The sequence below is a fragment of the Mustela nigripes genome, chromosome 3 (assembly GCF_022355385.1).
Source record: "Mustela nigripes isolate SB6536 chromosome 3, MUSNIG.SB6536, whole genome shotgun sequence".
Lineage (NCBI taxonomy): Eukaryota > Metazoa > Chordata > Mammalia > Carnivora > Mustelidae > Mustela > Mustela nigripes.
The window spans coordinates 157,544,790-157,616,878 of NC_081559.1; positions in this window are offsets into that span (position 1 = coordinate 157,544,790).

Below are 72,089 nucleotides of genomic sequence, written 5' to 3' on the forward strand. Positions count from 1 at the left end.
ATGACCTGAGCCTAAGGCTGATGCTCAACCAACTGAGCCACCCAGTTGTCCCAGAACTTATTCTTAATTTCATTTTTAGATTGTTCATTGCTTATATAAATATAATTTAATTTTGTATCTTGTATCTTTCTGTCTTTCCGTATTTACTTATTAGTTCTAAAGTATTTTTTTGTAGACGACATTCAAGATTATGTCGTCTGCAAACATAGTTTGTTTTTTGTTTTGTTTTTTGTTTTTGTTTTTGTTTTTTCAAAAAAATCATATGATAGAAAGAAGAAGAGATATCAGGCAAACACTAAACTAAAGTGGCTATATTAGGGGCACCTGGGTGGCTCAGTGGGTTAAAGTCCCTGCCTTCAGCTCAGGTCATGATCCCAGGGTCCTGGGATCAAGTCCCACACCTGGCTCTCTGCTCATCAGGGAGCCTGCTTCCCTTCCTCTCTCTCTGCCTGCCTCTCTGCCTACTTGTGATCTTTCTCTCTGTCAAATAAATAAACAAAATCTTAAAAAAAAAAGTGGCTATATTAATATCAGACAAAGCGGTCTTCAAGACAAGAAATAATACAGTGGATAAAGATGTATATTTTATAATGATAAAGAGATCAAATAATCAAAACTGCATGATAATCTTAAATGTCTATACCTCATAGCAGAACTTCCAAGTACAGGAAATAAAAACTAATAGAACTTGAAGTAGAAATAGACAAATCCCTAATTATAGCTGGAAATTTCAACAATCCTCTCCCAGGAATGATAAAACAAGTACAAAGAAAATCAGTAAGAGTATATAAGATGTAAAAAAAAAAAGTTATCAACCAACTCAACCTAATTATTATTTATATAATATCCATCCAATAACAGGTTCAGACACATGCTTTTAGTGCATAGGAGATATTCACTAAAATAGATCATATTCTGAACTACAAAAAAATAAAGAAAGAAGAAAGAAAGAAAGAAACCTTGATAAATTTAAAATACTTTAAAACATGTAATGTATATTCCTTGACCACCAAGGAATAAAAGTAAAAATTGATAACAAATGGTATCAAAATTGGTGGGATGAATGAAAACAGTCCTTGGAGAAAAATTCATAACATTAAGTGCTTATATCAGAAGAGTCTCAAATCAATTATTTAAACTTCAAACTCATAAAAATAGAGGGAAAAAGTGAATCAAATTAAACAAAATAAAGATAAGAGAAATTAATGAAATAAAAAACAGAAAACTAATAGTGATATATTAATGAAACCAAAAGCTGTTTTTTTGAAAAGATTAGTAGTTGATAAGCCTTTATACTGATCAGGAAAGGGTGACATCACTAGGGATCATACAGATATTCAAAGGATAATGAAGAAATATTAACTTGACAAACTAGATAAAATGGACAAATTTCTTTTAGTTGTTGTTGTTTTGTTTACGTAACTCTTTATTCAGATGCACAAAACAACACATATTCTCTAGTTTACCCTTATAAATAGATTCAGAAGAATTAATTATCCATCAGACTTTCATACATCTTTTTCTTACTTTAGCTTATTTGGTCAGTGTGTATGGACAAATTTCTTGAAAAAATACTGATTACCAAAACTGATATGAGAAGAAATAGAAAGTGTGAATGGTCCTTCATTTGTTTAAATAATTGGATTAGTTCATTAAAAACCTTCTCAGAAAGTAAAGTCCAAGCTCAGATAGCTTCACTGGCAAATTCTACCAAACATTTGGAAGAAGTAATACCAATTGTACATGAACTATTTCAGCAAACAAATGAGCAGAGAACATTTCCCAATTTATTTTATGAAGCCAGAATTGCCCTAATAGCAAAAGATAAAGATATTACAAGAATAGTATACACCAATATTCCTTATTAACATAAACACAAAACTCCTTAACAAGAATGGGGGTAGGGAAAGGACTTAGACTCTGACAGTAGGATACTACCCTCCAGAACTTTGATTCTGAGTGGGGTGATAAAATAATGCAAGAATAATTAGGATGTTCTCTGTTACCAAGTTTCCCTTGGTTCTTACCAATGTTTAATCTGGTGTTCTCACTTTCAATCAATTCTACGAACTACCCAAAGGCCATTCAATAAATGTGTTTCTGCTAAATATAACAATGAAAAATCTAAACAATAAATCCATCCCTGCTAAACTTACTGCAACTAAGAACCTGGACTTACAGAAATTGGTACCAGGGAGTAAGTTGTACAGATCATCAAGGACATGGAAGGAATTTAGAAAATTTTTGAAATTTTGATCTCATTGGGATGAAGCCTGTGAAAATACCATTAGAATTGAGGGATAGTACTCTGTCATAACAGCTAATTAAACTGTCAAGTACAATCATTAGAAATGAAGATCTCAGTGAACATAAGTCATGGGGAAGGGGCACTGTTCAAAAATTATTTCAGGACTCCTCTCTCTTATTCTTGATTCCTCTGCATTGGCTTCATTATTAGGATTTATTCAAATATATTTACAGATGGCTATAATTAGCTTGAGTCTTACAAGGATTTAGAATTCACATATTTTTTAAAAAATTTCTCTTCTTTCATTTTTTTTCTTCTCTTCCCTTCCCTTCCCTTCCCTCCCCTTTCTTTCTCTTCCATTCCCTTCTTTTTCCTTTCCCTATAACCCCTCCCCTAGCATTTATACAAATTCTACCAAAAAGACCCTGATTGGGCACCTGGGTGGCTCAGGGGTTAAGCCTCTGCCTTCGGCTCAGGTCATGATCTCAGGGTCCTGGGATGGAGCCCGGCGGCAGCGGCAGCGGCAGCGGTGGCTGGGGCGGCAGCGGCGGCGGGGGCGGTGGCAGCGGGCTCTCTGCTCAGCAGGGAGCCTGCTTCCCCCTCTCTCTCTCTGCTTGCCTCTCTGACTACTTGTGATCTCTGTCAAATAAATAAATAAAATCTTTAAAAAAAAAAAAGACCCTGATTATGCTTGGTACCTATGCACACTTAGGAATCATCAATGTCAATAGATAACAGGATATTCTGAATAGCCAGTCTGTATCATATGCCCCTTCCTGTGGCAGAGAAGACACAGCCTTTTGATTGGCAGTTCTACCTAATTTGTATAGAATAGGAGAAAAATAGTCAAGGGATGTTGGACAGATTGAAAAGTAATAGTTTTCAGAGACCAGCTTAGAGAGAAAAGGCAAAGATGGAGAAGAGACAAGAGATGATCTATCGAGCAAAGTCCCCTTTGAGAAAGTTGAAGGAAACACATACAATAGCAAAGGGAGGGGAGAATAACTTGAGGTGGGAAGATGGATGAGTGCTCTTTCATAATCTATATATGTACTAACTTACCTCAAATCCTTAATTAACTAAAGTTAGTAATATCTGTAATGTAATTAAGAATACAAGGGCATTGTGTCTTTGAAATCATTTATAAGCATCTGGCACCTTAGCTATTTGCATATTTCCTGACCAAGTTAATGTGATAGTTATTAATATCAGTAATGAAATTTCTGTTCATTAAACTGAGCCCATACAATGCTCATTTGGCAGACCTGTTTAATTATTTTGAGTAATCCTAAGTGCCAGATTATAATAAAATAGAATTTATAGATTGACCAGAGAGGCCATAAGAATGCAGATTTGAATGCAGATTTGAAAATAGGCAGACCTATGTTTGAATCCTGACTGTACCAACTTGCCACCTATATGACCCTAGGAAACTCATTTAATATTTAACTCATGTAAAATGATCCACGGGGGCCTAGAACATGTTAAGTTCTCAGTGATAAATGCTATCTATTGATATTGGCATGGTTCTAGGACTTCAAAGCCAGTTCATTTAGTACGTTATGCTCAACTTTACTTCATTTCAATTTTTCTCTAATTTTCATTATAATTAATAAGGTTTGACTGTATATTATATAGTATAATGTGTAAATATTGGAAACAGGGTCACATAACCACCCACCCTGGCTTTTTTCTTTTAAGCAAAAATCCTCTAGAGTTCCCTCACTAAGAAATCCTTCCCAGACAGCCCCTCTGAGAACCAGAGCCATACCATAGAACTCTCTCAGGATTCCTCACTGCACTGAAAGAATTCAACCATACTTCTGATGTCCAGTCAAAAACTTGGTAGTTCCCACTTTTAAGAACATGTTTTCTAAACATCTCTGGTAAATGGAGATTTTGACTTTATGCCCAGGACACCCTGAGAGCTGCTCCTACAGAAAAAACTAATAGGATAATAAATCCCGAGTCCTTTTTCCCCCCACTCTGAACAAGAGTTGTTTTAGTTAAACTTGCATTCACTTTTCTCTGAACACTGCCCCCGCCCTCATCAGACCATTGTGTTTAATACAAGACTTTTGACTCAGCCATCATTACTCACACTTTACTGATTTTACTTTAAACACTGTTGGCTAAAACGACAATTTATCACGACTGTTTTGCCTAGCAGCGGGAGGATAATTTATTTTCCCGTTGAAGGGTTTGATATTTATTAGCACGGCAGTGAGCTGGTCAGCAGAGATCCACACTCCAGGGGACGAGCTGAGTCCAGCTTCACGAGCTGCTCCACCCTCCTCTGCCCAAACCAACCGATGTTTCTCCTGAGGCAATGCCGGCTAGCGCCTGAGGGAATAGGAGATGCTAACTGGGGAGCTCGGTCTCTTGGGAAGAGGAAGCTTGGGGTACCCTCTCCCTGCAGAAGCTGGGCTCACAGCTGTGAAAGAGCCGAGCCATCTGTCAGGGAGAGAGGCAAGCTGTCAGGGCCTGCTCAGGAGAACCAGCAAGCTGTGAGCAGAGTGGAAGACTAGTCACAGAAATGTCTGCACCTAGAAGGAGGACTCACTGGAGAATGGCCACCCCTGGCCTCAGCAGCCAAAGAGCATCTGGTTGGCAAGAGTTTCCTCAGGTAAGGGGGGCCTGTATGAGAAGGGGAGAGAGCCCCAGGCCTCTAATGCCAATGGGAAGCAGTTCTTACACAGCACAGGGGGAGCATCTTTGTAGGACAATCACTGCACCTGGCAAGAGCTGACTTTTAATTATAGTTCATTATAGTGGCATAACTGAAAGAAAAAGAAAAGAACTTGTGTTTAGTGTGTGCCTACTGTGTGCCTGGCACTGTGTTAGATTTACATACATCATGCCATTTCATTCTTGAAGTAACTCTGTGGAGGAGGTGGAAGAGGAGGAGGAGGAGGAGGATGGGGATGGCCATGATGCTCAAGGATGAGTGATCATATCCAATGGACTCTGGGAGCTTATGAAAATTGCCTACTTTATTTTCCCACAACTGGTAAGTGGGAGAGCCAGGGAACTAACTCAGTTCTATTTGACCAAAAGGTAGATAGACTCTTCTGATGCCATATACCACATCCCCGCTGGAGGAAAGGCACTGGACTCGAGTGTGGTGCCTGAAGTTCCCACCACTGGGTCACTTCTTGGCTTAGGACATTATCTCTGACAGAAATATGTTACCTGGGAAACCTAGCTAAGTGATCCATTAGCACTTAGTCCATATTAACAGGAAATTATTGGACACTTTTTTTTTTTTTCCAGAATAGAGGGAACAGAACACACATAGCACAGTAGCACAGTTAACCTCTGATGCTTTGGTCAAGTGCACTGCTGGGGGTAAGAATGTAAAGAGGGTCTTACTGACTTGGCAGAGGAAGGGTGTTTGGTGGAGGGAGTCCTGCCAACACACAGTAGGGAGCATGGGAACACACATGTGGAGGAGGGGGAAAGGAAGGAAAATGTCAAGGCACTGAAAAAGAATGGCAGGCCATGCCCTTTCATGCCTCATCACAGCCAATGCGTGAGTTTCAAGGGCAAGCAGAGCCACAGTTTCAGAAGTTCCCCAACATTTGTGATGACCCCACTGTGTGCTAGACACTGTGCTGGACTCAGGTTACAAAACTACATTGGATACAGTTCCTACCCCTGAAGACTGTATAATCTCTTTCCCCTGAAAAGTTAAGGAAATTTCTAGGATGTCAGGAAAAGGAAAAAAACTCATGGAAGAGACTTAGGGAAGAAAACTCAGAGAGCACTTTAGAAGAGAGGGTAGGAGGCTTTGAAGATAAAGTGCCACTCCCCCTAGACCTCTGTGGAGACATCCACCACCCAGGTAAGGTAATGCCTACCCTCCCCATGCCCCATCCCCCACCCCAGAGTAGCCTTGTTGTCAGGAAGGAGGCCTTGATGGTTAGCCAGTCCTCAGAATGTGCTAACTGGTATAACCTTCCTCATTTCCTAAGAGCCCCTTTGGAGTAGATGGCAGATAGGTCAGGGAAAGGGATTCTGTCTTCTGTCTCCCTTCTTTCCAGCATGTGGGGAACCTGACACTGGCACTAAGACCTGGAGAGAACCACTTCCTCTTATTTTGTCAACTCTCTTTTTCTCCCTTGCTGTTCCTACTCAGTGGCTCCTTCCTTTTTGCTCCTCATGCACACAAAGCACACCCCAGCCTGGGTTATTTAACATTTCCATAAAGAACTGAAGTAGGGGATTTTGCCTCCACTTCAGATGAATCTCCTCAGAAAACAAATTCACTGAGGGATAAACTCAGCTATGAAAACTTCAGAGGAGACTTATTTAGGACTTCCAGTGGTCAGAGACGGACAGCAGTCTGAAGGCCAAGCAATAGTCAGTGTCCAAGTTCCACCATGATTGCGTCAGCGTGGAAAGAAGTTGCGGCACGGCCTCACCCAACTTTACCAGCAGCTCATCAGGGCCCCCACTCCCAGGCCTCCCCCTCCGGCCAATCACTGAAGGTCCAAACTCATTGTTTTGTTGAGTCTACCATGAAATAAAATTCTTTCCAGTGCCTTGATTAACCTTATTAGAACTCATAAAACTCAAAGCATTTCAGCCTGTCCCAATGTCTCCATTTTCTTCTAGATATTTGTGGTTGAGGGCATTTTCTGCAGTCAGTTTTCAATTAGTAAAGAAATGTGGCAAAAAGGAGGGCAAATTAGAATTCAAAAGCCTCACTTTTTAATACCCTGTGAAATATTATGACTGAAGAGTGTCCAGCCTGCAGGAAGGGAGGGAGGTACAGAGAACACTTCCATTCTGTCCACATTCCAACATCAAGTCAACTGCTGGCTTGAGGGATACATGTCATGTGATCGCCTGACATAATTTGACCCATTTCATTCTTGTCACAACCTGAAAATCTTGCTAATGCATAGACATAATTATTAAGGTCATTTCTACTTCATGGCTTGTGTGTGGTCATGGGCTATATGTTCCCCATTAATGATAGAAGGTTGACCCTGGCCGTGTTGTGGGTTCATCAAACGGTTCAGTAGGGTGCAGCAGAATCCAAGACATCTTTGCCAAAGCTGTCCCCCAACACCCCTCCTCCCTTAATTGTAAAACTCATGTGTGTTTTAACAAAAATATCATCCATCTGTTTCTGATTCATTTACACTTAACTCGTCAACTCTCCTTTTGTCAGGGCTGTCATATCCCACAGGTTCTGCACTGGTGTGCCACGTTGAACCCTTCCTCCCCGAATATCAAGAAGTCTTGTTTAGCCAAGAGATGACACTCTCCACTCCCTGAGGCTGAAGGAGTGCAGTTGGGGAGTGAGTAGAAAGACATTTCAAATTCCAAACCCCCTGATTCCTTAGTCCACTGTGGGCTTGGCAAAATGTCTCCTCTCATTCATAGCACCGGCTTGATTGAGCTGTTATTGTTATGGTGTGTGAGCTCGCTCGCATGTGTTTGTGAGAGTGTGTGTGCGTTGACTGGCTGTGATTAAACATGTTTTGTGGCATTAATTCAGACTATGGGTGGGCTTCGCTTCTCTGTAATCAGACCAACTGGCTGACTTGGAGAGTATGTGACTGGACCGAATTCCTCCTATGACTTCCACTACACTGGGTTTTATCCACCTGTCAACCAGGAGCAAAAAAATGAGAAGCAAGAGCTTTCAGTAACAGGAGGAAGAACTCAAGTTCTGGAAGTTCTCCTAGCATTCTCAGCTTTATTCCCAGATGGGGAGAGGGCACACCGATGACCACAGGGCAGATCCACTCTCAGCATGCACTAACGAGGGAAGCAATCACTATCACTTGGCTATGCTGGATACTGGAATCATGCCAATTCCCCCAGAGCCTCCCCCAAATAGGAAGCTACAAAAGAGACCTAGTTGCCTTAAGCTGTCCCACAGCCCAGGTAAGAGTTGCCATGTCAAATGGTAAATGCCTTCCCTTATTTGTCCCTCAGCAGAGAGGGCCATCAACTTCTAACCTCTATCAAACTTAAAACTTGCTTTAGAAAAAAATGTCGATTGAAATCTTATTCGTCACAGTGCTACTTGTCATGCTATTCAAGGGATGGCACTACCTGCATCTATCAGGTCAGTTTTCTGTATTAAATGTTCCTTTTTATACACTCTGGTTATCTCATTTCTTCCATATTTTTCAGTAAGTCTTGTATCCTATAGAAAAGTTAACACAAAGTTGCATTTGTGGAGTGATGTGGATTATTTATATTTAGAGTTCCTAAGGAAAGACCTCTCGAAATCAGGCAAAGACTGTCTACTAACTTAATAAACAGACACAGGGTTAAATAAAGAAAACCACCTTCATTCTGGAAATAAAAGAGGCATGTGTGAGAGTAACAGTTCTCAACTGTGGTGTAATGTCAAACTTGTGTATCACAATAGGTTGTGAGATATGTTGGAAGTGATCTGTTGCTAATAATAAAGTACTGACATTTGTGAATGATTCACTTTTAAATAAAACTTAGGAGCAGCCTTGATATTCTCTCTGTCATTTTAAATCCCCACCTTTGCCAGTATGCTTTATTGAGTTGCAGAGAAAGTGTTCATGTTACCCCGAGGACACCTAGAATCATACATGGAGACACAATGGGTACACTCCTGGAAATGTGTCCTGCTTGTCAACATCATCCATCATGCATGCTGTGGCAGAAAACAGTTGGGAAGTGCTACACCCAACGTCTCAGAATTATATGGCTCTTTGTCATTTTTAACACACAGGGATTCCATTTTTCTATTCTTTTGTACCCCTGAACATTATGTTAGGCAAACCCATACCCAGAAAGTGATATTCAAGAGTTTCAGTGGCCAAAGCAGCATTCCTGGACAGCATGATCTTTGTGCAAAACACACTTAGTAAATAACCCAGACATCAATGCAATTTTCCTCTCTCTCTTTCTGCTACCCTGCCTGTGTGTGTGTTGATGTACACATGTGTTTATGCGCTCATATGAATGTTGTGTAGTGTAGAAAGAGTTACTGGTTCTGTGAACCATGGACACATGGTTCATGTCTAAGATCTAGAAAAACATGATGCAGGTGCCTGGGTGGCTCAGTGGGTTAAAGCCTCTGCGTTGAGCTCAGGTCATGATCCCAGGTTCCTGGAATCGAGACCCACATTGGCCTCTCTGCTCAGCAGGGTGCCTCTTCCTCCTCTCTCTCTCTGCCTGCCTCTCTGCTTACTTGTGATCTCTGTCTGCCAAATAAATAAATAAAATCTTAAAAAAAAAAAAAAGAAAAGAAAAAGTAAAACATGATACACTTTAGAAATGACCCTAGATGGAATGCTAATGAGGCCAATGTCATAGCTCTATGTTCAGTCTGTATACTAAGACTATTCATCTTTGTAATATCCCATAGCCACAGGCTGGGAGTCCCTTAATCCCCATGCCTACCCTAGCCTTCAGCCAGTATCTCCCAAATGCATGTCATAATTGCAACCTAGACCAAAAGACAAAGCATAACAATCAGTATGGATCTTTGAGAACTCAATACTCCTTAAACTCCTACCTGAAATTTAAAGAAAAAGAAAAAAAAACTTTCTCCAGGGTGCCCAGGTCGCTCAGTCAGTTAAGTGTTTGCCTTTGGCTTAGCTCATGATCCCAGGGTCCTAGGATTAAGTCCTGAATTGGGCTCCCTGCTCAGAGAGCAGAGTCTGCTTCTCCTTCTGCCCCTCCCTCTGCTCATACTTGTGCTCTCCCTCCCTCTCTCTTTCTCTCTCTCTCTGAAATAAGTAAATAAAATCTTTTTAAAAATACCTACTCCATTACCCTCTCTGTAATGGCATTTTAAAAATTCCCAGTCTCTGGATAGCTGTGTAAATCCACATTGTTGACCATGGGTACACTATGCACCCAGAGGAAGGAAGGAATCATACAGTTTTTCCAGGCCAATGACAGGGCCATTTCATTTGTTTCTTCTTCTAATATGCACTCATCACCTATCTTCTTTACTACTATCTACTATCTGACCTTGATATAGAGGCTGTACTTTTAGATTGGGAGAAATCCTTGGCCATGATTTGCTAGGCAATAGAAATTATGATACCTATCATTGCTCCTTTCACCTACAACAATTAATAAAGAAAAATACAGGGAAACATTGACTAAAAGTCCCAAATGTTCCAATCAGTTAGCTGAGGTGAATTTTGCCTTCTCTTTCACTGCACCCCATCTAGCAAGTCTTCCCTCTTATACTTACCCTTCACCTTAACCACCAACCACTGCTTCCTTCTCTATCTCCCATGTTATTACCAGTTTCATGACTTGCCAGTCCAAAATTATTCAAGTGCTGGTAACAGAAATTGGCTAGTAACAGTTACTGGCTAAAACATCAAGGGATTGTGTTAGCTGGAAATCCAAAGGTAGAGAACTTCTGTTGATCATACATTCAAGACTCCATTTCTCTTTGAGTCTCTTCCCTCTTCCATCTGTTAGCTTTGTCCTGAATCTGACCTCCCTTCTAGCATCCTGCAGTAAGAGGTATAGAACATCATTCTTTATTCAGACTCCTTGAAAGGAAAAGTTCTGGCCTGCTATCTTACAGACAGCTTTGTCTTTTGGTCTAGGTTGCAATTATGACGTGCATTTGGGAGATACTGGCTAAAGGCTAGGGTAGGCGTGGGGATAAAGGGACCCCCATCCTGTGGCTCTGGGATATTACATAGATGAATAGTCTTAATATACAGACTGAACATAGAGTTTGACACTGGCTTCATTAGCATTCCACCTAGGGTCATTACAGACAGGGAAGAACTGTCTTTGAGGCCTCCAACAACCTTCTCCTAAACCAAAATGAGGTCATATGTCCATTCTCCAAGCATTCACTGACAAATGGATTCAATTCCTTTTTTTTTTTTTTTAAGATTTTTTATTTATTTATTTGACAGAGAGAAATCACAAGTAGTCAGAGAGGCAGGCAGAGAGAGAGAGAGGGAAGCAGGCTTCCTGCTGAGCAGAGAGCCCGATGTGGGACTCGATCCCAGGACCCTGAGATCACAACCCGAGCCGAAGGCAGCGGCTTAACCCACTGAGCCACCCAGGTGCCCCAGATTCAATTCCTTTAATGGCCAAAATTAATTGGTTCTCACCTCTAAATCTGGAAATGGAGTAACTTCCCCCTAAATTATGTGAAAACTGGGCTGTCACTGTGAAGAAAAGAGAGAATGGATGCTGAATAAGAAGTCAACAATGTCGACTAGAGATATTGGCTATTTTCCATATTAAGTTCTGTATCGATTCCCTTTATCTGCTTAGATGACACATTGATGTAACTAATGAATAAGAAATAATTAACTGCGAAGCTCCATTTTATTGCCTTTTTGGATCATGGAGGATTCAGACAGCTTTGTTTGATCTATGGGGACCACATCTGAAAGGTATTGCAGTCCTTTGGGTTAGTTCCCCTCCCACTGGAGCAGTTCGATAATGAAATAACAACCAGGCCTAAATGCTTGTCTGAACTTAAGCACCCTTCCTGAAGAAGTGGCCAACACTACATTCCCATGTCGCAAAGTACTCAGGCTTCTGCATGCAAACTCCTCACTCCTAGGATTTCAAAGGGCAGGCCATTCCTTAAATGGGGATGCAACTGGGTGGGACACAGGCACATGGCTCACATTTTCCTTCTCACGATATTTTTTCCACTGGCTCAAGTAGCAGCTGCTTTTTGGAGGGCCATGTTCACTTACGATGACATAGACTGTTTCTGAGCTATGAAGTGGTCATCTTCAGATAGGCCAGTGTGATATCACCTCTTTGGAATCAGACTTCTGCTGCCCTGACTGCCCTTGTGAGTCTAAAACAGGACCTGGAATTGAAGATCTATTCATTTAAACATGTAGACTCAGCAGTTTCTTCCAACCAAAAGCAGAAAGGAACCAAGATTGTTATCACTGATCCCTTGGCATTGGCTGGTCCAGAGTTGCCCTTATTCAGCTAATTCATTCCTTCTGTTCACACCATGTAAAGTTTCAGAGCCTTCCCTCCCTTACCTCAGCCACAGGCAAGGGTCCTATACAGGTTCAAGTCTGTCCTATGGAAGATTCCTGCTTTTTTCACAGCCCTAGTCTGACTGCCTTCGTCTACTACCTCAGTCAACTCCAACCGTCCTTTCTCTATTCTGGAGGGAAAAAAGAGAAGTATTTCAATGCTACTCTTCAGGATTGCTGACTTGCACATGAACAAGTCCTACCTCCAGCTCTGCTATTTCAATCTGAAATTCTGTTCAGAGTCCTTGGGTTAGTACAACTGAAAATACTACATAGAGCAGCTATAAATGTCACCTCCATCAATTATTAACTGTATGAACTTAAGCACATTTTTTTTACCTCTCATTGTGTAGTCAGTGTGTATTTATCAAGGGCCAACTAGATGGCAGACATTGTGCTAAGCCCTAAGATAGTTCCTTCATCTATAAAAAGGAACTAATAGTAAAACACATCTTATAGACTTGTTGTAAGGATTAAATGAGATACAATGTCAAGTGCTTAACACAATGTCAGATGCATAGGAGACTTTCATAAATAGTCACTATCATAGCTCTTATCATTAATGGGAAAACATCTGGTCTCATCTGATAGTATTGTATACTATCTTTCTGAGGAGCTTAGGAATTCCTCGACCTCTTCTGTATTAATTCCAATTTGTCATGATTCCTGGATATCCTACAGCTCCTGGGCTGCTACTTAAAATGGATTTTGGTGAAGTCCCAACTGTGTCCTCACATACAGGGCTTGGCTCAGGCTAGTGTGCAAGGTTCTGTTCCTGATCAGAGAGAGTCACAAGGTATAGGGCTCAGTCCCAGGCTCAAATCCCAAGTGTTGCATCCTTGGTCTGCCCTGTGTGTGAGTATGCTGAACCTGTGTAAGGGGCACACATTCCTTCAGCTGTAAATGTTGTATGCCTATTATAAACCATGAGGTCTGGTAACACCAGCAGCAGCTTATCAGATTTCAAATGCACCACATTCTTCTAGACTTCCAGATGCTCCTTCTCTCTCTCTCTCTCTCTCTCTCTCTCTCTCTTTCTCCTTCTCTCTCCCTCTCTGCCACCCATTCTACCTTCCCATTCTAAAGTGCCTTCTATTTCTTACTGCAATCTAACAATTTGAAATTAAGCTGAATAAAACTTCAGGAGGGAAAAAACCAGCTGGGAGTTTATATTTAAGGGGAAAGGGGAATGGACACTTGCCAAATGTCCTGCTGCATCATGTGGTTCCTACAGACCATTCATGGCACACCAGCAACCCGAATGAAGGTGGCTCGATCCTCTCCAACTTAGAGGAAAGAAGTGGATGAGAGGAGCTGTCTTAATGCCATCACAAATTTACAACTCAGTCGAAGTTCCTTGAAGAAAAAGTGCCAGTCCAGAAGATGTACGTGGTTAACCAAAAAAATAAATAAATAAAAATGTCTAAAAGGCCTGTTAGCTAGAAACCACATATGGTCTCTTGACTGCACATGGAAAATTCCTTCTCCTGAGAAAAATCTGGGCAAAAAATAGCCCTGGCTGAAGCATCACTACTGGTCCTTTCTTCCTTATCTTTTCCTTTGTAGGATGGGAATGAAAACACCTTTTGTACCACAAAGGCACAAAACAAAACACTTTTTGTACCACAAAAGTCCTCCTAATACTGTCTTCCCTGCTAACCGTTACGGGGTTTGAAAGACTTCATTTGTGCTTCTTAGGGGAATTCTCAAGAGATTTGGGTTAAATCAGCATAACTGTCAGAACAAGGAATATCACAGAGAAGTCACCCCACTAGGAAGTTATTTTGTCCCATTAAATGATTGCTACTCATTGTCATAGGCCAACGAGTGATTACATTGGACACAGGGCAAGAAGCTTTGGTGGGGGCAGCCAGTCAGGAGCCTGAGCATCCCCTGAGTGTGATATGACTCAGCAGTGTCAACAGCTAGGCGTTGGGAGGAGCGTTGTAAGATTCTGGGAAAAGAAGAAAAGGAATGGGGAGTTGTGATAAACAGATGGAAGAATGTGATTTACAGAATTCCATTGGATTTTCTGATTCTTTTTTTTTTTTTAAGATTTTATTTATGTATCAGAGAGAGAGAGAGAGAGAGAGCGAGCACAGGCAGACACAATGGCAGGCAGAGGCAGAGGGAGAAGCAGGCTCCCTGCTGAGCAAGGAGCCCGATTCGGGACTCGATCCCAGGACGCTGGGATCATGACCTGAGCCGAAGGCAGCTGCTTAACCAACTGAGCCACCCAGGTGTCCCAGATTTTCTGATTCTTAAGACACACAGGGAAAACGTAAGCCACCCAGCTTGTGGTACTTCTGTTATAATAGCCCTAGCAAACTAATACAGATTTCAGTACCTGAGATGGGGTGGCTTACAGCAATAGAAATTTATTGTCTCACAGTTCTGGAGAATAAAAGTGTGAAATCAAGGTGTCAGTCATGCTCCCTCTGACACCTGCTGGGGATACGCTTTTCTCTTCTTAGTCTCTCCAGGGGACCATCAATCCTTGGTAATTCTTGCAGCTGCTTTACTCCAGGCTCTGCCTCTTTTGTCACATGGTGTTCTCTCTGTGTGCCTGTGTCCAGATGCCCTTCTTCTTAGGAGGACAACAGGCATCTTGGAATAGGGCCCACCCTAATCACCTCATTTTAACTTGATTATATCTTCAGAGACTCTAATTCCAAACAAGATCACATTCACAAGTACTATGGGGTAGGACCTCAACATATTTTTTGGTGTGTGTTGCACAGAGGTGGAGGTGGCAAAATTAAAGTCTCAATAACCCCCTCCTGCCCCCCGCAGTAGACTCTGTCCTAGGTCTTCTAGTTGGTTAGGGTTAGTATGTGGCCACTGAGAGTGAACTTGATCGAACTGTGAAAGACTAACTTGGGAGGGAAAATGGCACAGCAGGCAATGAAAGAGGATGCTGGGAGAGGAAGATCTCCAGCTCCTGGGCAAGTTCCCTTCTGCATTTACTCTACAGCTTTCCAAGCTCTCAAGAGAGCCTGGGGAGCTCTAAGAGAAGTCAGGGCCCTTCGGCTCTTAGTGAAACGGATGTGAAGTTGTGAAAAAGTGATGCAAGGTGCAAGTGGTTTCATAGGATGCTGAACGCTTCCTTCCCGGCAGGCAGTCTGATCTCTTGAACTCAAAACACTGAATTTCCCAAGACACTGGAGAGACATAATCACAACTTTCAGACGTACAAATCATTCTGGCAATGGAGTTTCCAAAAAGCAAAGGATCCAGGATTCTTTCTTGCTGAAGCAAACCCAAACGATGACACAGAGGAGCACCAGGATGTTGTGTGTCTGTCATGCTAGAGAGTTACGTTTGTACCTCTTCTGATCCAAGTGTTCTCAGGTGCAATCACAGTTCCGAGCTTGATTATTTCCTCTCCGCAAGCAGGGGGGCTATTCAGAGGCACTTTCAGCATCTGGCAACATGGATTTCATGACCACAAAGTAAAAATGAAATAATGCACATACCAAAACATAAACACATTGTAAAGTGCATTCAGCCTCAGATTCCAAACCCAGCGACCCTGTATGATTTAGCAAAGGGGAAGCCAGACTCCACTCCCTGGGGGGAGAAATAAGACCTCCAACCTGACAGCTGCTATCATTCCAAAACAAGTCATTGTTTATAAATGAATATTTTTTGTGATAAATTATTGAATTACATGAAAACTCTATGATTGCCTGCTGCTGCCAGATTTGGTTTTGGTCTCAAAAGCTAGCGTGGAATGTACTACAGACAGAGAGACAGAGCAAAATTAAAAACTGCTGGCCTTTTCTCACAAAATTCTCCTCTGAACTCCATCTCCCACTAACTTACAATGCTGGTTCTGGCTTTGAAAACCCCGGAGTCCCTTCAGAACATTTAGAATGTAAATGGTTTTAGGTTAGAGACATTTTGACCTATTTTGAGGAAAATGTAGGTATGATGCTTGTGAGTTACTTTATGATAATTAGCATCTCAAAATCTAAAAGCAAAGTGGGGAGGCATGACTTTTGATGATCACCTAATCCCCAAAACAGCTCTGAGTGATCATTACTATACCCATTTTACAGATTGGGAAACTGATGCATGTGGAAGTTTCATGATTTGCCTAATGTCACACAGCAGTAAAGTGAGAATTCAGGCACCAGGTGTGTGATTCCAGAATTTATGCTCTTTCCTTAGGAGCATGCTGGTTTCCAGGACAGCATCCACAGCTTCTTAAAGGACTGTAATTAGTACAGGACTCAAAGAAAAGTATGATGCTATCTTGCAACCTGTCACATTGACTCTTTACGTATTACATCTCAAGTAGGCCTATATTAGAAAAAATAACATTGAAATGGAAAAAATTACTATCTTCCTTGATTCATCTTTTCCTTCAGAGATAGACCTTACCAATCTTCTTTGCTATCCTAAGTTCTTAAGGAAATGCAATTGGTTCCTGTGGAACTAGCAGGAATAAGAGACAACAGCACTGGCTTCTGATCCCACTTTCACTCCTCATTCAGCATGGACCTCTCAATCTCAGCCCCTTGCCCTGCCTATTTCATGGGTTGTTATATTGCTCAAATGATATAATGTCAGGGAAAGCATTCTGTAGCTCTTAAAGCTATGGACTATAGAATTAACTATTATGCTCCAGACTCTTCTCTGATAGTTCAGTGAGAAAGAGGTAGATTTTTTTAGAACACTAGTCCAGTGTTAGCCAGTGGTCTGCTGAGCAGGATTTCTGGGGGGGAAAAAAACCTGATTTTTAGCGTTTGCTGGTTTCCATACCATAAATACTCCCACCAAGGCCAATTTCAAGCTGTCAGTATGACATACTGACCATAGAAGTGAGGAGAGATGCTCTCATAAGTTGGTACAAGTCAGATCCACCATACCACTAGTTCTGATTAAATTTCAAAAGAGCAGCATCTTTAATAAAAACACCATACCTGGAGTCAAATCAAAATTCCCAAAGTATACCCCCTCTCTCCATGTGTTCTCTTAATGATGACAAGACTATGCCTCCAAGCTAGGACAGAAAGCCAGATCCCCATGAACCCTTGCACAGAGCCCTGTCAAATGAATCTTGCCACTTGCTGCTTTGACCCCAATCTGAGGAGTTAGTGTGTGCCTCATATAGAACTCATATATTGCCTAGGGGGGGAAATGTGCTCTAAGGAATTGTTATTGCTGCACGCAGACACTGGGTGCCAAGAATAAGAACTCATTCCACCCATTCTTTCCCTGCTCACAGTATAAGAGTTAGCCTTAGGTCTGGCTACACATCACACACACAGTGGCTTATGCAACATTATTTCTCTCTCATGGAAAAGAAGACTGGAAATACATCAACCAGAGCTAATCCACACCAAGGGCCCAGGCTTTTTCCAGTTACCCTCTCCTCTGTCCTCATGGTCCAAGGTGTCTGCTAGAGCTCCAGCCATGACATATGAGTTCCAGTCAGCAGGATGGAAAAAGGATAGAAAAGAAAAGCCACTCTCTGACTTCTAAGGAGAGTTCCTAGAACTCCATGCAATATTGTGCTTATATGTTATTGGCTAGAAACTAATCATATGAGCACACTTATCTACAAAAAGAGGCTTGAAAATACCGCACTTCATCTTAGAGAAAATGTGCCTAACTAAATATCACATTCTTTTATTAAGGAGGAGGACAATAGATGCAGGGATGCACAGCTACTAGTTTCTGGTACGTGTTTCCTCATATCTGTAAAGTAACTAATCAGAGAGTAGAGAAAGAAAAGGAAATAAATATTTTTGTTTTTTCTAACTACAGCTCAATGGTCTCTTCTCCCCATTCATCCCCTATAAGTAAGATGAGAAGTTAGCATCTATAGGTAATTTAAATTGCTATATCCATTGAGGACCAAACAAAAGGGAGCTCTATCTACTTCTGGGATGAGCATATAAAACACCTCATTAATGTTCTGGTCATTGTTCAAAAGAGAGTGACAATCACTTATGGTCATTACATCTATTATGTTGGAAGTAGATGGAAGTTCTTGTCTCTCTAGATGCATTTGCCCAAATACAATAATATTAATTACCTACTTTGATAAAAGTGAGATATGAATCTAACTAATGCTGGAAAAATGGATTGGTGGGGAGATCCTCCTCTTTTTTTTTATAATTTTTTATTTTTTATAAACCTATATTTTTATCGCCAGGGGTACAGGTCTGTGAATCACCAGGTTTACACACTTCACAGCACTCACCTCCTCTTTTTTAATATTCTTCAGCTAGACTCTGTGGCTATTGGAGATCTGTATATTATATGAGTTCCATTCAGAAAGCTTTGTTTGGGCATGCAAATGTCTGCCTGTAGCCCTATGCCTACATCCTCCACCTCTTGTTCCCACTGGAGATGGTAAGTAGCTAGTTGGATTATCAGGAAAATTTGCCCTGACTCCTCTAAAGAAGACGTCTCATGTAGCCAAACAAGGCTCTTCATCTCTAGTCTTTCAAAAATAGCAGGGGAGTAGAACCAGAGAGACACATTAATCTACGGAGAAGCTTTCTAGTGACAAATGCAAAAGCCACACAAACATGCAAAGGCATGCATGAGAACATAGGCAGCCATCCTGCTAAGGCTGAAAGAATTTGAAGATTGTCCAACCACATCCAGAGATGAGATGCAAACTACCAGCCTACTCCTATCCCATTTTGGACCAGAATAAAAATAAGTACTACTGGACATTTCATTTTCAATTTTACTGTAATCATATTTAATGCATTGTTCCATGACCAGGCAGACATAGCAACTCCTTCTACCTCCATTCATCCCTAAAAAGCTGAAATCTTTGACCTTCTTGGTTTTAGCTATCTTTTAACATACAGCTAATATATTGGATGAACCCAGGTCTGCAGTTGGTTTAGTCATTACATAATTCCTAGCTTTTGGCCCTAGAGGCATTCTTTCATTCCTTCATTTGTTCATTTACTCAGAAAATATTGAACACCTGCTCAGTGCAGTACCATGCCAACAGTGAGGACCTATCAATAAGCAACTTATTTCCAGTCTGCCCTCATGATGTTGCAGTCTGAGGGAAAAAGACGACCATTGAACAAAGTGTCCTGAGGAGGCTGGGGAAGGAGAAAGGAGTTATTATGGGCCACCTCAGAAGTCTGAGGTTTTTATCCTGAAGGCTGTGGGAAGCTATGGAAGGGTATTGTGGAAGGAAGTTAGATGGTCAAATTTACGATCTAGAAAGATTATCTGTCAACAGCCAGAGAAAGGATGTGGAGAGGTTCAAGAGTGGCTGCTAGGAGGCCTGGTGCGAGGATCATAGCTGTCCAGGTGAGAGGTGGAGAGGTCTTCAATAGGCACAGTGTCCAGAAATAGAAAGAAGTAGATCGATTTATGGTGGCATTGACTATCGAGTCAAGTGCAGAGGTCTGAATGCCCATGTATTCTAACTCTCAGAAACACTGGCAAAGCCTAGCCCAGCGCCAGTAAAACTTGCATAGAAGTACTGCACCTCTTCAATACACTCTTTGCAGCCAAACAGAATCCAGGAACTCAAGGAGCCCCATGGGAATTCATGATCGATTCTTCAACAAGGAATGTTTTCAGTGGAAGTTGGAAACACAAGAATATAGTGCCATTAGATGAGCCTATCATCAGTGCAAAACCCTGAGCTCTCAGATGCTACCCACAATGCATCCGCCCCTAGATACACAACTCCCAGTAAACCTATAAACTAAAGAGAGGGAGCTATTCTTTAAAAAAAAAAAAAAATGCTGTTTTGGGGAGCACCTGGCTGGCTCAGTCGGCTAAGCATCTCACTCTTGATTTCAGCTCAGGTTATGGTCTCAGGGTCACGAAATCAAGCCCCATATCAGACTCCATGCTGGGCGTGGAGCTTGCTTACGATTCTTTCCCTCTCCCTCTGCCCCTCCCTACCCCTGCATGAGCACGCATACGCACACTTTCTCTCTCTCTCTAAAAAAATTTTTTTAATGTTAAAAAGATACTATTTTTGGTTGCATCCAGATCACTCTCTGCAGCCTGACAGGGTTACAGGTACTGAGGTGATGTCAAACTCGCAATATTTACCTTTCCTCAAGCCTAGCGTGGGCCACTTAAGTGACTGTAACTCAGGGAAAGCCCACCTGGGATGACCTGCCTGTCAGACCCTCTGGGTGGAGCATTAGAATCCTTTTAATGTTTTTCCTGCAAATAATTTGGACATATCAACTCTTGGTAATGTTTGAAGTTTAAGAAAAACCTGCAAGGTTTCCCTGAGAGGGACAGTAGGCCTCACAGGAGCAAGCTGGATTCATGTTGGAGGCGTAAGGTGTGCATGAAATGGTGTTTTTACATGAATCTGCTAATATGGGGCAGCAGTTAACTTCTCAGTCATGCATGGAATTAAGCAGAGAAGTGGATTTTAGCTTTTAGCGTGGCCTGATCAATAGATAACCTCACCACCCTGGAAAAGGGTTTTCCCTTGCATTCTATACAGAGAGCATCTTTGGACCAGGAAGTACATACAGCTCAGGTTAATATTAAAGAAAGAAAATATTGATGACCTCCACCAGTCCAACCACACACACACACACACAGAAAGAAAAAAAAAAAGCAATACAAACTACATGACAAACACCAACTGAAGGCACAGGCTGTCCAAATATGTGCTCCCACTTCCAATTTTCCACATAGGCTGGCTAAAGCCAGGTCCTGGAATGTTAATTGGGACCTGATCGCAACTAATGGACCAGAAATTATGAAATGCCTCATGTTACCAGTCATTTAAACCAGATAGTTAAGAGTCCAGTTATGGTTAGGTTCAAACTGAGGTTTAAATCTAATATATTTATTGCAAGTAACACTGAACACTCGAGGACCCTTATTTTAAATCTAAACGACCCCATGGATCGTATCCATTTCCTGCATCTTTGAACCATGCAGCCGCTGAATCTGTCATCTTTCTTTCTCATTTGGGAGTATTCAAAGTGACATCCCCTAACTATGTCACTCTACCTGGGAGAAAATGGGGAGTTGGTTGCCATGCACTGTTTTGCATTAGAAGAATTTAGTCTGAGCCTCTAATGCAAAGCTGGTGACCCTGCTGCCTGGGTTATAACCAGGGTGGTATATCAATGTCATAATTATTCTTTTTTTTTTTAAAAGTTTTGGCCTATTTGCTTCATAAAAAAATATGTTTTACTTTCCTTGGCTATCATTATGCTACTTCTTTTTTTAAGAAATATCTACGGGGAATGTGTACCATACATGGAAATACAAACATGAACCAGAACTAAAAAGGGCCAATGTCCCCTGATGTCAAGATTTCTGTAAAGAAAAATACACAAAGGTAGCCACGCCTCACTCTGGCTTTCTAGTAACCCCAGAAAAAAATTCCAGATATGCGTTTTAATTCTTTAGCCTGAGTGACAAAAAGGTTAAAATGTTTCCCAAAGTCCACTTAAGAATAATTTTGACCTTGGGAACATGGATTTTGTTGGCCCCAAAGCCTATTAAGATTAATGGCAAGAGGGGCTCATTATTCTGCCAGAAAAATCTACTCTCAAATCTAAGAGAGGAGTTTTATTCTGTCCATTGCAAAGAGAGGGGACCCAGAGCGCCTGACAAATACCCACTAGGAATGGGACACATTTCAGACACGTGGCGGAGATCCAGAGCTGGGAGACTCACTTAGGGTGCATTGTGCAGCTCAAGTAAGGGGTCTTTTAAAGGATTTCTTACATCAATAGGTCCTTCTGCTCTCAATCATGAAGTTCACCACCCTGGCCACATTGCCAGGCTTTATGATGCCCAGAATGATATTCAGAAGCTAGAGGATATAAACAGGATATAAACAGTTCATGTGCCTATTTGATCTTGTCACTCCTCAGCAACAGGGGCTACTGTTTCCTCTTGAAGTACTCAGTCACTGCAGGGACCCTCTCTGCATCTGCTGCCTCTGCTTTGGCCACTGCTGACCAACTGACTCTTCCAATATGCCTTGAACTGAAACTGACTTAATACAGGATCCCTACAATTTGTCCACTCCCCATGCAGTACCAGGTAGCCCTGTGGGATGGCACCCTCTGGCTGGTTGCCTCACAGCCTGCTGGACAATCATGGTTGGCCAAAATTTGTCTAAGTCATCATCCCCGGCCATCCTGACAGGGCAGAGTACAGAAGTCTGTTGCTAGGAGACAGGAATTCCCAGACTCAGAGATGGCTAGACAAGAACTCTGGCTTTGATTACCAGCTTATGGAATTGATGGGAGGCAAATAGACAGGAAGCCTAAGGTTTTAAGCAATTCGGTTCAACCAAGAAACCCAAGCTTGCCTGACAACAGCCTGTAATTACTCAGCTCCTAAGGCAATTCCCAGGCCCCCCAAATTTGCACCAAAAAGTAATGGGCTCCAAAGAGGTACAGATCCAGAAAGGGCATACGCACCAGTATCCATCTTAGATGAACCAAGGAGGACAATGGACAAGGAGGATCCTCCCAGAAAACCTAGCCAGCATTTGCCAGATCAGCCGACCAAGTGACTCACTGCAGGGCCAAGCAGGTGGTAATCTAAGCAATAAACCAGCGACTCCTAGGTATTGCCTTCTCATTGTCTACTTCTTCCAATACAAGTTTTTCTTGTGGTTTTTAAAATTTTGTATTGGGGCGCCTGGGTGGCTCAGTGGGTTAAGCCGCTGCCTTCAGCTCAGGTCATGATCTCAGGGTCCTGGGATCGAGTCCCGCATCGGGCTCTCTGCTCGGCAGGGAGCCTGCTTCCCTCTCTCTCTCTCTCTGGCTACCTCTCCGTCTACTTGTGATTTCTCTCTGTCAAATTAATAAATAAAATCTTTAAAAAGAATAATAAAAATAAAATAAAATTTTGTATTTACTCCACCACCATTTTATATTTAACCTGTTGCATTAGAGAGGAGTTTAGGCTTAGCTGTTGCAAGAAAACCTAAAAATTCAGTGGCTCAAAGAAGACAGAAGTTCATTTCCCTTTCATACAGCAGTCTAGAGCAGCATCACCCCATAGAAACATAATGCAGGTCACATTTGTCATTTAAAATTCTCTAGCGGCCATGAAGAAGAAAAGAAACAGGTGAAGTTAATTTTAAAAATATACTTCATTTAACCTAATTTCGTTTAACCTAAGCTATCTAAATTTCAACACATAGTCAACATAAGACATTATTGAGATATTTTACGTTCTTTTTCTTTTGTACTTATTTATATCCCATCTCAGTTCAGCCTCACTATAACTCAAGTGTTCAGTAGCCACATGTGGCTAGTGGCTACCATGCTGGGCAGTGCAGAGGTAGAGGTACAATGGCATCGAGAGCAAGTAGACAAACCTGCTCTACAAAGTTAGCCAGTGACCTAGAGTTCTTCTATTTCATTATTCCACCATCCCTAAGGTGGAGTTTCTGCACTTCAGCACTACTGCTATTTGAGACCGTATAAGTCTTTGTTGTGGAGGGCTGTCACATGCACTGTATTCCTACCCACAACCACTGTGTTCCTGTCCCCTACCCACTGGGTGCTAGTAGCACCACCTCTCCTCCATCCATTTTATGACAATCAAAAATACCACCAAATGCTGAAGGTTAGGAGCACCAGTCACCCCAGCAGTGGTTCTCAAACTTAAGTATGTATCATTATACACATATACGTTACACACATATACACATATAAACACTCCTGTGTTTATATAGCAGCATTATTTCCAATAGCTAAATTATGGAAGCAGTCCAAGTGTCCATGGATAGATGAATATGGTATCTAGTTAGCTAGCTCTAATGGAATATTATCCAGCCATAAAAAAGAATGAAATCTTGCCATTTGCAACAACAAGGATGGAGCTAGAGACTATAATCCTAAGTGAAATAAGTCAGAGTAAGACAAATACCATATGATTTCACTCATGTGTGGAATTTAAGTAACAAAGCAAATGAGCAAAGGAAAAAAAAAAAAAGAAGAAGAAGAAGAGCGACAAGCTAAGAAACAGACTCTTAACTACAGAGAACAAACTGATGGTTACCAGAGGGGAGGTGGGATGGGGTAGGGGGGAGGAAATGGGTGAAACTGGCATGGGGATTTAGGAGAGCTTGTTAAAACAGAGTTCTTGATCCCTGCCCTAGTAACTCCTTGATGCTTTCAGACAGGTGGTTGTTTGTTTGTTTGTTTTTAAATCTTATCTAACTTTTCAAGTTTTTCTTGGTAGCAATTTCATTCTGCTACAGGCTCTTTCATTATAGCAGACTAAGACAGAAGTTTCTGTTACCTTTCCTTACTAGAATGCAAAATTCTTGCTCTGCTGTAAGTGTGAATGAATTTGGCAATGTTAGGAGATAATTTTAGGAGCAGGGTCTTGTCTCCAGCCATATTCACTGCTTCCCCATCTCACAAATAATTCCAGGTTATTTAAAAACCACTTTATTCCTTCCCCAGCTAAATTAGCATCCTCAAATTATCTTTATAAAACTAGTAACTTTTTATAAACTAGGGATTTCTGTGCCTCAGTCCCATAGTTTCTGAATTTGTAGGTCTGAGTGGGACCCCAAAACATACATTTCTCATGCTCTTCCAGAAGACGCTGATGCTCTTTGAGAATGCTCTCTAGGTGGTGATGCTCCTGTGCATGACTCCTGCCCACCACATGGCATTCTTGCTATCAGGAAGGGAGACTGAGAGGAAATAGAGGGCAAATAATATATTTGAAGCATGTAGTGGGGAAGTTGCACCTGTGACTTTTGGCCACATTCCACTGTTGAGAATTGGGACACATGGCCACACAGAGTGCAAAGAAAGCTGTGAAAGATAGCATCTTGCTGGGGAGCCATGATCCCCATCAAAACTTGGGAGTAGAGAGAATACTAGGAGACTGGATGGTAGAGTCTATTTGCAGGCTCTTCCACAAGAGTGGACAATATTGTTTAGTCATAAATTACCAGACTAGGAAGAGTTCATCCAAAAACTGACCTAGAAGAAAGTACATCAGCAGATCCCAGATCTGGACCTCAAGATGAGACTTGAGGTCTTTCCTTTTGTGGAAGAGATGGGTGTGGCTCACATAGGCAGGAACTTTTGAAGGTGTGGATATGGAAAGAAAGGGGGAACCAAAGGAGTGGATTTGCCAGTGTATCATCATCTCCTCAATATCTATTACTCTCTCTCATTCTTAAGAAGAAAATAAATTTCCCAACTTTGTGCTTTGAGAAGCTTTAACTCTACCCCCAGCTTCAGAAGTTAGCCCTGACTCATCTAAGCCAATAAGGAATCAGATTTCCCCAGTCGCAGTAATAGGTAGGTTCAGGGATGGGCCTATTAACCTAACCAGAGGGAGTTCATAACTATTGTTTGATGTTTGGGGCAGGAGAAGCTATTTTTCCCCCTGAATGTGAAGAAGGAAACGATAGCCCTGGGGCAGCAAGCAGTCAAGTGACACAAGAAAAGTTATCCTAAGGATGAAGCCAAATGTGATGGAGAGTCATGGGAAAATAGTGCTGCAATCCTGATAACATTCTGAACTTCTGGATCAAACCATGCCTGGTGTCCCACATTTGGAATTTTCACATAAACGAGCCAATACATTTATTATACTGTTTAAATCATTTGGTGTAAGTTCTCTGTCAACTGTAACCAAAAGCACTTCCAGTAAGGTTTAACCTGAATGTGTTTCTTCCTTGGCACCTAAAAGCACCGAATAAAGGCAAAGGCAAGTTTATCTTCTAAGCATCTACGATAAGCCCTCACTATGTGAGTCCTTGGCATGCATTAGCTCACGTAAGTCTCACAGTAACCCTGGAGGTAACCACAAATCAGGAAATTGAGAGTCAAAAAGATTAGCTAACCTTCCCAATGTCACTCTGAGAATAAGTGGCTGACCTGAGCACTGAGCTCAGCCGACTCCAAGTCCAATGCTCTTTCCACAACCTTGGCCTCATATATTATTTTTTGAACCATGTATATAAATAACAAAGGTTTATATGTTTACTCAAACTCCACGTGGAAAACCATTCTGACTTTTGAAAATCTGATTCAATGATCAAAAACATATGTCGAATATTAGTTAGAAGGTGGTGTAGACTGTAGTAGAGTTTTATAGGCATCTTGGGCAGGTCCGTCAGAGTAATTGGGATGTGGAATGTGGAAGTCATTTTTATGGGAAAGTTGGGACATGGCCTCCTGTAGGCAGCCTCAGGCAAAAGAGCGAGTATATCAAGAAAAAAATCACATTGAGCCTGGTGATAAGGTTCATGAGAATGTTAATTAAAAGAAATCTCATATTTCAAGGCTGTATGGGTGATACACTTTCAAGCAACAATGTATGACTAGTACACAACAGAAATGTAAGGTTTTACCCCAAGATGTCAGTGTTCTTTTGAAAATGGTATGTATAGTTTACAAACCATCTGTGGAATTCCTCTCTTGCTCACCTCCCTTCTCACAGTGCCTGCTTATGCTTCTCTTCAAATTCTCCAGCTGGGCCACAAGAGAGAAGAAAGATGCCTGTCTTAACATTTTGTTTGAGGATGATAAGATTTGGCTAACTGTGCTATTTTAGTCAACTCTAAAGTCTCCTATTTGTATGTTATTCAAAATCCTCTCGTGGTAATTAGAAATAAGAGTTGTTCATTTTTATATCCACAGTAACCAATACTAGGTTTGTGCCTGAAAATTATCCATTGGATTGAATACCTGACCGATCCCCTAAAACGAAGAAACAAAGCACATCATGCTCTTACCCTCACTCCACACTTTCCCCTGCGTAGGTTCCGTTTTCCTTCCAAAGGTTTTTGCTAAAGATGTCCTTAAAGCTCCCAAATTTGGCTTAAGGAACTATACCTTCCCCAATGTTAGGCCAGCGATAGAAGTGGTTTAGAACTTGACTTGGTCCAGAAGCCTATTTAGAAGAGACGGCTTTTACCACCTAAACAGGCACACAATTATGTCTATAAACAAATGCTAAAATCTTAATGAAAGAGGCTTGATGGGATCCCTTCGCATCAGGTGCTGAGCTATAAAGCAGATTTAATGCCCTAACCATCTCATTTGTGTTCTTAATTTGTCTCTTATGAAGTAAGATGGACTCAAATTTTTGTTCTTGCATCCAGACCTCAACACACTCTCTGTTAGTTCCCTCCACTGTAGAATGATGTTATTTCCCCACTCTGGGCGTATGGCAGGGATTATTTTAAAAATTTGGATGCTTACTAGACCCAGGGCCTCTTCATGGATACTCAGCTAAAGCACATTTTCCAGCCTCCCTTGCATCGTGGGGACAACGTATCCCATGCAGGCAACTAAGGTCAAGGAGTCCCTGACACACTCTTCCTCCATTGGGTGGCTAGACAGATGCAGAGGACTCTGAGGCCTGAAGGGACAGAGGAGCCACTGGAAAGAAAGGGCCTGGGTTTCTGAACAACAGTGTGTGGTAGAGCACCCTACCCTTCCAACTCCAACTGATCCACATTGACCTGGGAAATAACTAAGAACTGAATCATTAGATTAAGTCACTGACATATGGGGGCTGCTTGTTTTAGCATGACTTTCATTGAGGAATTCATCGCTTTTTTAAGAGAACAGGTCAGTGCTTGGAAGGCCAAAACAATACAATACTGACCAAGGAATTCCACAGCCTGAGTAGCCTGAGCCATGCCACTTCACCTTTGAGTTCATCCTGCCTTGCCTTAGTTTTGCCTCCCTATCCCAACTACAAGCACCTGGGAAACCAAGACCTTGTCTACCTTCTACTCTAGAGTACCTACTGCAACTGATGCCATTGTCAGTCGTTAATCATGGAGGCTACTGATAAAATGCCTGGAGAACCTGCTTAAATTTGGTTAGAAAGGAGCTAAGATGGAGGAAGGAAAATAACATTTATATAAACTACCTTATGCCTGGTGCCTTATAAGTTGAAGCTCAGAAGTCCCTGGATATTGTCACCTAGGGAGGACCACTGTAAACCTCCCATTCCACACTCTGGAGAAGTCCAGAGCCTTCTCTGCAAAATGTCCTGCAATTTCCAGTGAGGCTAACACTGCCCCTGGTCATCCACAGCTCTGAATTCCTGCCCCTGCTGCTTGCTGATTGATGGATTATCTTTCTATCTCACACATCTTGTGTATGGTCCACTTCACATTAATAGATGCATGAAGTTCGACCCCGCCCTCAGTTTCTACAAAAAAAAAAAAAAAAAAAAAAAAAAAAAAATTAACTCTTTTTTTTTTTTTTTTTTTAAAAAGGGGGGGTGTTATTTATTTATTTGACAGAGAGAGCACGAGCAGGCGGAAGGGTAAGTGGAGAGGGACGAGCAGACTCCCCACTGAGCAGAGACACCCCCCCCCCCCCCCGCAAAGCAGGACTTGATCCCAGAGCCCTAAGAGCATGACCTCAGTCAAACCAACTGAGCCACTCAGGTACCCTCCAAAATCACACTCTTAGAAGATGTCAGTCTGAGTGATAGATTTCATCAAAGATTTAGCCACAGGTGAGATGGTTTCATCCTCTCAATTCACTACTTAATTTGAACATGATCATTCCAGTTCTTCAGGGTTCTTTGGCCTTAATCATCAAGCATTTGTTGGTGCTCCACAACCCCAGCCTCAGATCGTCTCAGTAACCTTCTGCGCTCATTCTGACTTCATCCCTCCTCCTCATCTCCTTCCTTCCAAGACACCCAGTCTAACCCCCAATACAGATCCTTTTTAGTCCTTTATGAAAAGGGTCCAGCTTACTTCAGATACTACCATCTGCGGCTCTAGGAATACCCCTCCTCATATTAATCTAAACTCTGCTGACCCAAAGAGATTTTCCTTCAGTGAAAGACATCTTTCCTAGAAGGTCACTATGGCTTTAATTATTTTCTTCCTCCATTATATATGTAAATGCATATAACAAAAACCTTAGCCTTCACACTCCTAAATCCAATGGTCAGTTCTCGGATCTCATTCTGCTTGACTTTTCAATAGCATTTAACACTAACAGATTACTCCTTCCTCCTTGAACACTTTCCTCATTTTTGACTTTCAGAATACCACACTCACTCGGTTCTTCCCCCTACCTCCCTAGCTTATCAGACTCCTTTGCTGGCATTCCCTACCATCTCAACCTCTAAATGTTTGTCCTTGGATCTAATGTCTCTATTTTTATATCTGTGTTTATCAACATTAGACTGGATGTTGTTCTCATCCAGTCTCATGGCTTTAAATAGCATCTTTTTGCAGGCAATTCCCAAACTTATGTCTCCATTCCAGACCTCTTTTGAGTTTTGAGGAAAACTCTTTGGAGGTTTCCAAACTTATATATCCAAGTGCCATTGGATATCTCTACTTGGCATCTTAAATTTATGATGTCCAAAAACAAAATCCTGATTCCCACTGCAGGTACCAAACTGACTTCTCTCGAAATCTTTCCCATCTTAGTAAACAGCAACCCCATTCTTCCTGTTATCCACAATTCACCTTTGAGTCCTCTCTTTCCTTACTGCCCCACATCCAAGCCACTAGAAAGTCAGCTCTACCTTAAAAATATATACAGAATCCAACTACTATTTGCCACTTTCACTGCTACCTCTCTGATTCAAGCCACCAGTGTCTCTCATCTAACTTGTCTCCCTGGTCCTCCCCCAGCATCCCTCCAATCTATTCTGAACTCACTGGCCAGAGTAACCCTGTTAAAATGCATATCACTCCTTTATCCAAAACCCTCCCCATCTTAATCAGAATAAAGGTCCTCATAATGACACATAAAACCCTACATGATCTGGACCCTGTCACCTTTCAGACCTCACTGATTACTACCCCCCTCACCCTCTGCCCCAGGGACAAGAACAATGCCCACCACAAAGAAGGTACTCTAAATATCTGAATGTACATCAATAATGTCCCTATAAAGGATGATTATCCCATTCTGTAGATGAGGAAACTGAGGGTCAGAGAAGTTTCCAATTTGTTCAGTTAGTAGGCAAAGCTGGCATTCAAACTCAGTTTCAGTGCAAATGTAAGTGCCATATAATTTCTAAAACAATATTGTCTTCCAAAGGGATCCAGAGCTTTGTAACCACAAGAGATTGCTGACACACTTCTAAGAGCTATGGAACCCACAGACGTTTATTGAGCATTTGTAACTGTCTGGTAATCTGCATATATTATATCATTTACTTACTTAGTTGACAAATATTTAGAATCTACTATGTGACAGGCAGTGTACCAGCCATTAAGAATTCAAAGATAACAAAAACAGACAAGGTCTTAACCTTCCTAGACAGGTGCTGCAAACCAAAAAAATCAATAAGAAAATTTACCTGTAATAACTGCGATTAGGGAAAGTATACAGAGGTCAACTTGGTCTAGAAACTAGAAAAGGCTTCTAGGGAGTTAGGGACGTTAAACTGAGATCCAAAAGGTGAATAGGTGTTAAGTTGGAAAAGGAGGGAGAGAAGGGCACATTTTAGACACAGGGAGCAGCATCTGCAAAGGCTGTATGGTAAGAAAGTACATGGCGAGGAGGGACAGAAAGAAGGCCAGTATGGCTGGAGCCAAGAGCATAAGAAATCCATGCTCAACGGGAAGCTGGAGAGAGAAGTAGAGACTGACCTCACAAGGCTTTTTAGCCCAGTTAAGATAAAGAAGTTCTTATCCCAGAGCAACGGAGAGCCAACAATGAGTTTTGATCTCAATCAAGACTCAATCAATTTCCTTGATCATCAGTTGTTTGCCAAACATTAATAATTCTTTCCTTGCTAGACCCATTTCCTGGGAAAGAAAATGGAATCTTTTGAGAGTTAAATGACATGCCCAAAGTCACATAACTGGCAAGTGGCCACACCAGTATTTGAAACCAGATTAGCCCAACATTAAAGCCCATGCCCTCTCATCCAGTGAAGGAGAAATGAACAGAAATGCTGAAGACTCCTGGAGCAACATGAGGGCAAAATAATCCCAACCCCACTGGGATAACCTGCAAGAACTTCTGTGCTCCATCCTTCTCCCCACTCCTGCCTGGAAAAAACGGGCCTATTCCTCATCCCTGAGGCCCTGCAGGGTTGCTCTGCTGGGTCATCTGGGGGCCATGCCAAAGATCAGGTGTCAAGAGAAATTTCCAGTCATTGATAGGATTGAAGAGACTGATAAGTGGATCATCACAGTATCTCAACAGGTCATCTAGTCTCTAGGAACAAGGTAGCACAAATCTATATTTCACTTGGCTTTTTTTTTTTTTTTTAAACAACAACAACTGGAAGGAACAGTGGATTTGAAGCAGGAAGATGTGGTTTCAAGTCAGCTCTGCCATTTGAAACCTGAGCTTCAATTTACGATAACTAAGGAAGCCATTAGATGATTGCTAGAACATTAAAATAGATAATGTATGTGCAAGTACTGTAAATAACACTTAAGACACAAGACCATTCTTGTGGATAGACATCCAGCTTTCATAGTATTACAGGACACATCTATCACTGTTATTTGTTTCAGGAACGCGATTATTTTCTTGGTTTCCCTTGCTGGTTCCTCCTCCAGCAAGCTGACCCTTGAATGTTAGGGTCTGCAGAGTTTCTATCTTGATCACCTCTTCTTCTGTTCTCTGTGGAGGATCTTATCTGGTCTCATGACTTAAGCACCAACCATCTCAATATTTCTCACAGGAGATCCAGAGCCATTTCCCAACTAGGTATCTCTCATGATATCCTGCAGGTGTCTCAAACTTGATTCAAAATGGAACTTGCTGTCTTTCCTCCATCCCTTCAACATCATGTATACCATCTTGATGAATAACACCATAAACCATTTTGTCTGTCTCTCTGCCTCTCCCTCTCTTTCTCTCTCTCTTATCCTTACTGTTTGAGTCATAATAATATAAGGAGCATTTATGGAGAACGTACTAGCTGTTGGCCACTGTGTTAAGCATTTTATATGCATTTTATGATTTAAGCATTAAAACAGCTCTATGAGGTTGTAATGCATTAGAGTCTGATTTCATAGAGGGGGGAAATGAAGTTTAGAGTGATCTTAAGTCACCTACTCACAGGGCCCAGGGTTGTGTTACTCTACAGGGTAGCTGTGCACCACTATGTTGTAAAGGCTTCCTGTTTCCTCAGCTCCCACATCCAACTGGTCACCAAAACTATCTAAATTGTACCTCAAAAATAAATATTTCTCATTATTCCAGCCCTTCCTTTCTATTCTTATTGCCAATTAGTCTTGACATTCAGTGCCTCTTACTGAGATTTATTAATTTTTTCTCAACACTTATTTGTAATACACCATATACCAAGCATCATTTTAAAACTTTCCAACCTCCATGTGCACTCGCATATTTTGTTCTCCCATATGAAATGCTCATCCACCAAGAAATAAGTCCACTCATCCTTCCAGACTCAAATGGCACCTCCTCTTAAGGAAATTCATTCCTTTTGTTTTTAGTACTTGATCTTATTACAGTATGATAACAAACAATCTTCTCTTCTGCACAACTTCCTACCCTGCCATCCACCATGCCTCAGACGGGGCTGCTACCCCCTCCAGTGCCGACCCGACCCTACCTTGTGCCTCATTTCATCCTTTTTGCAACTGTAATGGGTTCACGATCCATATTTTCTGGGTGAGGCTGTAAGGTTTATATGATTTGTCCAGAGCCTCAAAGGAGGTTGTTGGGATTCACAGTGTTCTGAAATTACGATTTGAGCAGTGGCTCAGTAGTTTAAGTAAAGTAAGGAAAGGGTTAAACATTTGCCTTGCTTTCCATGGACAAAATCAGAATTAAGTCTCGTATACGTAATTTGAGAAAATAGTTAGAGCCATTGTTCAGGGGAGTTTTCTTTTAACCTTCCCTACATAATCGCAGCATGCTGCCTGGTAGCCAGAACACATACAGGATGGGACTCCCCCACCTTCCTGGGGCTTCTGTTCCTTAGGAGAGTGGGAGACATCGATATGGAATTCGTGCTCACAAATATTCCACAAACATTAAGTGATGTCATTTCATAGTTGGTCAACTTTTCTGGCTTGCTTTTCTCCCCTTTGGTTGTTGTTTTTTGTTTTGTTTTGTTTTTACTCTTGTTTTATCTCTAGTTTTTCAATAATAATTAAGCAGTACTTAGTGTTCAACTGCCTCTGTTCTGAGGTTTCTAAAATCAATTTGTGGACATCTCCTTTGTGAACATCAGGAATAAAATTACTAGATCTGAAGACTGAACAGGAGGTAAACATCTTTGAACATAGGTTCTTACATAATGATGCCCTTATGATGCCAGCTAGAATTTTAAATGTGGGATTGCAGTATTGAGGATAAGAGGCCTTGCTTTTGAAAGACACGACTGGGTCACAATACATATTCCCACCAACAAGATACAAGATTTGCCTTATCTTTGCCACCAATTGGTGTTGACAGACTTTTTTTGTTGTTGTTGTTAATCTACTGAGTAAAAAACGTAGTGAATGGTTTGCATTTGCGTGTCTATGGCTCTAGAGAGTTGAGCTTCTTTTCCTATCTGTTTGGACATTTTCAGTTTGTGAATCTATTTCCCGTTTTTAAGATTTTTATTGGACTTTATTCTTCTTACCAATTTGAGGATGTTCTTTATACTTAGAGCTTATAATCTACACCCCCATTCCGCCCCATGGAAATAATAAAATGTACATCAACAGGGCAGTGGTCAGATGAATTATGACACTACCATACTATGGAATATAATATTACTAAAAAGGAAGGGCTTGATCTGTTTGTGCTGACCCAGAGGACTATCTGGGATTTGTTATTAGTGAAGAGGTGAAAACTGTAGGGAATATATTTAGTATGATAACATTTTACAAAAATTAGCAAATAAACTCTACTATATGCATTAATGTACATGTATATATATGCATATACATATCTATACATCATGTATATATACATTATATTTATTACAAATTATTATATACAGATGCATTTATTATATACATTTATTTTATAGATACATTTGTAAGAACACACAGAAAGTTGTGGAAGGGTACACACCAAACTAATGTCTTCAGGAAAGAGGCAAAGAGAGTAGACACATTTTCCTTATAAGCCACTGAATTCCATGACGTGCTTTAATGAGCACGTATTTGTGATTTTTTTAATCTAATAAAGAGAATGAAGAAAGAACACTGACAATCCTTACAAAACCCCTTTAAATAAAGGTGTACAGTCCCAGATAGTTTTTTTAAGTGCTAGAAATTAGGAAATGTTTAGGTCGTTTTACCTTACCTTACCTTCCAAATATAGTTCAATTCCCTTAAATTATAGTTTAGAGGACCCTCTAGTTTTCTTGTTCTGGGTTATCAATGACTGCGAACCAAATTCCTCTCCTCCATACAAAACCTGAGGGCATATTAATTAACCTGAAAATCAGGAGATGAGCAAGCCAAAGGAGGAGGAAAAGAGCAGTCTTCAGTAGGTGTGTCCTGTCACAGCCAAGCTGTCCTCTCTCTTCTAAGAGCAGCCAACTCAGAGGCTGTAGGACATTCTCCAGAGCCACAGGAAAGTTCCTCAGGTGAAAATCTCAATTGCCCAACGGTCCACTGATTATAAAAGTTCTACCCTGAGAACTTTTCATTCCCCCCACTCTTAAAAACAGAAAATTCCTGTAGGAAAGGCTGTTTACTACTGATTAGTAATTTGCACCTCACTGAGAATCAGTTTATCTGTTCCTTTCTCTGGAATGAAGTAGGCTGTTATAAGAGGGGACGGCGCGGGAGGCATCTACAAATGAGGGAGGGCATAAGGACAGACTGGGGGAAGAAGGTAGAAGCCAGGGATGCAGAAACTTCACCCAAATTCCTCCTTTGCCTGAGGTTAAGCAGTTCTCTTTGACACTAGCCTATTATGGCCTCGGTGGTAAAGCAGGATACTATAGAATAGAACATCTCAAGGGACTCAACTATGCTGATAACTAATAGGCTTTGGTCCTGAGTGAATGAGTCACCAAAGACCATACTGACCTTCCATGCATTTTTTTATCCACCTATTAGTTAACACTATCCTACATGCTTCATGGAAAGAAAAAAGGGATTTAAAAATAAATAAATAAATATAATCCAGGCTAAGCCAAATGACTAAATATGTCTCAGGGAGATGAGAATGATAATTCTTACCTCTCAGAACTCCTCTGAGGAGGACTAAGTGAGATAATGCATGCCCAGCATGGTGCCTGGTCCTCAGTAGAAGTTACCATCATTCTCACTGACGGGGGGGTTGGAGGTGGGGGGTGGTGTCCAGGCAGTCGCAGGAAAGGTCAATGCTCAGGACAACCGCCCTCCTTCTAGATTAAGGCCAAAGTATTTTTGGATGCACAATCCATGTCAATTTGCGTAATCTCTTGCCTATTCTGTGCTTATTCTGGGGATAAATAGATGACTTCAGCCGTCAGCACTGTCACTCCAATCCTCCCCGAGAGTGCCAAGAACATGTATCAAAGAAAGAAAGAACAAAAGAAAGAATTAAAGAAGGAGAGAAAGGAGAGGAGAAGGGAGGGAAAGAAGAGTAAAACTAGTTTGTCGGATACGCTACTACACAAGCTAATTCTCCTAGTAGCTTGACTGGTATTTTCATAACACATCCTACAGAGAAGCAAGGACCCTGGGAACCAGGAATACTGGGGATCTCCAGGACACTATCGCAGGTTCTCTCTCCCTTCTTGTTGCCTTTTACCTTCAGGCAACAGGCTGGCATCAAACCAAGAAAATTCTATTTCTTTTCCATTCAGGTGGTTCCTTTGCTTTACCACATGGAGCATCACAAGACCTTTATGTTGTATAGAAGATATTATTCCGCACCCAGCTGGGGTTATTTTTTAAGATCCTCCATCCAGGCATGAGTCAGACTCAGGATGAGTAACTCAGCCTTTTGGGCAAAAAAAAAAAAAAAAAAAGAAAAAGAAAAAGAAATTACTCAAAAGACTGAAAGAAGAAAGTACCACCACATCCTAAATGGATCTGGCAAAAATCAACTTTTAAAATCCTTTTTAGTCAAGGAGGGTAGGAGCAGAGAGAAGGAACGAATTTAAAAGTTTAAACTAACTTTTTCTTTGTTTATTTTGCTTCGTGTTTTATCTCGATGTTATCCTCTTTCATTCTGTCTCTCTTACTCTCCCACTCTTGCTCTCTTTCATGCATCAAAAGTCTCTCTCTCTCTTCTTTCCAGTGGAAAGCATCCTGAAACACACACACACACACATACCCTCATTCTCACATTGTCCTTCAGCATCCACCGTATACCCTTTTCCCTTTGCAGCAAAAGTTCTGGAAGAGTTGCTGCTTATCCAGTCTTTTCTTCCCCATTTCCCACCTACTCTTTTGTCCACTACGATTTCACCTATTAATTCCCAAAACCCCCGTTTGGCAAAGTCACCAACCATCTCCTTGTCAACAAATCCAAAGAACTCTCCTGTGTTTCAAGAGCTTAGGACACATTGAACACTCTCTCCTCTTCTTTATCCTGGGGGTCAACCTCATCTTTTTTCCTGCTCAGTTCACAGATATGCCTTTCCACTCTCTCAACTGGCTCCTCCTTTGACAGATCTTTCTTTCCTTTTCTTCCTTTCCCTTCCTTTCCTCTGGGTCTTTCATTCCTTCTTTCTTTAATCCATATTCTTGGCACTCACAGGAGAGCCTGGAGTAACAGTGGTGATGGCTGGAGTCATCTATTTATCCCCAGGATGAAGTTAGGTTTCTCTGGGCTCTTTGCTTCTCCATCGACACCCTCTTTAGAGGGTTTCGTTTATTCTGTGGCTTTAAAAACATCTCTGTTAGTGGTTCCCAAATTCGTAGATCTGTTTTCAAAGCCCCAGGGTCATATGTGCCACTGCCTTCTTGTTTATTGTATTTCATAGCCATTTCTAAGACATTACAGACAAAGGTGCTCTTGACCCTCTCCCAACGTCCATCCACTAACTCCCAACCCAACCAATCCCTTCCAACCCACTGTTCTCTGTTTGAGAATTTGGCACCAACAGAAACTTGGGATTCATTCTTGATCCTGTCCTTACCTCCCACCCCTTCCACACACACATAAAGAGTAATTTTCACCCATCAGCACATCCTGAAAGCTCCTGTTCCAAACGGTAGCCCTCACTGCCCAGCACTCCTCACTTTCATTGTCACTAGCTTGCACCTGGCACCACCCCCTCTTACCTTGTCTGTGAACTATTAAAATAACTTCAAAACTAGTCTCCCCACTTCCACTCATGCTCTCCTCTGTCCAGTCTCCAGAAAGGGTCAGAAAGATGTTTTTGTTTTATTTTTAAATGCAGGTCATGCCTAGGTCTCCCCTAATGCCTTTGAGTAACTTCCTATTGCTCTTTGAAAAAAAATGCAAACTCTTACTCTGCCAACATGGCCTATGTGATCTGGCCCCTGCCTGACCCTCCAGTGGTACCTCAAGCCACACTCTCTCCCCTCACCATAACTCATTCACACTATGGTCCTAACAATTCCCAGAAAACACCTCTTTCACCTCCCTGCTATTGCCTGCTGTGCGTCTTCCCTGGACCTTCCTGTAACTGGCTCCTTGTCTGCTGGGAGATCCCACTTTAGGAGTCACCTCCTTAGAAAGGCTATCTAAATCAGACCCTCTGCCGTTCTTTATCACAGCACTTTACTACTTTTGCAGCACTTTTTACTGCACGTATTACGATATTGTGATAACCAGCATCTAAGATGGCCCCCAGAGATTCTAAGGTCTTGTTATTCCCAACCTCAGTAGTTCCGCCCCACTGTGGATAGCAGGGTTGATCTGAAGTGATGATGTGTCACTTCTCTGAGACAAGGTTATAAAAGACCCTGCAGCTTCCATCCTTTCTCTTTCTCTCCTCTCTTGGGTAACTTGCTTTGGGGGAAGCCAGGTGCCATGTAGAGAGAGTCCCATGTACTATAGTATCAAAGCCTGCTGCCAACAGTCACACAGAGGAGCTTGAGAGTTGGTCTTCAGGACAGTGAAGCCTTGAGATGACCAAAGCTGGAGGTGACACCTTGACCACAATCTCCTGAGAGACCCTGAGCCAAAATCGCCAGTTAAGTCATTCCTGGATTCCTGACCCTCAGATGTTGTCTTTCCTACTAGAAAGACTCACTCACTCACTCATTGTATCATCAATGCCTAGAACTTCGCCTAGCACACAGTAATTCCCTCAACAGATACTTGCAGGACAGGTAGTTTGTTACTACTTTTACCATCAATAAAATATTAATTTATCACTTAATAGCTTGAAAATATTTGCATGGTAAGCTAGATATTCCTGCCATTTCTTAATAAAAAACCCAACACCTCAGGCCATTTTTTCACAGCCCCTTCCACTATCTTAGAGAACTAGTGCTCCAATCCTGAGCTTCTGGCTTCAGCCCTGGTGTTCATTTTCCTATACACCTTGACCTCTTATCAGTCACCCACAGAGCATGAGCTCTGTCATTCTGACATTCACGCTTCAGTACAGAGCATCCAGCAAGCTGGCATCCTATGGCAGCCACTTCCTGCCCATTCAACCTGTAGCTTGATTCATCAGATCTGCTTGACCCAGTCATCAAGACTGTGCAGAAAAAAATGCCTAAATTACAAACACGGAATTGTTCATTCCTCTCTGAAAAGGTAAGGAAAATGTATTACGTGCCTTTTCTTCTCCCTTCCAAAACCATAAACAGAAGCAAAAACACACTTTAAAGTTCCCAGGACTCAATTTTAAATATACTACCAAGTTTCAAACTCTCCGAGGATTTCTAAAAATGGATATTTTCTTCAATCCCTTGATAAATATTACGTGGAATAAACCAAGTTCTTGAGTATCTGGGGGTGATTTATTACTGAAAAGATTACCTGAGGGTCCTTCTCCTGCTTAAGTCCCAGGTTGGTACAGAAAAAGCATGTGTTTGGTCGACCCCAAGACAAAGTGATCCAGAAAGGGACTCACAACTTAATTAGAATGTGTTTCTTTGTGCCATTCATAAGTCAAATACAACTCTATGTCAAGAATTGAAAAAAAATCTCAAATGCATATATTAATATGCCTAAAAAGTAAGCTTTAAACAAATTCTATGTTAGGGAATTTTCCTGATAATTCTCATTATCATTTCTCACGTACCTGTAAGAAAATCTGGACTGGCCCTGAGATAGAATTATTTTAATCAAGTTAGGATCCCAAATTTGCTCAAGAACACCCTTAGTACATTACCTCTGATTTATTATATGTCAATTGGAGATAATAATATCCCTACCTGGGGCGCCTGGGTGGCTCAGTGGGTTAAGCCGCTGCCTTCGGCTCAGGTCATGATCTCAGGGTCCTGGGATCAAGTCCCGCATCGGGCTCTCTGCGTGGCGGGGAGCCTGCTTCCCTCTCTCTCTCTGCCTGCCTCTCCGACTACTTGTGATTTCTCTCTGTCAAATAAATAAATAAAATCTTTAAAAAAAAAAAATAATATCCCTACCTTATAACATTTTGATTGTGGGGATTAAATAAGTGGTTGGAAGAATATGTGGCCCACAGTACTTGCTATGTAACTCTCCTCTATTAGTATCCTTCTAGTTGTTGTTACTATTTGTTGTTGTTATAATAACAGTACTATATATCTCTAAAAATTTTAATAGTTACTTTCTGCATGCAGACCTACTCAGGACATACAAACACATACAACTCCTCCAGACTCTTTTCTCTTTCAAGGCTATTTAAAGTAAATCATTTCTATATCTTCAACCATCCTAAACAAAAACATAATCGAAGAAGGATCTCAGAGCAAGTCTTGCATACTGTTCCAGGTTGCACACTGCCTTCCTGTGTCATTTCAATCAAGTAATGTCTCCAGTCTTCCTTCTTCCACCAGAAAATTTCATGATCCCTGGCCGTGGTGGGAGAGTTGGATGGTGACTAGAGACTGAAGAACCGTCCAAAGATTTAGGTCTTTGTTTGAGAGATGCTGGGCAGAAGACTTAGTATCATTCTTATTTTTTGTGCCTTCAGGGTAAAAAGGAGTAGGGGGAGATAAGCATTCTTTGGCCATATGTCTCCAATCAGGATTAGCTTTCCTGAGTCATTTCCAAGATAAAATCTAGATTGCCTTATCTCACACACCTTGAGATAAGAGGGAATATTTATAGAACAATAGATGTTTTGGAGCTAGTTCCATAATGTATTCATTTACATGACAGATTTTTTTCCTCACCCCCAGAATCTTATCTCCATCATCCCCATTTAGGAAAATAACACATTCAGTTGTTCCAGATAGATAGATAGATGGAACCTCATTAAAGAAGCATTAATGTTATATAATGGAATAAATCCATTTTCAGCCATTTTAACAGAAATCAAGTAATTTCCCTTCCCCAATGAAAGGAAAATGTGAGTTTGTCATCTTGACACATTTGTCAAGTTGACATATGACGTGACATCTATATACCGCCAAACAAAAATGATTTACATAAACTACATTTAATAGAAATCAAAAAGAGAAGCAAAAAACTCTTTTTAGTATCTTACCAGAACAGGATTTTTCTCCAGAGCCTTTCATCTTTAAACTCTATGCTACACTGTGGACCATGCTGGTAGACTCCAACAAGGACCTCTTTATAAATGACAAAATTCTCTAGCTCTAGCTCCAGCCTCTTTCTTGAGCCCTGTGTCCATATTCTTAACTGCCTACAAGGCGTTTGTGCTTGAATATCTGACAAAACACCTCAAATTCAACATGTAATCAATCATTCTTGCCTTAAAGTTTCCATTACCCTTTGGATAGGCCACCATTATGCTCCTTATCATAGGACAATTTAATGATCTACCAAGGTTTCAGTCTCGATTTCTAGAATGTGAGTTTCCAGAATGCAGAGACCTTTTGAAAATCTCTATGATCCTAGTTTTAGTACATGACAAGTATTTGATAAATCTGTTTTGAACAAATATCTGACTTAGTAACTACAGTTATGACTCAGGTTAATAAGAATGTACCACACTCAAGCAGACAAGAGTAGGGACGGGCTGGATGACTGGGTGGGGGTAGGGGAGGAAGAAAAGTGGGTACAAAAGGTCAGGGTGCAAAGCAGCCATCATTACAGGCCTCTAAACTACCTTTACCACATACCTGATACTCGGGAGCTGAAATCATCTGAAGCTCTAAATTGTCATCATTGCCTTTGTCACTTGTATGTCAGTTCTAGTGGCAATGGGTTTTGCCTGAGTGTGGGAGAATTCCACGTTCAAAGCTTCGGAGAAACCTGATACTTCTTCCTTTTCAAATGGGTCAAATGTCAAGCAGTGAGCAGGAGTGGCTCAGATTCATAAAAGCTGCACCAAAATATTTTGGCCCCTTGGAGTCTTGCTCAAGCCAAAGCTGTCCTAGCATGTTGAGGCAACCAAAGATGTCATCTCCCAAAGCTGTACAAATCCGACTCTCCCATGGTTCCAAGATATTTCTGTAGAAGTGCACAGGAAAAGAGTTCACCTTGGTCCAAAAAAAAAAAGTCCTATTCTAATATAACAGAATCTCCAATATTTGAAGGTCATTAAGGTTCAGGAACATAGGGCTGTAAAAATACTCTAAATAGAATGACCGTATAATGTTTTTTCCAAATGAGACATTTTTGAAATGAGACACTAATAATAATTACACTGAGACAAAAGCATAAACTGGCACTGTCCCAGGCACACCAAGACTTAAGCTTACCCAGGCTGGACAGAAAGGATTAAGGGAGGACTTGGGAGTGTTTCTACATACAACTCTGTTCTCATGCAGTCCTGTGCTGATGCGTAACACAGAACGTTCTCAACCCAGACCCTACTGTCTCCGAGTTTGTGCCAAACACAGACACTTTACATAACTTTCATACCTAATTTGATCACTTCATCCACCAACATCTTGGAATATTTGGAGACAGAGGCATGATGGATTTCGACCAGTCTATATAAATCCTCTCTATTTAATTATTCATTCAGTCTTTCAGCGAACTTTGGTTGAGCATCAATTACAATTTAGGAACTTAGCGGCGCTCTAGGCAAGGCAGCCACAAAAGGAATAACGCACACCTCCCTTCAAAGTCTATGTGCTAATAGGTGAGATCCATGAGACAAACTAATTACAATGCAATATATTCAAATGCCAGAAGCACATATTCCCCAAGAGGGCATCTAAGACTAGTTAACATTCTTGAGGGAGGCTGCTGCATCTCTAATTACACCATCTCATTTTGTGATGTGAAACCCAGGTAAATTGTCATTCTTCCCTGCCCCACTTTTCTTACTGAGGTCTATTTGTATCTTACTTCACAACATGTACTTAAGGTTTATAAAATTACATGTATTTAAATATCTTCCATAATTCAGGTTGTTAACTAAAAAAGAACTCTCCTCTTTCTTCCCTTTCTTCTAGCTTTAAATTACATGGTTCTGTGATTCCCCTTTGCCTTTTATTCTGCATGAGTCAAGGTTTGCTTTGCAGGAGTACTTATTAAGAAAAGTATGGCCATTTGAGCCACACTGCAAAATACACCACACAGGTCTAAGTGGAAAGCCTGATGAATGAACAATCTGAAATTCCCCTTCACTTCAGTACTACTAAAGAACCTGAGCTTACAAGGCGACATTCTTATGAGCTTCTCTTTTTATGAATTTAGAATTCTATTCTGTAGACCTGATCAACTCCCTTCTGAGAGTTGCTACATGTGCTTCCATTTTCCCTAATGATTTTAGAAGTAATTAACACCTCGGGTTTTGTATTTACCCAGTCATCTAAGGATTGCAAGACGTGTACCTGGCTTCATTCCCTTTGAAATCGAGAAAGCTTTTTAAATGGGAATGTTTATTAGAGAAAAGTGAACAGTGAAGTTAATTCATGCATTCCTGTATCTGATGTCTTACATTATTTTCCTCACTTTACATTATGGTAGAGTAAAATTTGGTGAGCATCTGTGACACTGTCTGGGCAGCAGCCCCCTCTGTGTTCTCCTGAGATCTAATCCCTTGCTCCCTTTGCCCAAAACCCTAGCCCCTATGGCTACTCTGGATGTCACATAGCCTTACCTAATCTTACTCCAGCCATAATCAATGTCCAGAGTGGGAATCTAATCTACCGAAACTATGCCAGTCATAGCAGTCTGATAATTTATTCAAAATGGAATTCAAGACAAAGTAAAAATAAACAGGCAAAAAATATTATTTTGGCTTTTTTTTTTAAGATTTTATTTATTTATTTGACAGAGAGAGATCACAAGTAGACAGAGAGGCAGGCAGAGAGAGAGAGAGGGAAGCAGGCTCCCTGCTGAGCAGAGAGCCCAATGCGGGCCTTGATCCCAGGACCCTGAGATCATGACCTGAGCCGAAGGCAGTGGCTTAACCCACTGAGCCACCCAGGCACCCTATTTTGGCTTTTAATAAAAGTAATACTCCACAGAGAAAATGTAGAGATCAAGAATAGTAGGTCTTCATCATGTCAATGACCATACACGTAACAGCATAGTTTTGATACATAAAGAATAGAAATGATGGGAAATGCAAATCACAGTGCTGCAAGGAGATCCTAAAACTCTTGGCTCTGAAATCAGTAAACCATTCAGAGGTTCTCAATAACAAGCTATCATGCAGTTCCTAAGTGATAACCACAAAACCTTGTACACAACAAAGGAAGAAAATATATATTCTTAAATACCCATGACATACTTGGAAAAAATTCATCATCAAGCCATAAGGCTAAATTCCACTAAATGTTTTACATACAAAAGCATGCAGGGTGCTGATTCTGAGCATAGTAAAATAAAAATAAACATAACCGGGGCACCTGAGTAGCTCAGTGGATTAAAGCCTCTGCCTTTGACTTGCGTCATGATCCCAGGTCCTGGGATCCAGCCCCAGGGAGCCTGCTTCCTCCCCACCAACTCTCTCTCTGTCTGCCTCTCTGCCTACTTGTGATCTCTCTCTGTCAAATAAATAAATAAAATCTTTTTTTAATAAATAAATAAACATAACAAAAAGATAAAAAATAATATCTATCCATGTGATTTGGAAATTTTAAAATACTCTTCTGGATAATTATTGAGTGAAAAAAGTTAATCAAAATGGAGACTACAGATTATGCAGAAATGTATGACAATGAGAACAAGCCATCAGAATCTTATGATGCAGCTCAATGCTTTCTATATGCTTAAATATACTCATTTTAAAAATAAGAAAGAAAAAATAAAAATAAAGGTATACACATTCAACACTAGAGTATAGACAAATTAAGCTGAAAGAAAAGATTAATAAAAAGAGAGAAAATAAGTAAATAAAATAAAGCCAGAGTTTCTATAAGGTCCATGTAATAAATAAGCTTTTGTAGGCAAAAAAAAAGAGAAAAAAGAAAAAACTCAAATATCATTAGAAATAAAAAGACAGCAATTATATATATAAATTTTAAAATGTAATTCGATGAAGGGGCACCTGGGTGGCTCAGTTTGCTGAGGTCATGATCCTAGGGTCCTGGGATGGAGCCCCACATAGTCCCTGCTCAGTGGGAAGCCTGCTTCTCCCTCTCCCTCTGTGACTTCCCCTGCTTATGCTGCCTTTCTCTCTCTCTCTCTCTCTCAAATAAATAAACAAAATCTTTTTAAAAATGTAATTGGATGGAAGATTTTATCAAAATTAAATCAAGAGTTTGAAAATTTAAATAAATCAGCCTCCATAGAAAGACTCTAAGTTTCATAATAGGTCCAGCTGGTTTTTATACACAAATTTTACAAAACATCTAATGAAAAGATTATTATATATATGGTTATAGGCATAGAATAAGTGTAGAAAAAAAGCTCCTCCCCAATTTATTTGATGAGACAAGTATAATCTTGATATAAAAACCTAATAATTATAAACCAAACAGAAAACTATCAAGTGCTCTCCCTTAAGAGAAAAAAAGGGAAAAACATAAATCAAGCAGTATCAACTCAAAATCAGCAGAATATAGAAAATATTCAAGACCAATAAGAGTTTGGTCCAGGATCACAATTATGGCTAAACATCCATTTGAATCTGAATTAATATTAGCAGAATTAAGGAGAGATATCATATATACACTGAGCCATTAGTATGCACCGAGGACTCTTCTAGGCAATGTCGTGGTAATGTAGTCGACAAAGAAAAAAAAGAAAAACGTCATGGAGCTTACATTTTAGTGGGGGAAGAGGGACAACAAACAAATAAATAAAATAGAGATTGTGTCAGATGGCAACAAGAGCTGTCGGAAAAAACTAAGCAGAGAAGCAGGATAGGGAGGAATAGGGTGTTGTGAATATTTTAATGAAGTCGCCGGAGAAGGGTTTACTGAAAAGCTGACATTTAAGCATTTAAGGGATGAAGGAGGGACATTTAAGGGATGAGGGAAGGAGGGAGAATAAAAATGAGAAACTTGAGTCAAAGAGATGATGAAGTCTGACCATATGGGACCTTATAGGACATCGTATGGACTTTGGCTTTTGCTCTGAATGAGCCGCGAAATGTTTAGAAGGATCTGAGCAAGGTCATGATTTAAATTGTAAACTCAAGGAATTTTCCTGCATGCTGTGTTAAGACAAAGGCAGAACTAAGGAGACCAAACAGGAGGCTAAGGCGACAATCCAGGCAAGAGATGACAATGGCTTGAATCAATGCACAGATGCCAGCGCCTGCACATATTCTGAAGGTAGAGCCAGCGGGATTTTTATATGGATATGGGTGTAAGATTTGAGAGAAAGACTAGAGTCAAGAATGATACCCAAGGCTTTTAGCCAGAATTAAAAATTTATAGGTGCCATTTACTGAAGCAGGGAGATAAGCAAGCTACCCATATAATAATTAAACATTTAAAGTCGTTCCAAAAAGAAAAACAGAAAATAATATTCTCAGTTGTTGGTACTTTAAGAACATTGTTCTCAATCTCCTAGCCAGTGCAATAAGATAAATAGAGAGAGAGAGAGGAAGTATAAATTTGGAAATAACATGGGCATTATTTGAAGACAGTATAATGGTTATCTAGAAACTTAAGGATAATAAAGATTAAAACTAAGACAGTCCGGCAAAGTAGTCAGTATGATATCAATGTGCAAAAATCTAGCTTGTTTATACTCCAAATTTAATTCAAAAAAGAGACTCCTTGCACCAGCAACAAAAACTATAAAATAGCTAGGAATGATCTAACAAAAATATAAACATAGGAGTAGAATTATAGGCTAAAAACAGAATAGCTAGAGGGAAAGCTTAATATCATTTATATGTCAGTTATTTTCCAAATGGATCTGTAAATTCATTGAAATCCACATCAAAATTCTAAGAGACTATTTTACAGAAGTTGGCAAGCCAATTCTAAACTTTACCTGGAAAAGAAATAAGCAAGAGGTGCTAATAAATTTTGAAAAAGAAGAAAAATGATACAAGATCTGCTTTACTAGCTAGATAAAGAGTACTTTTAAACATGATATATTGGGTTGAGGATGGTCAAGTAGATAAATGAAACAAATTAGAGTCCAGAAATAGATCTATATGTGCACGGGAATTTGACATCTGATATAACTGACTTTCCAGATCAATATGCATTGACTGATTGATTTGAAGTAAGAGTGATTCCACAAATAGTGTCAGAATAATTGGACATTCATAATGAAAAACTCCCTACCCCGTGGTGCACATGAAAACAAATTTCAGATAACTGTTCAATATATAGCCTGTACCTTACATGTGGGTATTTAAAGTTAAATTCTCATTAATTAAAACTAAATAAAAATAAAACTTTAGCTTTTCATTCCCCCGTAACCACATGTCAAGCGTTCCATAGTGAAATGTTGCTAGTTATCACCATATTAGACAGGGAAATATCGAGCATTTCTTTTTTTTTTTAATATTTTGTTTGTTTAGGGGCGCCTGGGTGGCTCAGTGGGTTAAAGCCTCTGCCTTCGGCTCAGGTCATGATCCCAGGTCCTGGGATCGAGTCCCACATCGGGCTCTCTGCTCAGCAGGGAGCCTGCTTCCTCCTCTCTCTCTCTGCCTGCCTCTCTGCCTGCTTGTGATCTCTGTCAAATAAATAAATAAAAATCTTTAAAAATATATATATTTTTGTTTGTTTATTTGTCAGAGAGAGGGGGAGAGAGCACAAGCAGGGGGGAGCAGCAGACAGAGGGAGAAGCAGGCTCTCCACTAAGCAGGGACCCCCATGCAAGACTAGATCCTGGGACCCTGGAATCATGACCTGAGATCAAGGCAGACGCTTAACCGACTGAGCCACCCAGATGTCCCAAATATTGAGCATTTCTATCACTGAAGAAATCTCTGTGGGCACTGAAGTATTTTAAATACTGTATTATATCATTGTTAGAGGAAAATATAGAAAAATATCTTTATAATCTTGGGGAGGGGCCAGGCTTTTTGAAAGTGAAAACCCAGCAGTCACAAGAAGGAAGACTGTCAGTTTAACTACTCAAAAATAAAAACTTGTATTTCAAAAAAAAAAAAAAAAAAACAAAAAACACTAAAGTTAAAGGACAAATGACAGAATGAAAATTTTTGCAACATGTGTCATAGAAAGGAATGAACTGCTTCAAAAAAAAGGCAGTGAGAAGACCAACGATACGATAGAGATTATAGATAAGGAGGATGAACAGGCAATATACAGAAAAACACTGCAAGATGAAAGGATGTCCCACAACTTTACAAATAAAACACCAGAGAAATGGCAAAGTTGGCTCATCAGACATGCCGCTTTTGGTGTGTCAACAGTAAATTAAAATATCTGAGAAATCATGCAGAACATAAAATACTTTCCATCCATCGAACTTGATGTGTCCCAAATTTATTTATCAAATTCTCCCCCACCCCAGGTGCTTTAGCTGTAGTGGGAAAAGAAGGACTAAGCAGAGGTCCACAGCAGTTCTATTTTAATGGAACAGCGTTTTTCCTAGGTAAATGATAGTTCCAATGTGCTTATAAACGAGTGAGGCTCTTCAGTAGGTTAAATAAAAATACATTCTCTAAAACGTTTCCTGTAGTTACTTAGTAGAACCTTTTTCTTCACAGATAATGCAGAGGTGATTCTTCACTTCCCACCGAATAATTACATATCTTGACTGTGATTTAAATTAAAAGAAAAAATAAACAAACAAATAAATAGAAATGTTTCAAAAATAAAAAATAAAACTCTTATCCTACTCCTTTAAACTTTAAGAAAAAAGGAATCACACTGCTGTAAATATCAAAAAACATTAAAAGTTATTTCTGTAAAAAAGGAAAAGAAAGAAGATAAACATTGATTATCCTCCTTTGTCTAGTCTCCAATGGAGAGGAGGCTGTTTCTCACCATGGACCAGGAAGACACATGAAGGGTGTGCAGGGGGCTTATAATGTGAAACAGCCTCAGTGAAATTGTAGTTTTCTCTTTGGGAACAAGCCTCCTCCTCTAGCTGAGAGTCACTGGTTAAGAAGATCTACTTTCAAACAAAACCATTTTTTATCTTCTGTTTTCTAATAAATTTTATCTTCTGTGTGGTACTAACTTACCCAGAAGTCTCATCAGCTCATTTGTGTAGCCTGTTTTCCTCATAGAGCATTCTGACAATTTAAAGTTGAAATTTCCCTGTTATTCATACATCTACTCCAAAATAATGAAAAGCAGTCTTTGAAATTCAGCCTATTTACAAAAAAATGTTTTTCCACAACTTTATTTTTATCTATCAAAAACTATGTTCTCTAGTTTCTAGGACAATTTAAAAATTTTCCATTCAAATGTTCTCCAAACATCATCTCCGTAAAGAAATTTGAAAAGAGGGTGTTTTAAACTCCATCTGCCTTTCCTCAGCATTAAATCATCAAATGCATTAACTTTAACTGTAAAATTGGTTAATAATTTTACAGAAGAATAGAAATGTATTCTTTGTTTGTAGATTGCTTTGGAGAAATACAAAGGAGCATTCTGGTAGGTTAACACTGCAATCATTTAATATTTGTTAGGTATAACTGGATATATTTATGAATGAAACATGCAGCATAGCTATCCTACACCAATCCCCATCAGTCTTTTTAAAAAATGATTACTTCACGTGCTGGAAATCTCTGAATTGTATACTTTAAAATGGTAAATTTTGTGGTATGTGAATTGCATCTCAATATTTTAAAAATGATCACTTTATTATCAGTCAAATCTTTTAAAATTAGCTTTAGATGCTGGGACAAATCATCCCCCTCCCCCCACCCCGCCAATAACTGGCTTTTGAAAAACAGATGATCCCTTTGAAGCACAGAGCTCTGCCTCTTAAGCCTCCTTCACGCAGTTCTGTAAATTACAGGCTTATTTATTTTGCATTGAACTCTTCCTCCAAACTCCCTATTTTGGATCCACGGTACAGTAAAACAAGCATTGCTCGCTGCCGATGGTAAAGCCACTGTCCTAATCTGCCGTTCAGTTTAAAATCTGATAATAATGGTTACTTTACCTCAGGAGAAATCCTACAGGCAAACATGTCAGAGTGGCCCAGTTTGACTGAGAACAGATCCAAGCCACTGGTCATAAAGGGTAAACACTTGAGACATTTAACCCAGCCCAACAGTACTAAATGGAAGGGGATGGTCATCTGGATTATGAATCACCTAATTGACATGTCAGAAAATAAGCATTTTATTGACAGAAGGTGATTGTAGGCGAGAGTCATTTTTCACATAAATAGCCAGATACCTTCCTTCTCTCTCTCAGTATTCATACTTCCGGGGGCGGGGGTGGGCAGGGTAGGGGGGTGCGCAGGGTGCCGTGAGGAAACAAGTAATCCTCTGCGGCAATTTACTATCGCTTGATACGTAATAGTGGATGTCTGTCTTGCTCTGGCCTTTGTTTCAACAGCTCTTCAGATATCTGTAACTGTTTATGGTTTCTAAACAAATCTCAATTTTTTTTTTACCAGAGATCTTTAACCTTCTCTGTCCCTCCTATTAATAGTTTAAAGGAAGAATTTACAAGGAAAAGTTGGTATTACTCTTTTGTCCATCTCTTCCTCAGCTGGACTCATTTCACTGGTGAGTATGACAATGACACTGTAAACACACACACACACACACGCACCCATACCCCACCAGACACACCAACACACACCTGCCACATACAATAACACATACCAACATACACATCCTAAAACACACAGACACCACACATATATACACACATATCCCACCACACACACACACCTGCATGCCTGTACACACACATATACCAACATGAACCAACATACATACACAGACACCACGAACATATATACATACACACTACACACATATACCCCACCCCACACACAGATACACCACATATTATCAACATGCACCAACATCCACACAGATACACACCACATGCACACCCCAACACATACCAACACACACACATATCACCACGCATATATACACACATATCCTACCACACACACACGCCACACACACATATACCAACATACACCAACATACACACACACCACACACATATACACACACAAAACACACACACAAAGTATACACGTACATAGCATGTGTGCATGCACACACACACACACACACACTAGTTTACAATAATGGGACTGAATTAACTCCAAAATGACCTAATTTGTAAAATACTTGAGGTTAAGAGCCTGTTGCTACCCATCTTTATTTCTCCTCCTAACCCCACTCTACCTCAGTTGTGATTACAGCAGTTGCTTATGCATAGTAGCTATTTAACTTGATTTTAGTTTGTTAGTTACATGTTTGTTAATTTAATTTTAATTTATTGATGTATTGATACCAGGAAATGTTATCAGGCACCCTCATGACAGAGTTATTAAATTTAAACTGAATTTTTTAATGGAGCCAAATCATTGCACTGATTTCTTGGATTAAATTGTATTTTATTTTAATTCTATATGTGTAATAGGCACTCAATAAATATTTGAGGAAGTCATCTTAACTGAATTATCTTACGTGATCAGGTTTTCAAACTAACTTTCCAATCTTCAAATGTCTCATTCCTTACTGCATATGGATATATTTTATACCCTTATTTTTTTCTTTGTTGAATTCTCTATTTTATATTTTGTTATTACACAGAAGGCCCAACTGCGGAAAAAGATAAGTGGTATTTGTTTATATTTTAGAGGGGAAAGTTACATAAAAAAGTATATTAGATCTATGAAAATCATATAAGCATTGATTATTTTCCACTTTTGGGGCACCTGGGTGGCTCAGGGGGTTAAAGCGTCTGCCTTTGGCTCAGGTCATGATCCCAGGGTCCTGGGATCGAGCCCTGCATCAGGCTCCCTGCTCAGTGGGAACCTTGCTTCTCCCTCTCCCATGCCCCCTGCTTGTGTTCCTGTTCTCTTTCTGTCAAATAAATAAATAAAATATTTTTTCAAAAGAAATAAAAAGATTATTTTCCACATTTAAAAGTCTTTTCTGGGAAAAGAGTGCCTTTAGTCTAATTTTCTTTTTTATTCATGAGATCTTGGCTGAATAAGGTCTTTAATATACTACAATTTACCTTGTAGAAATAATAGCTTTTGGCATTCTTGTGAGTAAATTAGTCAGAATCAAAGTTTAAATTTCAAACTTTACACAGGGCCAGTAACACAAAGTGGGGAATTCCACTGCATAAACATAAATAAATAAATAGTAAAGCAAAATAATGAATATGTAGAAATCGGAGATAAGTAATATATTTGTAGAAAACCCACAGATAGTTCTAAAATACTAACATGTCACTTAGTATATTAATTTTATGCTTAATTATATTTTCTTCTTATGTCTTTCATAATTTATACAAATTGTGGGATTATAGATTTGTCTTTGCCCTCCCACTCCACTCCCCGTGTGAGGGTGCCCAGCATTTTCTGCTCTTATGTGTATATGTGAAGAGGGGTAATAATAGAAATACATACTGAAAAATCTAGGTCTGTTCATAATTGGCAAATAATGTCCCCAGGAATGTTTGACCTCCTCCAACCCTGCCTTTCTCCTTTAAAGAAAATAAGATTCAGAAATAACACTCTTAAAGCGGATCTTCCATAAGAAATAAGTCAATCCTCAGCCTCTCGAGGGAGAAAACAATGAATAAGATGTAGTTGAGAGATGAAAATGATCCCACTAAGAAATGAACACAGAACACAATCTAAGAATTGGGCACAACTAATACCACTATTTTTAGATCCCATGATTGGTTAGATTAAGAGGACTACAAATGTCTTAATGTCCCAGGTATTTGTTATAAACCTGGAGAATGACTTTCTGAGTCTAGGAATAACCCAGGAGAAGATAGAAGTCTGTCTGATCACCGCAGGAGATAATGCCCATTGTCCCAAATCCTCAAGTTCCTTATAAAAGGACTTTTGTGAAGACAGTGACAGCTCAGAATTCCCAACTGAGTCTTTAATCATTTCTGGGAAGGGACATCTCAAATTTCTTTGTCTCCACAGTGCATAATTTAGTTTATAGGACTAGCTTAAGCTCAATAAATATTTGGTATTAATGACTTGGAGAAGGGAGGAAACGGGAGGCTTCTCCGGTTTGGGAATAGGAGAAGCATGTTCCCTAAGACTGGAGCAAGGAAATGTTACTTGTGTCAGTAGCAGTAAAAACCCAGAATGTCCAACAGGAGCATTGGAAGGAAAATCTGGAGGTTGGCAACAACCGGACCACATGGCACCAACTCTGTTGCCATGAGTCTCATCTTTATTTTTCGGCAGGGTTTCTCGATCTTGACACTGTGGACACTTGGGGCTGTATAATTCTTTGCAGTAGAAATTGTTCTGTGCATTGCTGGATGTTTAACAGATCAAATAACTAGATGCCGGTAGAACCCCACCACCACCAGCACCAACAGCACCCCATGGGATGATCAAAAACATCTCCAGATTGAGAAATGTCACCAGGGAAGCAAAATTGACCCCAGATGGAACCACTACATCAGGGTCTCTCCTTGATTATCTCTGGCCCCAGAAGAAAGCCATTCACTCATTTAAAACTGGCCAAGTGTGCCCCATCTACCTCGCTTCTGGGGTATAACAAAAAGAAAATAAATTCAGAGAGCAGCATGAATCTAAATAATCTGGTTTACAAGTTGCAGCTGACCGAAGCATAGGAAGACACCGTATTTGAGGTTTCTTCCTACCTTCTGATTGCTTTTTCATGATGGACACTACCTTTGGCCTTTGCCAAAGGGAAATCTTCCCAGACACAAGGCGTCCTCAGAGACTAACCCAAGAGTTCTTTCTCCAGCCTACATTCCCTGGAGATGGAGTCTTCCATCTCAATTTCTGTTACTGACCTAAGGATATCCCTTTCTCCAGGTAACTGAAACAGGAATGATCTCATCAGAATAACCATATCTGAGTAGAATAAAATAACCACAGCCTTCCCACAATAAAAGGAACAATCTACAGTTTTGAGGGAGTTACTTCCTATTAAGAGTCGTACGTTACATCCTATTCTAATTATCTTACAAGGCACACAAGCGCCCACATTATTTTCCTGAGCACAACCACTGCCTCCTCATGATCCCTGGGAATCACTGTGGAGAACCTAGTGAAGAAGGAAATGGCGGGACTTCGTATTCTAGATGCTCAGTTGGCTGTTGACCGTACAACGCGTCTGCCCTGGCACACAGCAATGGATGTGTGAGGGGACTGGAGACAGACATTTCTGCTGTAAAGGCTTTCATTTGTTTCTCATCACAGTGACACACAATTTCCTGCGTTCTCTGCCCCAGGGGTGTTTCTTGCAAAGAGAAAACATTAGTTTCAACTTTTAGCATATCTGCCCTAAACTAACCTCATAAGTTCTCTGTGTTCTCTAAGACCAAGAGAGGAAGAGTAGCAGAACAAAACCCAAAATTAAGTAGAACCAACAGAGGCTGTGTTTCCTGGAGAAAATTCTACAGAACAGTGTGGGCGGGTGCAATCCTTGAAGCGGAAAGTAGTAAGGCCAATTCTAACAGGTGTTTGAAAATGAATTTGTGGAGAGTTTAGGAACCATGTCAAAGTCTCAAGTAAAATTTGGAAATACACGTAGGGTCAAGGAGGTGGTCAAAACAAACAAACAAACAAACAACATGGAACAAAAGGTATATTTGCTCCTAAAGCCCTTGGGACAGCGCTGGCTTGAACATCCTATGGTACTGGGTCCTTACAAGGCCACTCTTTTGCTTTTTGGTGTTGTGCGAGTCACTGAATCTCTACAGGTCTGTTTTCTCATCTGTAATATGAGATCTAGATCAATTTTTTTAATTCCAGGATGTTATGTGAACATTGAAGATTGGAAGTTCTCATAAGTGTTTTTTAATAGGAATGTATAGGGTGAGGATTTTGTCATGAAAACTCCTTCCCAAAATATTCTCTGATTTTAATCCTCTTACCTTCCATTAGATATGACATCCATCAATTTGACACTGTCTACTAAACAAATAAATAAATAATAAGTAAGTAAGTAAAGTCAATAAATAGCCAGACCAAATACATAATCGATACACATGGACTTACCCAAATTATCCAGACACTTCCTAATGGTTCCTATATCTGGCCAAAACCTGAACTCAGGGCTTGAGTATCAAACCGCCTACCTGATGTCTCCACCCGGATGGGAACTAGGCATATCAGGCTTAGCCAGTCTAAAACCAATTACTTGATCTTTTCCCGTAAACTTCCTCCTCCTCTGGTCTTCCCCAGCTCGGTACACAAATAGTGCCAGCACCATCCATCCAATTGCTCAAGTCAAAAACAGGCAGCCATTTGAGGTAGAGATAATGTTACAAACCTCTTTCCTATTCTTCCTGAACAGGCAGCCAGATTATATTAACCAGCAGCCCCAAACCCCTGCAGTTAAGAGTGGTTCTGCTATTGAGCTCTGGCCAATGGAATGTGGATAGAAGTGATGCAGCCCCTATCTGGAGGGGCCCCCGAAATATTCCACAGGGTCTTCCATGCTCTCTCTGTTCCTGGTGATTTGGGAGGCCACCTGTGGACAATGGAGGCTCCATAAGACATAAGAACCTCAATGTGGGAAGCAGACCTCCCTCACTCTCCTGCTGACCCACACCGGACTGTGATAGGAGTAAGACAATAGCTTTTAGCGGTTTAGTCACTGAGACTTGGGAGGGGCTGTCTGTCACAGCAATTACCATCTGACAAATACAACATTGTGTTCTCTCCTTTTCGTTCCCACATCCAGTCCCTTACCCAAATTCCAAGAATTCTTTCATTGCAATACATCTTCATCTCTTTCTCTCCTCCCCATCTTCATTACCAACACCTTCATCCAAAGGTCCACCATCTCTTGCTTGGACATCTGCAGTAAGCACTTCATTTTCATTCTTGTTGCTCTCATGTTTACTCTCCAAGTAGTAATCTTCACTCATTTCCCATTGTACTTGTAATTAAATCCACTACTCTCTCATGACCCAAACCTCAGCCCTCACCTGCTTTTTCCCCTCTTTAGTAACTACACTCTAGCCTCTTCAGACTTTACTCTGTCACCTCAGGATCCTTATGAGGTTCTTTTGTTCCCAACACCTGAAGTGTCCTCACAGTGACTTCTAGTATGGCTGGTCCTTTCTCATCCTTTGAATCATATCTTAAGCCTTGTCTTTTCAGGGACCTTCTGTGAGTGTTCAGTCTTAAGTAGATCCCCAGGTTATTCTCTCATGACTCTCTGCTTTTTTCTTCATGGCACTCAACAGTTAGTAATTATGGGCTTATATTTAATTGTTTAAAATCTGTTTCCACTATTAATTATATGGTAAAATCTACCAGTATTGGGACATTATCCATGGTGATCACCACCGAATACCCAGAACCTAACACAGTGCCTGGCACATGGTGTGTACTCAATAAATACTTGTTGAGTAGATGAATGGATTGATATAGACTAATCTCTGACTGTGTCTGGAATCCATCCTTTCCTTTTTCTCCCAATACAACCTGTTCCTCCAAGTGTCATCTCATTCATAACTGTGGGAGGTTTTTGTTTTTTTACTTGTAGCTCATACCCAGTTATTTGTGTTTGCTATAGATATTAATCAAACATAACCCATTTGATCCATCAAAGTGTGTTTTTTTATCTTATTTTTTATATATATATATATATATTTTATTATGTTATGTTAGTCACCATACAGTGCTTCATTAGTTTTGGATGTAGTGTTCCATGATTCATTGCTTGTGTATAACATTTTATCTTATTTTTATTTTTGTCTTCTAATTTTTTATTATTGAAGTATAATTGACAATGTAATCTTAGTTTCAGGTGTATAAAATATTGATTTGACAAATCTATATATTACTCAGTGCTCACCATCAAGGCAGGTTTTTTTAAGGAAATAAATCTCTATGTCACAATCATTCTTAAGACTGAGTTCAAGACATTTTGTTCTTATTTCTAATAGGAGAAAATGATCAACATAATCTCACCAGCATACCACAAGAACTATTCCCATTATTGTGGTTTGTGGGATGGGGGGCTATACAAGGGCAGAGACTGGGGAGTATGTGGTGAGTATCAGCTATGCAGGAGTGAACTGGTATGTGACCCAAGTAGTCAAAGAAAGATAGAGACCATGCACCAGCAAGTGATTTCCCTAAGAACCTTTCCAGAAGACTGCAAAAAGTCAAAATCTGGGGACAAACCCGAGTTTGGGAAATGGAAATGAACCAGGAACAGAGTTTTAGTATCAATGCACAAATTCTACTACATACTCCAAGACAAATTCTACTATATACATACTACAAATTCTACTATGGCTTTTCTTGCTATATTTTGACTCTGTGATTTTTGTTGTTTTTTTTTTTTTTTAATTTTGACCATCTGGACTCCTTGGCTTCTGATTATCTTTACCTACACTGCATATATTTTATTTAGCTTAAACCCAAGGTCATGAAATTTGTATTTCATCTTTATGTTATCACACAGACTTTATGCCATTTTAAAGGCTGAGTAATAATCCATCACCAAATGGCTATACTATTCAATTACATGTAGGACGGATAGCAGAGACATTAAAGGCCTATACTTTGTAGCCATACTGCCTGGATTCCAATACCAATTCTGCTGCTTACTAGGGCCTTAAAAAACGACTCATCTGTAAAGGCGACTAATAAGAATACCTATTTCATAGAGTCACAATGAGGATTCAGTGAGGCATCTGATATAAAATGTGTAGGTCAGTGCTATACCAATGTTGCTATCTATGTTTATTGTTGGATATTTATGCCTCTGATACCTGTTGAGATTTAGGCATAAAACTATAATACCATCTTAATGCAAAAGGCTCTTTTCTTCATTGTTAACTACTCCTCCAAAAAGGTCTTTCCCATGTTTTAGCTGAAAGCTAAAGCATATCCTTCCCCTAGTAACTGCATTTCCTGCCTACAGTTGACAACTGCTTTTGCAGACTGTGAGCAAGCTTCCACTGGGCCAGAGTGAAGTAGCCAAAAAGCACCCGTTCATGCTGGGCCTTGAATTCTGTGGTTGGACTCAAAGTAAACAGACAGGTGAAGAGGTTGGGATGATGAAAGACAATAGACCATTACCCAAGACTAATGGCCTTGTAAAGGAGATAAATGTCTTTGAAGTACCACCCTTAAAACCCATGACCTTTAGGTTGACCTTCCCTTTCAGATTATGGTATGCAGGTTTTTTGGAGTCTGTGCAAAGTCAGCAATTAAAAAGATGGACCTTGAGAGAAACAGGTCTTTGAGAAAGGTGCCTATCCAGAAGCATGAACTCCGTTTCTTCTACCAGCTACCCACTAGCTTCCAAGTTCCCAATTACTTGCCAAACCTTGAAGCTCACGCTCTCAGGGGCGCACTGTCTCCCAGCAAAAAACATTAGTCCTTTCCCTCCTTTTACAGTTTAAGCTATGAACACAGGAAAAAAAAAAAAAACCAACTGGGAGATTTGGACAAATTCCCCCTCTCTCGTGAAGAGTAAGGGAAATGGAACAGATGGTTAATAATAAAATACCAAAGAAAATGGTATCCCTAAGAATTACTCATTTTGCTAAGAGCATTGATTGAAGAAAACAGGGGATTGATGACTTTGCTAGAAGTCAATATATCTTTGATTAGAGTTAATGATTTAACACATAATAAAGTATGATGGAGATTATTGAAGCAACTGACATTTATACAGTGTGTTTTCAGGAACCTTTCCCTCGTGCCAACAGCTCATCTTCATACAGAATTTTAGGATAAGAAAGCAGACGTGATTATTGTTCTTCCAGTACCTAGAACACTTATCTGTTAAATGGTACCATGCTGAGCCATACTGGAGGCTAACATACCAAAAAAAATAAGTACTATAGTTTTGTCTTTTCATGAAAACTTTTGATATTTTTCCCATTGTACATTTTGCACATTAATCTTGATTTTTTTTTTAAATATTACATTAAAATGTTATTTTGGGGGTGCCTGGGTGGCTCAGTTGTTAAGTGTTTGCCCTCGGCTCAGGTCATAATCCCAGGGTTCTGGGATCGAGCCCCGTATTGGGCTTCTTGCTCTGCGGAAAGCCTGCTTCTTCTTCTCCCACTTCCCCTGCTTGTATTACTGCTCTCCCTGTGTGTGTGTGTCTATCTCTCAGATAAATAAATAAAATCTTTAAAAATAAATAAATTAAATAAAATAAAAGTTATTTTGATTACTGAGGGTTTTTTTGGGTACACCCTCCCCAATCCATTGATTATTCGTTGCAATATCATTACTTTTTTTAATATTTTATTAATTTATTTGACAAATAGAAAGATCACAAGTAGGCAGAGAGACAGGCAGAGACAGAGGGGGAAGCAGGCTCCCTGCTGAGCAGAGAGCCCGATGCGGTGCTCAATCCCAGGACCCTGAGATCATGACCTGAGCAAAGGCAGAGGCTTAACCCACTATCAGCCAGGTGCCCCAATATCATTACTTTTTAAATGTCATTACCCATACAACTCAATATTACTAACAAGTACACTTAGTTAAATACTATGTCTACATTTTACACTTTGGTCATATTCTGCTTTATCTTCTACAGCTCAGATGCCAATGAGTGATTCTAAGAAATTTTCCTTATTCTGCCCTCAAACTAGAAAGTCATTGGAGATATGGCTATTTCCTGCTTAATAGTTTTAACTTTTCATATCAAATATTTTGTCAAAAAATACCTCTATAGAATTTTGTCTTAACCGAAGAATGAGGAGAGCATCTAGTGGAGATTAGTAATCACCTGATCCACTCTTTCCCATTCTGCTTTCCTAGTTTAACATCCAGAGGCAACAATTTTAATTTTTAAAAACTCTTTATTCTGATATTAACCTCCATTGTTTTAAATAAGACAGTGCGGTGCTACCTCTTGATGTATCAAGTAGATGCATTATTTACTGATGTTATGATAGATAATAAATTCTCCTACACCAACAGACTTTTAGCTTCCCAATGCAGCTATCACATAGTTGTTGTTGTTGTTTAAAAAAAAAAAAAACAGTAACCATCATTTCCATTATTAAAACAACACAAATATTGTTCTCTGCACAGCCAAATAGTATGATATAATTATGCTTCTCACACAACTTTTAATTTTTACTGGTATTACCTTATTACCTCTTTTTATCTCATAATTATCTATAAACATATCCTTAGATATCCCAAATCTCTTCCTGTGTCATGTGCCTGTGTTTAAACATACCAGATGATGTTCCACTCTTATTTTTTTTCCTTGAGAAATTCTTCTTCTTCTTTCCTAATTTCGACCTGGGGTCTATGGATAACTCTCATTCTGAACTTTCTTGTGGCAAGATCTTATGTGGGATTTCCTATATTCCAAAGCACAGGTTTTTCTCTTCCTTGTTTTATTCTCTAATTTCTTTGGAGCACATCTTTTAAGCCTTCTCCAAAAAGGTGAATGGAAAGTAAATATTTTAGTATGTCGTGTAATTCCACTTATTCGTGAATTTCTCAGATTTCCCTGTGTTGTTGATTTCTAATTTAGTTCCACTGTGGTCAGAAAACACACTTGGTATGACTTGAATTCCTTCAAATTTATCGAGACCTATTTTATGGTCTATCTTGGTAGACTGTGTGTTGACTTGTTCCATGCGTACTTGGTACTTGACAGACTTTTTCTCTGTGTACATAAAGAGAGTATACTCTGCTGTTGTTGAGGGAGCGTTCTATAATTGTCAGTTAGGTCAAGTTGGTCGACTGTATTGTTCGAGTTGTCTTTACACATTTTGTTCTGATTTTCTGTCTCTTTGTTCCAGAGGTTGAAAGAGGGAAATTGAAATCTAGGACTGAAATCACGGATATTTCTGTTTCTCATTGCAGTTATATCAGTTTTTGCCTCACGCATTTTGAAGCTGTGTTATTAGGTACAGGAACACTTAGGATTGCTCTGATTTCTTGATTTATTGACTCCTTTATCATTAAGACCTTCTTTATTTCTAATAATGCTTTTTGCTCTGAAGTTTACTTTTTCTGATATGAAGATAGCTTCTGCAGATTCCCTTTGATTAGTTTTAGAATAGTAGATCTTCACCTTCCTTTGGCTTTTAACCTAATTATGTCTTTATATTTACAATGGGTTTCTTGTGGACAACATATTAATTGGGGTCTTGCTTGTTTCTCCAACCTGCTTATATCTGCCTTTTAAAAATTTTATTTACTTATTTGACAGACAGAGATCACAAGTAGGCAGAGAGGCAGGCAGAGAGAAAGAGGGGGAAACAGACTCCCTGCTGAGCAGAGAGTCCGATGCTGGGCTCGATCCCAGGACCCTTAACCCACTAAGCCACCCAGGCACCCCAATAACTATCTTTTAATTAAGATGTTTATACCATTTACATTTACATATTTATTGATACAGTTGAGTTTAAATTTGCTATCATGCTATTTGTTTTCTATTTGTCCTAACAAACAAATTGTTTCCTATGTGTTCATTTTTTTTTCCTCATTTTTCTACCTTTTTGGGAGGTAGAGGGGAGCTGAATATTTTTTATGATTCCATTTTATCTTTTTTTTAGCTACAACTTTTTTTGTTTTGCTATCTCAGGGGCTACTTTTGGTTTATAGTATACATCTTTATTACTTTATTAACTTTATTAATAAACTTTATTACTTTATTAATTATTTTTATTATTACTTTATTAACAGTATTACTACTGTTTCTCACTCCTCTGCCTTTATTCTGTTGTAGTCATACATGTTACTTTCTACATACATTATAGACTCCACACTGCATAGTTGTCATTTTGTTTAAGTAGTAAATTATCTTTTAAAGAGATGTAAATAATTTTTAGGTCATATAGATGCCGTTTCAGATGCTCATCACTACCATAGTTAGATCCATATTTCCATCCCCATAATTTTCCTTCTGCTTCAAGAGCTTCCTTTAACATTTCCGATAATGTGGGTCTATGGGTGATAGATTTTTTTTTCAGCTTTTATATGTCTGAAAAGTTCTGTAATTCAACTTCAGTTTCCACTTAGATATTGTTGTATTTTATTCTGTTCGAGCCACTGTAATAGAATACAACAGACTGGGTGGTTTATAAAGAACAGAAGTTCATTTCTCATCATTCTGGAGCCTGGAAAGTCCAAGATCAAGGCACCTGCAGACGCAGTGTCTAGTGAGGACCCACCTGCTAGTTCGTAGTCCACTTCTGGAAGAGAAGTGTCCTAATGTGACAGAAGGGGCAAGGAAACTCTCTGGGGTCTCTTTTTATAATCCCATTAATCCCTTCATGAAGGCTCTGTCCTCATGACTACATTACCCTCCAAAGCCCCCACATTCTAATACTATCACATTGGGGTGAAGCTTTCAACATAGAAATGTGGAGGGGGCACATTTAGTTTGTAGCACTTTGGGTCTTAAAGTCTGGGTTGAAACTTGCAGTATTTTAAAAAATATTACTCCACCACTAGGTATTTTTGCATCCATATAAATACTCTTGAGTGTCATTCTAGAAGTGACTTAGAAATAGTTTGATCCGTTTGGATGTTGTTTTTAATATTTACTACGCAAAAACAGAGTAGCATTTCATTTACAACTAATTCTTTTCTTCTAACCAGAGAGATCCTTCTGACTATGCTAACTAACGAGGTTTTCCAGTCTGGATTGTGGATACAGGAACTATTCCCAGACCTGTGTGAGCTCAAGGTACTGTTCCCACCAGTTCTTTTCTAGGCTGATTCTTTGCTCAGCTTCAGTGAGGTCACTGATCGCTGCTTTGCCGAATACTTGAAGGAACTCATCCACAGGTGTCTGGATATCTCTCTGCATGGCTCTGTTCTCTCCCAGGCTCTGCCTGTGAACTCCAGCCGCCACACTGTTTGTTTAATCTCCTTAACCCTTAACTTAATCTCCCTGAGTTCAGTTCTGTGGCCTAAAAATTCTCAAGGCAGCAAGCTGAGGCAACCTTGTTTGTCTCCCATTCCTAAGGGATCACCGTACTTTGTTGCCTAGTGTCTAATGTCTGGAAAACATTGTTTTGCATAGATGAAACCAGCAAATCCTACCACATAGAAACTCCAGAAAGGAAACTCCGGTTTCTTTAACAACTAAATTGCAAACAAAAAGAGAAGATAGTTAAGAATCCCATGGACGTAAAGAGATTAAAAGACATATCAACTAATAGCAAGGAGTGAAACTAATTTGGAGACTGTTCCAAACAAACTGTACAATAAAACTATGACATTTATAAGACAACTGAAAATTTGAACACTGACCTGATTTTGGATGATATTAAGAAATTACTGTCCATTTATGTCAGTGTTGATGATAGGATAACAGTTTCCTTGGAAGAGTCAGTATCTTTTAGAAACACATGAGATACAACCTAAAATATCAAAGGGTTAAATGATATAATATCTGTGACTTGTTTCAAAATAAGACAAGAGAGTGAAAGTGAGTAACAGTATGGATAATACAAGATTGGCCATAGATTGCTAATTGTTGACATTGAGCAACAGGTGTGTGAGAGTTTATTTTACTACTCTCTCTTCTTTTGTAAGTTTGACATTTTCTATAGTACAAGATTTTTAATTAAGCTATTTGGAAATTCCATCAGTGATCAGGACTTATAAACCGGTACACTCCACTATGGCAAAAGGGTCAGCAGACAGCTCTTTGTCAGGGAACTCCCAATTATCAGTATGTGAAAGTATTTTCTTTGCACTAGTTCAGTGTCTCCAAAGATCAGTTTTCCACTGTCCTGCTGAGGAGTTTCTCCCTGGCTATTTACATTTTTAGAGGAGAAAGGAAGGAAGCAGCCTAAGGGTGACACATTTCACAATGGAGGTTTTTATTTAATTCACTACTTCAGTTCAGCACTCTCCCTGCCCTCCCTATATCTGGTAGCCCTGAATAATTCCAAAAAATGAACTTCCAGTGTCGTTCTTAGGGTTAACACCCCCTGCTTAAACAGCATCAGGGAGTGTTTCTGCTTTTTGTTTCTTCATTTAGTTTTTTTAGATACCACCTAGGAGTGAAGTCATGTGGTATTTGTCTTTCTCTAACTTATTTACTTAGCATAATACCCTCTATGTCCATCCATGTTGATGCAAATGGCAAGATCTCATTCTTTTTATGGCTAAATAATATTCCATATATATGTCACATCTTCTTTATCCATCTGTTGATGGACACTTGGGTTTCTTCCATTTTTGGCTATTGTAAATAACGGTACAATACTAGAGCATAAGGTATAGACTCCTCTAATCATTATGTTGTATACCTGGTACCATTGTGTTGTATACCTGGTTGTATACCTGCTATACCTGGTAATGTAACATTGTATGTTAACTCTACTTCGATTACAGCAAAAAGAAAAAAAAAAAAGCATCAGGGGTTTGTTTCCTTTACAGAATTTCAATTCCACAAGTCTCCTGGTTTTAGTTCAACACCTCATGCTCGCCTTTGGGGTTTTCCTGGCACCCTTATATTCTTAAACATTACAGGAGGAAGGCTACAGGGAGCAAGTGATTGGCCAGCCATCAATATCCTTCTCTGTCCTTCATCAGCATCCCTCTCAAGAGTACTTGAGGTTATGATCTCCTCTTTGCTACTATGTCAGGTACAAGTCCTTGTTTTACTTTCAATCTTTCAGAATTGGTTTAAATTTCTCATCCTTTAATATTTCCTCCTTCCTTTTTGGGGTCTCAGGAGGTAGAGGTAGAAGAGGAAAACACATGAAGTCAATGTATCAATTTAACTAGGAGACTCGTTAAGACTTTTGTTTAAGGAGCACCTGGCTGGCTCAGTGGGTTAAAGCCTCTGCCTTCAGCTCAGGTAATGATCCCAGGGTCCTGGGATTGAGCCCCACATCAAGCTGTCTGCTCAAGCGGGGATCCTTCTTCCCCCACCCACTCTGCCTGCCTCTCTACCTACTTGTGATCTCTGTCTGTCAAATAAATAAATAATCTTTTTTTACAAAAAGTTTCATTTAAAATAAAAGCTGCTTCATGGGAGATAACGGTTCTTCTTGTTTACCATCACACCTAACGCAGTGTGGTACAGTGTGCAGGAGTAATTCACATCCACATTTTTTTTGTTAAGATTGCGATGTGTGGCAGGAGGTCAAAGGCACAAGGGCAGATGAAAACTCTTCTGCTCTACAAAGAAAACAGGAAAATGTCCAGAGCTCTGAAACTGATCAGCAATGTATGTGCCATCATTCTTTCTAAAGCTACATTTGAAATATTTTTGACTTTAACTTTCCTTCCCTTATACCAATCATCTTAGTTGTTAAGTTTGTTTAGAAAGTAATTTTTAAAAGATTACACTGATAACCCCAAGCCAGTTTGAGACAGGGTAAGTCTGCTGATGCGGGACTCTTAAAATGTCCATTAGTACACTTCTCTTGTCACTTATCACCCAGAGGGTCAAGCCTTTGGTATGAAAGTTGTTTATAAACTGGTAGCTTTATTTTTAAAACAGAGAGGAAGGGTTGAGGTGCAGCTGGGCAGAAGATTGTACACTTAAAGTTTTTAGAGATTCACACACATTATGAACCAGCCCGGGGTTTGTGAGTATTTTACAACTCAACCATTAATCACTAACCTTCTGTTGGAACTTGATGCATGAGGGCGCAATCTCTTTTAAAAACCATGAGGTATGGTTGGGAAGCCAAGTTTTTCTTTTTTTCTATATAATCCCACAACCAAAGAATATAATCATAACTTTTATTGAAGGGACACAATCTCCTGAAGCTTGTGATTCTCTATCTCACAGTTATTTGGGCATTAATGAAACTTTCTGTGATTTTTTTTCCCCCATGTTCTGGGGATATGGTTAAAGAGATAGAAGTGGCCTAATTCAACTAGTCATCCAAAATCATACCTTCTTTCAAACAATAACAACTTCCCTCATGGCTATAGTGGCTCTTTATTGTGATAATAAATATCCATTCATCCCTCTAAGATTTTCATTCCTGTCATTTCCTCTCCCCTACCCAGGTGTCCATGCTAGAAGCTGACCTTTCCTCCTTCCTCCTACCAACTCCAGTCTGATGGGCTGATGCAACCCGCACATTCTATTTCCCCGGCCATCCTCATTGACTCATGCAGTGTATGTGACATTCACTGAACCAGAGTGAATCTTGGGACGCATCCTTGCCAATACTGAAGTCCCAAAGCACTGCCGTCACTTCTGTCACCATGAGGTCAGTCAGCCTGCGAGTCACAACAGGAAATGAGAGGCAGCAGAAACAGCAAAATCACAGGGCAACAGAGGTGGGGCCATGATTAGGCATCCACTTGTGAAATCCAACCTACTCTGGACCTTTGCTGAGATAAAAATTCCCCTTTATTGTGTAAGCCATTTGGTTTTCTGTCACACTGAACAAAAAGCGTCTGGACACCTGTGACGGTCTCCTCAGAACCTACACTTGGGGAAGCACCATTCAAATTAAACTTATTTTGTGTGTGCGGCAAAAGTGAGGAAAGGCACGTTGAGGTTCAGAGATGGACGTGGAGACGTTGGACAATTGCCCAAGCACGTAGAGTGAGTTAGAAAAACGAACCTGATTTCTAGAAGACCATTTGGCACGGCATCACCCAGGACCATTTGCAACACCTTCAAGAGAGGCACAGGTCTTATGGGAGGAAGAAAGTAAATACATTTGACCTAACTCTACTGTGTTGCACAGCCTTTGTGGGTCATGTGAGGGGTCTCTAAAATGAGCATAAAGTTCATCTCTATTCTAGGAAGAGAGAATCTCTGAGCCCCAATCACGGGCAACCACCTGTCAGTGAGAGTCACTGTGTCATCCCAGTGAGTGGCTTTGAGAGTGCAGCTGACGACACATTGCCCCAACAAGCCACATCCTCTCTCTCACTGGTTGCCAAGCTACAGTCTGAACCATGGCTTTCTCCCCAGTGAGTCCACTGTGCTTTCACTCACAAGAACGAGGCCCACCTGCCACTGAGCTCCTTTCATTTGCAGGTTCTGGAAGAGGCACTTTACCTGTATGTTCTTGGTCCCCACAGAAATCCCGCAAAGAAATATTGTTGTCCGCACTTTGCAGACGATGTAGCTGAGGCTCAGAAAAATTAACTCTCATTAATTCAGTCCACAAATATGTGTTGAGAGCTTTGCACTCTGCTGGACATTTTGCTAGGCCCTGAGACACAAAGATGAAATGTCACTGTCAAGGTACTCAAGGTCTGGTGGGAGTTACAGACATAGAAACTGATAGTTATACTATGTTACAGGAAATCAAATAATAGTGCTACAAACAGAGCAGGGGGAGGGGTGGGGTATAGGAGACAAAAGTTCTGGGAAGGCTTCCTGGAGGAGGTGACACATGAGCTGAGTCTTCACATTTGCATAGAAATCATCTAGGTGAGAGGCTGAGGGAAGAAAAAGAGAGTCCTGGGAGAGAGGAAGATACGTTGAGGCAAACAGCAGGAAACAACTTGTGTGTGGAAATCTGACGGAGTTCAGTGAAGTTGGAGCAAAAAGGGAGGAGAAAGCAAAAATGAGAAATGAGGCTGGAGATGCAGACAGAGCCCAATTTTGGTGGACCTTGTATACTTTGTTAGGGACTCTGTGATTTTTCTCTGGGAATTTCAAAGCACTTTAAGCTAGGTGTTGATAAGAATACAATATGTCACATGAAGAACAACTAACTCCTCTTCTAGATGGTAAAATTTTATGTAAAAATGTAGATGCATAAAAACCTAAATGACCACTGCCAAAGAAATGGGACCTATTGCATACAGCCGGGTATCACTCAGACCTAAAAGAGGAAGTCCTGCCAAGTGCAATAACATGGATGGGCCTTGAGGACATTATGCTAAGTGGAACAAACCAGTCACAAGAGGACAAATACTGCATAAGTCCACGTGGATGAAGTATCTAAAACAGTCAAACTCATAAAAGCAGAGAGGAGAATGGCAGTTGTCAGGGGCGGGTGAGGGAGAAGTGGGAAGTTGCTATTAAACAGGTATAAAGCTTTGGTTATACAAGATGGGTAAGTTCTAGAAATCTGCTGTAACACTCCTGTAGTTCACGATACCGTGTTGTGCACTTACAGATTAAGAGGATAAATCTTGTGTTAAGTGTGGTGTGTGTGTTTGTGTATGTGTATGTACACCCACATACACATAGAAATCTTCAGAAAAAAAAACTTTTTTTTAACTTCCTGACTCCTTCAGATTTGCAGGGAACCTAAGGGAAAACTTGACTTGATGTCTATTAGCAGGTAGACATGCTCCTTCGTGAAATACTGTTGAAATGCTCTTCATGCATTCATGTCTTTGCTGCTGTCCAAAGGCTTCTTGGAGGGTTGTTCTGGGTATTGGTAGGGCTTCTTCCAGTCTTGCTAATGTTTGCCACAACCTCTGCCTCTTCACACAACCCACAAAAAGACTGCAACAGGCACCCTGACAACAGATGAGTCCTGGGAACTCTACCCAGTGTGACGCCTCTATTCTTCAAAGAGAAGATAGCCAGAAATAAAGCAAGCTGGAAAAGCAGGACCCCATCAACCCACTTGTCTGAATCCCCTTAGCAGGAAAGTGACAAAAAGATGCCAGTGGGGGGGAAATACGTTTGGCGTAAGAAAGCCGATGTTAAATCTATTAGGGGCTGTGAAGCAAGGCACATGAATGCAACCAGATGTATGGTTGTGTTTTATGACACCCGGGCTCCATGTATTAGGTATCTTCTGTGCAGAATAGGCTCTGAAAGGGTAAGATACATATCTTCAGTTTTTTCCCTCTTCCAGAAGCCAGCACATATCTTCAAAGTGGAATGAAACAAGTAGTTGCTAGTGAACGAATGTTACAAAGAGTAAGGAGGCAAAAACAAACAACCCTATAGAATTCAAGGGAATGGAGAAAGAGATCTGTCCCTTCCCCCTTAGGAAATAGAGCTCAGTAGAGGGTTTTCTTATTCTTATCTGTAAAAATCATCTCGAGGCCCATAGAAGTTAGTCAATGTAGAGAAAATATCCTTGCCAAGCCTCAAAAGAAAAGAGCCCTGTGAGCAAAGTGAGTCATAACAACTCCTTCTAATTGTGGGGAACAAACAGTGGCAGGTTGTAAAAGGAAATGCATAACTGGATACCAAGTGCATAACCCATGAACCAAGGGTAAGTCCTGGAGATGGTGTGTCACACGTTTGTGAGTATTCTCTCTCTTATGGACCGTGGTACCTATCCTTGGGGAGGCTATAATCTAGTTAATAAAACAAAATATACAGTCTTTGCAATGGTTTTAAATCACGCAGAGAGCTGCTGTGCATCGAAAGCAAATTAATAGACTATAGGCTATGAAGAAGGAGGCATCCTAGAATCAAGCAATGTCGGACCCTCCCCCTTTGGATGCATGAACAAGCTGGACCCCTCTGACTGCTCACCTCTTAAAGACTCATTTTGGCTTATTTTCCCATCAAGGATAATGGGCCCTACCAAACCCATCCCCACTCCCTTACCTCTGTCCTGTGAGCATTGGCTTATATCTTGACCGGTGTTAGAGGTGCAGCCCAGAGCCAGCCACATTTGTCTTTCTGCAAATCTATCAGAACTTTTTTTTAAAAATTTTTATTGTGTAATATTAGTCACCATAAAATACATCATTAGTTTTTGATGCAGTGTTCCAAGATTCATTGTTTATGCACCACACCCAGTTGCTCCATGCAATACATGCCCTCCATAATACCCACCACCAGGCTCACCTAACCCCCCACCCCCCTCCCTTCCAAGACCCTCAGTTTGTTTCTCAGAGTCCACAATCTCTCATGCTTTGTCTCCCCCTCCGATTTCTCCCAGTTCACTTTTCCTTTCCTTCTCTTAATTCCTCCGTGTTATTCCTTATGGTTCCTTAAACCATGTGATAATTGACTCTCTCTGCTTGAGTATTTTACCAGCATAATCTCCTCCAGTCCCATCCATGTTGATGCAGAAGTTGGGTATTCATCCTTTCTGATGGAGGCATAATACTCCATAGGGTATATGGACCACATCTTCTTTATCCATTGGTCTATTAAAGGGCATCTCCTCTTTCCACAGTTTCGCTATGGTGGACATTGCTGCTATGAACATTGGGATACAGATGGCCCTTCTTTTCACTCCATCTGTATCTTTGGGGTAGATGTCTCAATAGTGCAATTCCTGGGTCATAGGGTAGCTCTATTTTTAATTTTTTGAGGAACACTGTTTTCCAAAGTGGCTGCACCAACTTGTATTCCCACTGACAGTGTAAGAGGGTTCCCCTTTCTCCACAGCCTCTCCAACACGCGTTGTTTACTGTCTTGTTAATTTTGGCCATTCTAACTGGTATAAAGTGGTATTTCAATGTGGTTTTGATTTGAATCTCCCTGATGTCTAATGATGATGAACATTTTTTCATGTGTCTGCTAGCCATTTGTATGTCTATCCGAACTTTTTAAAAGATCAAGCTTAGTCACGGCCAAAATACCACACTCCCCCCAGCTAGCTTCCCAGAGTAGATTAGAAGATAAACATAAAAGCTACACCAACAACCAAAAACTTTGACTCAATTCCTTGGCCAAAACTGTCCCAGAAAGAATCATCAGTGTTCTCATAATTATCAGAGGTACAGTTCCAAAGAATCATTTCTCACCTCATTTGTTTATGCACAAGATTGACTTCAATTTGTCAGAAATAACTGCACTCCTTCGCACACATGGCTTGGTGCTGGGCTCTTTGTCATACCCCAGCATGAGCAAGAAAGTCTTGGTTGCAAGATTCGCTGGGCTTGCTTTCTAGAATGATCCATCATAGGGTGTGGGCTAGAAGCATCCTGGGGTCCCCACTTCTCTCTGCCCATGGGATTAGGTTCTTAAAAGAGAAATGCCACAGGCCTGGGATGCTATAATTATCATGGCCATTTAAGGATTATGCTCATGGGAGACTATAATTATCCAAATATTGTTGCATTCAGGAATATTTTACTTACAAGGGAGTGCCTTCATTTTTACAGGATCTTTCAAGGGGGTCCAAAGGGTGTGTCCTCTCTAATGTGGTTCCTAAAAGAAGCCAGAAATAAACAGCTGGGTCTGTCACAAGGGGGAGGCCCCGCTGAATCCAGCCCAATCGAGGACTTCCACTATGGGCAGAGAGGAACCAGCTTCCTTTCTTCGCCTTTCAGAGTGGTTATCCGTCACTCTAGGCCCAAACCTGAGAACTCGACTCTTCCTTAATCCTATCCTCTTCTTCTTCCCCATCCATCCATGAATACCTTTTCAGCCTGAAGTCCATCTATTTTGAAAAATACAGGGGCTCTGTTGTTTAAGGACCTGACTTTGGCTCAAGTCATGATCTCAGGGTCCTGGGATCAGGCCCTCCATTGGTCTCTTCCCTTCAGTGGGGAGTCTGCTTCTCCCTCTCCCTCTCTTCCAGCTAATGTTCTCTCTAATAAATAAATAAATTTTTTTTAATTGTTAAAGCGGGGGTGGGGGGGCGCCTGGGCCTTCAGTTCAGGTCATGATCTTAGGGTCCTGGGATCAAGCCCTGCATGGGGCTCTCTGCTCAGCAGGGAGCGTAGCTTCCCCTTCTCTCTCTGCCTGCCTCTCTGTCTACTTGTGATCTCCATCTGTTAAATAAATAAATAAAATCTTCAAAAAAAAAATTGTTAAAGAGAGTTCTAGGCATTTAAGATACCAGTCTTTCCAGAAGTTTGTGTAGCATATGATTCACATCATAAGAGCCTCCTGCCCTGAGGGTTGACCCTTTCTCACTCCCTCTAAATCCAATAAGATTCTACTTCCTGTAGAAAATTATACAACCTCAAACAAGTTGAGGGGTTGAAAAACAAGAAGGGTGTACAGTGTGGAAAAGAAATGCTTAATTCAATTCAGTGAACTTCCTTGATTAAAACCTTTTTTTTTTTTTTCTGTGCAGCAAGCCTTATTGCAAGCCAAGCGTCTCATTAACTTTGACAGCATCCTTATAAGGCAGATACTGTTACCATCCTCATTTTACAGGTGATGAAATCAAGGAACAGAGAGGCTGGGATCCTGCTCAGTAGCACAAAGCTGATGGGAGCAGGCGCGGGACGGACACTTGGCAATCTGACTCCAAGCCCACACTTAGCCACTGGAAGAGCCACACATCTTCCTTGTCTTGGGTACCTAGCCCGTGCCAGGCATTGTAAGCAGAGCGGTGAGAGGAACAGAATGATGAGAGGCCACGGTTCGTACTCTCCATTTTCTGATGAGCTACGAGCGAAGTCTCTGCAGCACACACAGAACATGGCATATGTGACAGGAGAAATATAGACAAACCAATGCAGGAGTGTAGAGAAAGACCAGCAGACTGGCTCCAGAGAGGGCAGCACTGATGTGCGGCAGACCCAGAGAAGGTGTGGGGTGGCCAGCGTGCAGAGGAGAAGAGAACCATCAGATGCCCTGGGAAGTCCAGGATGGGCAAGGATGTGGCCTGCAGGGAGGCAGCTGTG